The sequence below is a fragment of the Clupea harengus genome, chromosome 13 (assembly GCF_900700415.2).
Source record: "Clupea harengus chromosome 13, Ch_v2.0.2, whole genome shotgun sequence".
In the NCBI taxonomy this organism is placed as follows: domain Eukaryota; kingdom Metazoa; phylum Chordata; class Actinopteri; order Clupeiformes; family Clupeidae; genus Clupea; species Clupea harengus.
In genome coordinates, this window is record NC_045164.1 from 4,687,849 (window position 1) to 4,758,197 (window position 70,349).

A 70,349-nucleotide genomic window follows, 5' to 3' on the forward strand; every position below is an offset into this window, starting at 1 on the left:
TCCTCAGACACAAGAATGTATTTAAACAAATACCAGTACTGTTAACTTGTTTTGTATTTTGCCAGCTATGGCAGGATATTTTTCATTGCTGTCTTACCCTGACCGATGTGGGTCAAAAGAGCTATTATTCTGCTTTTGTTATGAAAGCCTCCTACCTGTCACTTTGACAGGCAGGTCACTGAACCCCTTGATGCACTGCTGGCCTGTATCTGAAACAAAGTCCCGGGTGGCTGCGCTTGATGCTTGTTGTTTTGACAGCATCTTTAACGAGGCTGTATATTTTTTTCACCTAAAGTCAAAGTCTCTTTTATATGTTTTATTTAGTAGGGCAAATTATTCTTGAAATACTCCCACACTCTAAAAAGCACCAGGTAATTAGCCGTGTGTACAGTATGCCCACACACTAACACGATCATGATCTGATCAACGTGTATGATTGTGTGGAGTGAAGATGGCTGTCTAATGGGTTTGGTCCTGGTTGCAGGTTATCGGGGTCAGAAAGGTGAACGAGGCCAGATGGGCTTGGGTCTTCCTGGAGCTCCTGGACCTACAGGTCCATCAGGTAAGATCCTCTCGTGTGTGAAGTTTATTAGGATAAGCTGCAGTCTGCCGTCACCAAACAACTGGGAAAGAATAGAAGACAACTGTACACCGAAGGTAGCTTTCAATATCTGTTATTCATTTCAACACACCAAGAATACATATTGGGAGATACCTTCAGTGTGATGACATTTTCAGTCATTTTCTAGATCAATCATCTGGTAGTCCCCTGGCACTTGTCATACACACCCATTAATGAACTCAAATTTGGATACAACTCACACATGTCAACAACATGTCACAACAGTTAAATAGTCTAATTAATTCTCATTCAGGCACTAGGGATTCAGATAGTTCAGGTACTGCCAGTAGTATTCAACTCTGCAATGTACGGTATATTTCAGAAAGGTACAAAAGAAAAGAATGTATCAAAGGCCTTTGGTCCCTTGTTATTCGTCATGCCCTATTATTTAATTTTGTCACTGTATCCTCAATTACCTGCCATGACTGCAGTGCTCTCAAAGTTTTGTGTTCAGCGAGATAACTTTTCCACCTCACCCATGAAGGATCTCCAAAGGCTTTAAAAGGATTGTTTTTTAAATGATATTCTAAATCAGTGCTGAGCAGATATGAGAGGTGATTCATGTGTGCATGTGTTTTTGCGTGAGATAGCTCAGACACAAAATGACTCATAACCAAACTAATGAGCATGGAAGTGTTTGATGAGGAAGCCTTTCTCTTTTAAGATGTATGGCACAAACAAGCCTTTTAAGATAGCAATCATTCAATTGTGTCCACAGGGAGAGGAAGAAAATATACTTTTGGTCCATCTATTGCCTGTGACTGTTTTGATGGGTTCATACGGCTGTGACTCATAAGCTTTCTATCACAGCAGGCAGCATCTACAAATAAGCATCATCTGCCTAAGGCTACCCATTCACACCTCTTTGCCAGAATTATTCTTAAAAAGCTCCCCACTCTCCGCTGTGTGTGGCATGAGTCTGTGTGTTTATGTGTGTGTGTGTGTGTGTGTGTGTGTGTGGCATGTGTGTGTGTGTGTGTTTGTGTGTATGAGTATGTATGCGTGGTATATCTGAAGTCTTTTGTTCACGTTTGTTATTTAGGTGAAGCCATTGTGACTTTGTGAAGCCTTGACCTGTATGATGCTTATGAAGTCTGCATGGATCTGATGGTGGACTGACGCTACATTCATACATCCATCAGCCAATCATTCGAGCCGCCATTGCATTTTACTCTTGGTTTTGCCCACGCACTTATTTCTCCGTGGTCCCCTTTCCTCTCCGCAGGTTTACCAGCAGAAGGCATCCAGGGGCCTCAAGGGCCCCAGGGGCAGGAGGGCCCACCTGGCAGATGCGACCCCAGTGACTGCCAAACCCCCCACTCCCATTCCCGGCGGCACGGCTAGCCTGCCCTGCCACCAGATATCAGTCCTCCCAGGGACCCAGAGAGCAGGAGTCCGCCCTGGGATTTTGAGTCAAGACATTTTCTGGAGGGGGGTGGGAGTTTAACTAAATGAGTAAAATCAGCTGGCTCAGTACAAAAGTCAGGCAGAAACATGGTCGCCTTTTTACGTTCTGACACGCAAACCTCTAACCCTCTGCCCTGCCTCTTAGTGTGTGCTGTTTATTCAGTCAGGCCTGAGGAGGTCTCTGATTAGCCATCTCGCAATACCTTCTTAGTATGCATCTTATTTTCTTCGCATGGGGTTTGAATTAGCCAAGTAGCGTAGAAAAACAGAGAGATGTGTTTATCTATGAGTTTGCCAAATCAAACCCAACCCGTTTGATGCAATCTGCAACGTTTCATGGAAGCTTTCCTTTTTAAATTTTCATTAGTTATGATTTATATTATGTCGAGATGCCCTTAATCATGTACCACTTTTGTCTTCCCATTCTGTGACCCAATGCATTCCACATGAATTCATGTCATTTATGTCAAGACCATGACATGCAAACAGGAACAGCTTTATTCAGATAGGCTACACTTAGTTATTAGATTTTCAGTATCATGAGCTGAAAGTGAAGAAGTCAATCTCCACATTTCACATGAATGTTGAAAGGCTGTGTATATATCAATGTCAGTCTGATCTGAAGGTGTCTAGGACAGTTTAGAGACAGAACATACTACTGGGTCAACTCAAACCAAAGCTATGCTCATAACTCCAAATGGCAGTCCAGGAAAATATAGTACAGGTTGGTTTAATCATTGCCCAGGAATCCAGCATGTAGGTTGATTACATTGAATGAAGAAATGGGGTGGGGGGGCACATTACATCTAAAGTTTCACATTTTACAATCTCAGCTTTGACAGAATTGAACTGAGGTATTATATTGATTTAGCAAAGAGTAGTGTTTGAATACTGAAGTCTGGATGTCTGAACTGCCCTTGTGAGGCAGAAGCTAAGAGATGAGGGGGGAGAGAGGAGGGTTGAGGAGCTGACGGCTCGGTGGGAGTTCAGGTTGTCAGACATGGTGTTTCTTCTGAGCTTCAGTCAAGGAAACCAGCGGTGTCTCACTGTGCTCAGGACTGTCAGGCTTCTCATCTGCAGATCCCTACTCTGCCAGCCTTGTTACATTTCCGATGAAGAATCCTTTACTTTTTAATGCTTGTACTTCTTGTTTTTTATTATTTTATTTGTATTTGTTTTTGCAATCTTCTTACAGTGGTCATTCACTCAGGTGGTTATCATTAACAGCAGAATGTGTGTGGGAGAGAGAGAAGTGCAAAATTGGCGATATAAAATCTGCAGGAGTGTAAATAACAAAATGGGGGAGTTGTTTGTCACCCTCAGTGTGGCAGATGCTGTTGCAGGTGCTGTTGTGCTGCTCTTTTGAGGCAAAACAAAAAAAATCACTTTTATTGTTTACAAGGGAATAGGTTGCTTAGGTTCCCTTCACACTGTACAGACATCAGACTACTGGTGCTTTATGTATATTTTGAACTTTGATTTTCTTTTTTTCCAAAGGCAGAATTTGCCAGTTTGTGCCATCAAAATGTAAACATAATTCAGGATATTTATAATTGTCTTATTGTTTGTGTGTTTGTGTTTGACGGATATTTTGTTTTCTTTGATGTACTTGAATTTTGTCGTTTGGTTGTCATAGGTTTTGTTTTTTGAACATATTGATAAATATGTTCATATTTTTAAAAACTGAAACTGGTTGAATATTTCTTCGCTGATCATGGCTTGCAAAGTATTCTATTGTTGACGTTCTTATCCTACAATTTGTCTTAAACCTGGAATTCTTATCAAACATCTTTATTTATGAGTTGGTTGTTTCAATGGCTAATACACTATTATGCTTGCTTCATTAATTGTTGTGTTGTCAGTCATTAAGATTTGCACATGGGCAAATCAGACTGTACTGACATGACTGTAGAGGTGTCATCTCCTTACCGTGAGGATCTTTGCCACAGTCTTTTTAAGTTGAATATGTGGTGCTCTGCACAGTGGTGTGGGAGAAAGGGCCTTCAACTTCACAGAGATGCTTGTATTTCTTTCCCTGTGCTCTGATATGATTAAAGTATCAAAGGTTATGTGGGCGTACTGCCGTTCTAGGATTTTCCAATATCTCCTTTTTGGTGCATTTTTCCTGAAGTGTGATGACTTTTTTTTTTCTTTATGAAATTAGCACATTTTCTTTGCCTCCCCCTTTCATTTTTCACCCTAGCACACATTGTTTTGTTGTTATGTTTAACTCACAGTGACAATGAGAGGGTAGCAAATTTTTCACCAGGGTTTGAAAGCCAAGCATTTTTTTCTTTAAATATTAGCATGTCTTGCTTATCACTGGATACACTAATGAGTTGATGGTACAGCAGGTCAGATTTGTTGTCGAGTTTTCATCACTTGGCCATTTCTTCTTGGTTGGCTGAGAGAAGAGTAGTTGAAATGCAGTGGAAATCTGCAGCAGGCTCAGGCTATATACAGGACAGTTTCATTGTCTTTCCCTTGTAACTGCTCAAACCGCTGCAATGTTTATGCTGTGAGCTCACCTTAGATATGTCAGTGACTGACCCATGTTGTCATCTTTTGGATTGATCTTTTTTTCAAGTTTCTCTGAGTCGTAGCTATGCCTTTCTAGTGCTCTTGGTTAGTTCTTGTCAACTGCAGACTGAGGATGTTTGTTTTTTCCTACTTAACCGCACCATGTGACCAAAAAACACCACATGCTATTATCACTTTCTTGAGCTCTGTAGCGCCACAGAGTGGCTGATACGCACATTGAAGTGAAAGGATCCACAGCCACAACCTGCTGAAGTTCTGAGATCTTTAATGTTGAAATGGTTTAAGCCCAATGTGATGGGGGAAAGGACTGCGTTTGAGCTGTGTTGAGTTAATATATTTTTTTTCTCAACTGCTAAACACAGCTTTCTACAGGGTTCTGGCATACAAACATAACAGCCTCATTGTTCCCATAGAGAGAAATAGTGGTTTTCTAAATTATATGGTTGCACCAATGTAGCACACCAAAGCTAAATGCTGCAGGTGTCATACGCCACAGTAGGGTTGGGAACAGATGTTACCTGGGCTGATGCTCCAGAGACTTTACTTCAGTGGCTCAGAGTGACACAAAGAATCAGCAATGTGGAAGTAAGTCATTAATATCAATACAGCTCCAACTCCCACATTAAAATGACTCATTAGATTCGTTGGCAACACTGCAATCGGCTGAGTTCAATCAGTCCTTTTGAAATGTCCTATGAGGGCAATAGTTTGAGAATGAGTGGAGTATTATTGGAACATGTGCATCTCTCAAAGTTACAAGTTCCTCTGGTACTTTCATCCATTTAACTCTGAAACCCACTAAACATATTCTGCCTGAGAACATCTAAATATCACTGTATCTGTGTTGTATATTATATGGCGAATTTTGCATAGTTTGTTAACTAAAGCCCTCTAAGCTGCCTACGTGTTTCAGTGAAATCTCCTCTCATACCAAATGAACAAAAAATGTTGATCTCATACCAAATAAACAAAAAACGTGGTACAGTTCATGCATTTGTGCTTCTGTCATCAATCTGACACAGATGTCATACTGATAGTTTCTACGTTGTATGTTCAGTTATTTGGGCTTTGTACCATTGAGCAAGGTGTTTGCTAACATTGCTATTAGCCAAAAAAGGTAATGACTCTACTCTGACCCTTGTTGCATTTTTGCTGTTTGAATTCCTGACCGATGCTTTTTATCTCTTTTATCTCTAATTCATTCTCATCTGTAAAGACTGATGCATGTCCAACAATCAAGCATGTGCAGTGTATCAAACAATGCAAGCATTCCTAAAACAAAATGGGCACACACACAGTTTTCTCACAGTTGGCCTTATTCCCATTCTTAGCCGGGGCAAATTCCAATAATCTTTTAATGCAAGATCTAAAATTCATGGTGTCAAGAGGAAAATGTCTTGATTTCCTTTTCGTTTACTGATGCTTAAAGAGGACCTATTATGCTTTATAATAGGTCTGCTTTAATACCCAGAGCAACTGGGCTTAAACTCATAATACTACTTCTAACGTGTAATGTGATATCAACTGCCATCAGCATTCAGTGAATCAGTTGCAAAATTTCGAACCGTACTTAGCTTCTCCCTATGCAACACGGTGAACTGTGCATGCAACTTGAGGTAAATGTATCAGATTTATTTATTTTATATATAGATTAAAATAAACTGAGCAGAAAAATGGAGGATTTATTTAGGGTATCTTGTAGATGTGACCATTCACTGAACTTCTTGTTTGTTTGAAACTTTATTTCCAGCTGTTAAAAAAATGGTCAAATTGATTTACTGACTGGTGAATTGATTGATATGTGTATGAATATATGTACCTGAATAACTGAATTGCAGGATGTTTTACTGTTGTTTTATTGTGATTTCTACTATGACACTGTGCTGTTTTTTATGCCTCCAAAAGGTACATCCTCACATTTAGTCTTTTCTTCCTTCCTCTGTCATGTACTCTTTAATTTCTGGTGGATAGCTAAATCTATCTGCACAATAGTTTGGTCACTTTATTTAAACTGCATGTATCCGCTGCATGCGACCATTCAACTCTGAATGCAACTCCCGTATTCCATAAAACAGCCAATGTCTGTGATATGTCTGTTATCTTGTGTTGATTTGCAATGATTGATAATATTTCTTATTTAGTTTTGTCCACAACACTGGCCGAGGATTCTTTTTTGTTATTTCACATTCAGCTGATACATTTCGTTAGGTTTTTTTTATTTTGTGTGGTCTTGCTAGAAAACTAGAAAACTATTTTGGGATGCTTATATGAAGTTTTGACATTAGGACAGGTGCATTACCAAATGTAGGTAAAAGTATATTGACTACTGTGAGGTTAGTTTCTGATGATGAGGTGGATCCTCGCAACTTGTCTTTGAGTTCAGTCAACACTGTGAATTCCACATGAGACAGCTTATCTAGCCACTAGAGCAGGCATTCTTGAGACACAGGAGGAATCACTGTGGTCTGATGACGGATACATAACCTGTGAACATTTAAGATGAATTTACATGTGCATACGGTAGCTTTGGTTCTTCTGTGAGAGAAGTGGATTGGGGGATTGGATTCACTATACTGGCCAAATTTCTTTATTTGTGGCAGGAAATTATAAAGAAGAGTTTACATGCTCTGCCAAAATTATATTGAGGCTTTTTTTGTGGTGAATTCAGAACTGTTTCAGATTATAGCTTAAAAGGAATGTTTATCAGATATATACTATGTGTGTGACATCAGGTTTTTTTATGAGGATAAAGCATATCAAAGATAACATGCATAACACAAGTAACAAACAAATAACAATGGCTTTTGAATGTTTGTGGTGAAAATGGCCCCATGGATGTCTTATTTTCAACAAACCCTTATGTATTTTGATTTGTACTTCAAATGTAATTCAACTTATAAAATGAATTATTTGAATGTCCAAGTCTGTACTGAGTTAAAACGTAAGAGTCATTAATTGTTTTATATTTCTTCTACTTGCCCTTCCCCTAACTGTACTCTAATAAAACAAATAAAATTGATTCTTTACACATTGAAACATGCATGTCAATGTCTCCATGACTAATCCAGTACGGTACACGGATTTAATAAACTGCTGGTGATTTGAACTAACTGAAACAGAACTTTGTTATTTTTAAAGTCTTAAACTGATATAGTATATCACTTTTTTAAGCAGACATTGGAAATGCTCTAGATATGAGATACTTGAATTATTTAAGATCCATTGAGGATCGCTAGATAGTCTTTCTTAAAGCCTACTGGAAAGTGCAAATATTAGAATTAGTGTGTTCTAAAAATACTAAACTGTGAAAGATGCTCCATCGAAAGGCCATCACTGTGTATATTTCATTTTAGTGTAATCACATACGATTCACTCAAGAGTGTTAAAGAAAACTTTAAGAACAGGCTGAGACCTAGCTTTATTTGGAATCGAACAATTCATATAAAACACGTGTATCTCTCCGTGATACCTGTACAAACTTCAATGTCATCCTTACATAATACCTATGTATAATAAATAGAAATACTGTGCATTGTCTGGGTTCTGGCACGCTGGCATAGGCCCCACTTTGAGCTCTTAAAAGGGGAAATCCTTTGAATCCCACTCCCAAATCCAAGCATAAATGAATTACAACATCTTCCACCCCGCCTCGAAAGAGCAGAACATCAAACCATATCTAATCCATAACAATTGACACAGATTTACTGTACAACAGAACTGAAGGCCAAAGTGACATGGTCCCTCCCTCCCTTCCATGTTTATTTGAAAACGAAATGAAAGTCGTGTCCTTTGCGACCATTTCTTCACAAACTGATAACACCACAAGCGTTTTCAGCAGGTTTATCTTTTGTTCAGTATAGTACAGTATGGTACATTGAGAGTTGAGATGGCATTAGGGTCTGAGGACAATTCTGCTTGCTGCTTCCTTCTCTTCTGGGGAATGTTCAAGGTTTCTAAGGTAAGCAGTAGGGTTAATAGTGAGGGGTGGAGATGTTGAAAATGGTCCGGTCGAACATCCTGTGTGCTTCAGACTGCATTATGGATAAGGAAGAATGCTGACAATATAGGCAGTGGGGTTTGGAAACATCTTGTGAAAAAAAATACAATTCCTTACTTTCAAAACTGGAAAAAAAACTAAAAAAGTCAAGTGGGAAAAAAAAACCATAAATCACAATAATGACCACATTTCAAATCAGAAATTTGAACAAGCTGACTCTGATGATGTCTTGACAACTGAAATGGAGCTCTCCTTGTGGTGTTTCCAGGCCCTGGCTAGCACAGAACATTCTCACACTGGTGTACAGACACTAAAAGGCTACGCAGTCTCGTTCTCATTTGGTGGCTTTCAAACACACATGTGTGTGTGTGTGTGAGAATGTTGTGTGCTTCCTCGGGCAGTTCTCCATTAGTCTCTCCTTCTCGGCTTCAGCCCCTGCCGCCGCTCCCCGGTGGCTTAGTTATCGTTTGGCCCTTTCACATTGGTGTCCAGGACGGCCGACCCGGCTGGGAGGTTGCAGGCAGAAGGGTCACAGTAGCCATTGGGGCCAGCGGGACCAGGAGGCCCAGGGACACCGGACTGGCCGTGGAGACCAGGTGGGCCTCTGGCACCGTCACGGCCATCCCTGCCGTAGCCAGGCTTCCCTGGCTCACCTGAAATTGGAAATAAGGCACAGGTGAGATGTGCACTCTCCCTCTCTCCCTCCCTACATCTCTCTCTCTCTCTCTCTCTCTCTCACACACACACACACACACACACACACACACACACACACACACACACACACACACAGGCACAGAGATTACAAACCAGGAGGTATTTCACACAAATCGATATTGACCTCTAATATCATTTGGATGACAGACATCCCCTTATGACAATTAAGAGGCCTTAAAATGTAAATATAATCATATAATCTCACTGCAGCAGAGAGGATAGGGGGGGGGGAATATAAATAGCTTATTCTGATTTCTCCTCGGCAGAGGACTCTTGGGGGAGCGGGAGCCGTCAATGCCACCCCAGATTTAACCTGCCCTCCGCCCACACTGTGGTTCCCCAGCTGGACATTAACTGGAAATGAAGGCTGCCTGGCGTGGCGTGGCATGGTCTGGCGTGGCAGGGAAGGTCGGATAAATGAGTCGTGACGGATTCACCACTCACCCCCGGCCGCTCCATCGGATCCGCCCATAATGTGTGCCCGTCCCTTCACATTTGGGACATACTTGGGGAATATACGCTGCTCGCTACTTACTCCCCCCCCTCACACACACACACACACACCTTCCACCTCTGACTGGCGGTAATAACCCTGAATTACATGCAGTGCTGCACATTCTCTGTTCCACTTATGGTTCTCATTTCCTTTATCTATACGCCGCGGCACCACCCTCCCCAAACGATTAGAGCTCTCCTCCTGAGGCCATTGCCATTGTATTGCTTCACTCACCGGCTCTATGAAGCCAAGCTGAATGTATGGAGCTAAAACAGAGACTTTAGATTTGCTATTGAAAAACTCTGCATTGATAAAAAAAAAAAAGCATTAAAAATACCTGTATTGAAATTAACTTTGGGCATAAAAAGGATGTTTTTTTTGTGACAATCTTCCTCTTCATGTCAACCTTTTTTAGTGCATTCTTAAATGCTTTAATGCAAGACTTTTTTCATTGTCAGTACTTTTTAATGTCAACCTACTGTCTCTGTTTTGGCGTGGAAGGGTAGGACAAGAAATACATGACTTGCACAGACCCAGTGGGCAACACGTCAGTAAGACACTGAACCCCCAACCGCTCCTGATGTGCCGGTTGGCAACTTAGATAGAAGCCTCTGCCATCGGTGTATGAATGGATACATGTCTGAGGCATTCATCTGTAAAGCGCTTTGAGTGCTCTATGGAGTAGAAAAGCGCTATATAAATGCTGCCCATTTACATCTGAACATGGGTGTGGCCGGACGTATGGGGATTGTGAAAGGAAGAAGTGAATATCCCCAGAGAGCATTTGAAGGCATTTTATCAATCAAGAACGCTGGCCTGAAACTGTCACACCCTGTAAAGCCTCTCCAATTCCGCTGTCAGCACAAGACAAGTACGTGTACCTCAGGAAAATGTCAGTGAAGTCTCCACAGAAGTATATCAAAAGGTTAACTGACACGACAAATGAACTACAAATGTCAACTTCACTATGTGATGGACAAAGCTATACGACTGTGACAAGAGGGCTATAACATGTCTGTTCATCCGTCTGATAGAGTGTGTACATATGGCGTCTCACCTGGTAGACCAGGGGGTCCTGGCATGCCTTTGGGTCCTCGCGCTGTGGGTCCTCGGTCTCCCCTGTCACCCATCTCACCTGAACCAGACAGAAAATGGTTTAGTAATTTAGTAAAATGTAATTTTAGTTCTTTACGTCAGAGATTAGATTATCAGATATCCAGTTTCCTTATTACGCCCCCGTTAACCCCATTCTCAACATTTGCATCACACGAGATGTTGACAGCAGATCCCATGTAGCCGAAGAGTCCAACCTTTAGATCCTTTGCGTCCGAAAATTCCTGGAGGTCCTTTCAAGCCTGGGAGGCCTCTTGCTCCTGCCTGCCCAGGGAAGCCACTGTCTCCTGTGGGACCCTGAGGCCCTGGAGGTCCTGGACGACCAGGAAGGCCTGCTGCTCCTGACTCCGGCCTCCTAAGACTGGCTGCCAACTGTGCCAACTGCTCTAAAGGTTGGAAAAGGCAATGACAGGATAAGTAAGTGTTGTGTAAACATCATAATGACAATGTACTTACATAAACAAAACACAGAGTTAGTGTAGTGCACTCCTGTAAGTAAAGTGTAATTTACTCATGTGTGAATGTCCTAAAAGATCGATATAGATATCGGTTATTGCTCAACATGTTATTTTCTGTTTGGTTTTTGAGGCAGATTATTAAAATTAGCCAACATTTAAATTAGACCCCTTATAGGTGTGCTTCCCCATTCACTCAGTTGGCCTTCCATTGTAGTCTGGAACAATAGCTCTCGGAGACCACAAGGGGGCCTTCTTTAGTTATTACCTTGCTCACCTCTCTCACCCCTACTTTTGTGCTGCTGCTGGATGTTTCTTGTGGGTAAACTAAGCTAATGTTATGGCGGATAAACATTTGGAGAGTTTTGGGGAAAGGGCACCAGAAGCAACGCTTGGAGTCATCTGTCATATATGTCATATGTCATATGTTCCGAAACATGCTGGAGGACATGAAACCGGGGTTTTAAGGTACAGTATGTAGAATTTAGAGGCATCTAGCGGTGAGGCTGCAGATTGCAACCAACTGAATACTTCTCCCTTTCCAAGCATGTATAAGAAGCTACGGGGGCTGGCAGGTGCTATAAAAACGTGCAAGGCCCTTTCTAGTGCCAGTGTATTGGTTTGTCTGTTTTGGTCTACTGTAGAAACACGGAGGCACAACATGACGGACAAGGACCCGCTTCCTATGTAGATACAAAGAGTGCATTGTAAGCAAACAAAAATCACAATGATGATTAGACACTAATGAAAACATGATTATGAATACTATATTCAATTTATGCTAACAGATCACCCAAAATGCAAAATACTGCACCTTTAAAGTCGGGTACCCTATCACTCACATTTCACAAAAGCGTGTTGATACATTTTTTGAAGATACCAGCATATTATATTCCTTATATAAAACACCAGTCCAGTCTATTCAAACAGACTAAGCTATGTTACACCCTCTCTTGTGCACAGAAAGTGATCGATGGATATGGCACAGAAGATTTTGTATCCAATCGAGTTAAATAGAGCACTAATAAACAAGAAGCCTATTAACACGATATATGCGTTGTGAGACCATGTGATGCCACCTGCAACAGTCTTGACAAGTCGGACTGAGTAACATTATCATGTTTAATTAACTGTTAAGAGTAGATCGATTTTATGATGGCTTTTCATATCGTATTTATAAAGTTTTCATAAAGTTAAACATAAGCATTGGCTATGGTTCTATCTAGGCTACACTAAATATCTCTTGAGGGAATCTTATTTTCACTCAATGTGCCTACTTTTTTAATTTGCTAAAATCATAAGCTTTTTACTTGACCTGACCTGACAATTCCTTCACAAATAGGCAGGTTGATACATCTAGTGGCGCTTCTTTACATAACACTGAAAATCAGTGAGCCTAAACGGTCTGTTGTAGCGAAGATGACTATTTATTTCTATCTGAGAAAATGCCAATTTGTATCAACAATCATCGGGACGGGATTCTGATTACTGATGCATAAAAAAGACATCAATCCCAAACCAATACTCCTGTTAACACAAGCACAAGAAGTTCCAATATAGTATTTGAAAAACGGTTTGTGTCAGACAGAGGTCCCTCATCAGCTGAACAAGTAACTGCATACTACACAGTTCAAAGTGATAACAAAGTGACAACATAGCTGTATCTAGTTATTTTCAGATTCAACGCTATAAATATGTATTATATTTCAGTGGCACAGTTGGTCTATCATATTCATGTCTATAATCATTGAGATCCTAACCAAATGTATTATGTTGGCAGTGATGGGTTTTCTGAAACAGAGAGGGGTTATTATGATCCAATGGCGTATTTGGAATGGGATGTTTAACTCCATTTGATAATCACAATCCCTCTCTGTGTTCAAAAATCACTTGAAAACCCATCTCCACAAAAAGCATCAGCTCAACTAACCATACTTATCAAAATAAAAAAAAATAAAAAAAATCTTATAATCTTTTCCCTGTACTCCCTGTGAACAAATGTCTTTTTCCCAATACATTATTTAGATGGCACTTGTGTGAGATTGAATCGAAACTAAATATTGTGGCACTTCTCCTCAGTGACTTCTATAACTGTTTCTTGAATGGTAATTTACTTTTGCTTTCAAACCACCTTGAATATCAACCATTTTCAGACATATAAATGTATAAAAATGGTCTATCAAATGAATAAATGTTGAACCTGAAAATGTACTTAAATCTAAATGTAAATACTGCTTGTCCGGTGAAACAGCAGCAATAACCCAGCTCCTCTCAGCTAGTGTTTGAGCATTGGTTTGAGCATTGGTTATTCTGCACAGCCTGTCAGTGAGGTTCACTTCTAAGTGTCTCACTGAAAATTCATGTTGTGAACGCTTGGCTGAATTTGGTTTGATTCTTTTTTTTTTTTAATTTTTTTTATAGAGGCACAGACTTTTTACTCCAAGCCAAAGAAGTTGCAACTCTCCCGAAGGCCAAATCAATTTTTCAGGAGAGCGCCTATGAAAAAGTCATGAAAAAGACTGAGTGGTGAGGAAGCACAGAGGAGACGGGCAGGGCTGAGAACGCAACTCCATCAGCAACATTTAAAAAAAGTGTTTTTGAAGATCGGAGACCGGACATACGATCGGCACTCTCATCTTCCAAATGAACAAAAGCAAGACATGAGTTCTCTATCTCGTCCTTCCCTTCTGATTGGCCACTGATTGTCTTAAATCCACCAGAGGAGACCTAACGATGTGGCTCAGGGTTCAAATGAGTGTGTGCTGTGAGGTACTGAGGGGGAGACATGAAATGGGGGGGAATCATTAAGGAAAATGCCACGCATTGTTTTTCATGGAGATCTGAGCCTTACCCTGCATGACTCTCATGCAGACTTGTCGGATTTGTTGATCGCTCGGCTCTTTGCCCTGCAAGCAGAAGGAACATTGCAACACACAATTAGCAAATGTTAATGAAATTCTCTTTCCGCAGCATCCAGTCAGACCTCGGCTAAGTTGATGAAACGCGTGCTTTTGCAACGCGTCAAGATTTTACTGTCTGCAAATCACACCTCTCGGGCTGCAATTCTCAGTGGCTGATTCTTACCGAGCATAAATGTATTTCTGCCTGGGTTTAGTAATGTGCTCTGTTTTTATGAAACCGTAGAGTTTACAAATACATTTTGAAATGAATAACATTAAGCAGAAGCCCAAACTCTAGCACTATAAACATTAGGGAAATGTGGTTTGCTTTGTTTACACATGGTTCACACCATACACCAAGCTACACATGGTAACCTAAGTGAGATGTTTATCTATCATGTCTGTTTACTTACATGGTAAACTAGCTAAGTGAGAAGTTTGCCTGCCGTGTCCGTTGCCGAAACCAATGTGGCACTTACCGCTGGCCCCTGGGTGCCACGAGGTCCTGGTGCCCCCCTGTTGCCCTGCATGCCGCGTGGTCCTGCCGTACCAGCAGGCCCCTGGATGCCAGGCTGGCCGCGGGAACCCTCTGCACCCCGGTTTCCTGGCTCTCCTGGGTTTCCAGTCTGCAATGAGAGTCAATAGGAAACCCGTTTTGTCTGATTGCTTCTTGTGTCTTTTCACAAACTAGTGCCTGCAGCCCACATAGCAAAAACCTGTGACAGGATTGGCAAGCAACCAGCCGAGATTGTGAGAACTCAATCAAGACTCCCATCAGCATGATTCAGGGTAAGGAGAAGTTCAGTCCGAACAGAAGAAGAGACAGAGAGGAGTAAAAAGACAGAGGCCATGCCAGTGTTACAGATCATAGGATGAAAGAGAGAAATTGATTAGAGGCAAATGAATATATAAGTGTGAGGTTTGAGACTGAGATTTTGTTGACATTACTTAATGATGCTCTCTAATGGTGTGTTGATGTATAACAGTGTGGGAAGGTCTGGGAGACATGACTGGCTTGTATTACACAATTAAGACTAGTCAGAAATGAAATGAATCAATCCAGATTTGTGAAACTAACCGCTCCTTTAGGTCCTAGTTCCCCTTGGTCTCCCTGGAATCAAAGCAAAATAAAACCAGTTTAGAGGCAGATAGAGGTGAGAATATTCCTGTCAAATATACATCTCCAGTGTATTTAATCCACATAACTGAGCCAAAGCTACTTACGAGTTCTCCTTTGTCTCCAGGGGTTCCCTCTGCACCTTGTTGTCCCTGGAAGAGAGATTTTGAAAAATGTCACTTAACTTAGCACACAAGAGGGGCAGCAGAGTATCTGTTCAGACCATGGACTTTGGTCTTCTTGCATTTACTGTAGCTCCTAGTCCAACAGCACTGCAACAATGAAGCATTGTCTACTATGCTTGAGAAAAACAGTACAACTTCATACCTGCTCTCCCTTCGGGCCAAGGTCACCACCATCGCCCTGTAAGATTCAACAGCAAGTTAGCCAAGGTTAATGTTATCAAACATTCACATGACTCTACTGCAAGGGGGAGAAAACCCAAAGGTGGTGGTTATATAAAAAAATACAATTCTCAAAATTGCATATTGATACTATGAGGAACTAGAGCACTGGGCTGGGAAAGGTGTAGCTAACTATGAACACATACTTAGCTACCACATTTCCTCAATTATTTTAATAAACTTTTTATTAAGCTGTAGATGAAAAGCCTGGCAGGCACAAAGCTAGAGTGGGGGAGTTGGGGAAGAATCAAGGCTTTGTCTTACTCTATCACCCTTCACTCCAGGGAGGCCAGAGGGTCCAGGAAGGCCAGGCAAGCCGAGATCACCTTTGGGCCCCTAAAGTTCAGTGGAGAGAAATGGATATCTCTAATAAGCAACAGAGCAATAGCAGGAAATTCTAGTAAGCTGTCCATGGACTTCCTCTAAAGGACTCCACCGTATGCACCTTTACAAAAAATCAAATTCAAGCCATTGTTTTTTTTCTCTTTCCTTCTTTTTCTGTCCATCTTTTATTCATCTTTACCTTCTCAGCTTGGTGTGTGTGTGTGTGTGTGTGTGTGTGTGTGTGTGTGTGAGTGTGTGTGAGCGTGTGTGAGTGTGTGTGAGTGTGTATGTGAGTGTGTGTGTGTGAGAGAGAGTGTGTGTGTGTGTGTGTCTCATCTCATCTCACTGTGTGTACCTTTGATCTCGGCTTGGCTGTGTGTGGAATGCCAGAGAAACAGAGGGCTCTTTGAGAGAAGCTGCCTCACAGAAAAACTCTCCCCTTACTGTGAAAATAGCCCTTCCATGGGATCCTATTCAGCCCTATTCTCAGGGGAATTTCTGTTTGTCCAGCCCGGGCTCCTACCTCCATCAGAGTATTCCTGTGGTTGTTCTCCCCTCCATCTGCCTGGGCTTTACTCTCTATCTTTCATTCTTCTTTATCCTTCCCCCACTTTTCACCTCAGTCATTTTTACTTGATGGCTCCTATCTTTTGAATGATGAGGCTCAGGGGGGGGGGGGAGGCTTTCTTGTACAAATGAATTGTCATCCTCTGATAACAGTCAGCCATCATTTTGGCCACACACTGTCTTTCTGTTTCGAGCCTACTGATGATAAAGGGACAGGAGCTTTTCCAAATCTACTAGTTTGACTGGGACTACTTTCCCTCTGCGGCTAAAACTCATTCTTTCATTGTTGCTTTCAGAGTCGTGAAAATGCTGCACGTAAAGTATTCATACCCGCATATATACAGTGGCATATATACTAAACTGCAATAATTAGCCATTTTTCTGGATTGCATGCATTATCAGGCACAACATGGAGGTGTATATACCATGTAGACTGACAAGCATGAAAGAGAGGAGAAAAAAGCCACAGGACATTCATTATTCCTGACACTATATCATGTGTTGATGTGTGATTTTGTTTTTTAATACCTTCATTTTCAAGGTGTTCATGTCATTTGTCAGCATCTGTCTAACACACGCACCCACACATACACCCACACACACACACACACACACACACACACACACACACACACACACACACACACACACACACACACACACACAGACACACGTTTGTTGTCACTTACTCTGGCACCTGGTTTTCCAGCTGGCCCATCAGGTCCCTGCTCTCCACCATCACCCTGCGTGACACACACACACACACACACACACACACACACACACACACACACACACACACACACACAGATGCACAGTGAGGGAGAGAGACGACCAGAATAGGAATAGCAAGGTTTCTATCAGGACAGCTGTTCCTCAAACAGGTGCCAGAGGGGCGCGGAAATGTAATTAAATGATAACATTTGGTGCCAGGAAATGAAAGTAAAACATACGGGCATTCCAATAGGTCCAAGCGGGCCGATTTCTCCTTGTTCTCCTCGCTCGCCCTGGAATGAGAAAAAGAGACAATGGCAGCATAATGACGCTCGAACACCTAAAGTGTGCCGTTATTGCTGACAGATGAACAGCTGGGGCTTATCTACTTACGAATTTGCCTGCAGAGCCCATTGTTCCAAGGAGGCCAGGATCCCCAGAACCGCCCTACAATAAAAGCAATCGTCATTTTCAGTTTTCAGTTTTTAGAATGATTTGGTTGGTGAACAGGCTACCTGAAGAAAACCGATATTTGTGTCTGTGTTAATACAATTAATGCTAATAGAGAGGTCATGAACTTAATATCAACCTTCCTTAATATGGCAAGCAATGAAGAATAACTTTTAAACTAAGTTCTACAGCCCATCAACTGTTTTTTGACACAGCAGAAGTAAAGTATAACATAATGCCCACCCCCGTACCAATGCGGGATGCAACACATTAGACGCTGGTTTGAGTCATTAAACATCTTACAGTACAACACTCACCTTCTCTCCACCCATGCCCTTGGGTCCTGGTACACCTGGTAACCCCTACAGAGGAGGAAACAACAAACAGCTCGAGCTCAACAGTTTCCGGCCCACTTGCACACAGCATTGTTTAGCAGCATCACACCCACCACTTCTCTGAGATCAAAGCAGGCCTCTTTGACGATGCCTAAAAAACAGCCTTTGAAGGCAGCCATCGCACCTGGGTGCAGGCGAAAAGTTCACAGCTTCACTTTCCACACAAACAGAAGACTCTCAGAGACACTTCCATGCACACTACTCAGAGCGTGACTGTATATTTCAGTTTAACCCAACGTTGGAGTCGGCCAGGTTTATTTGTTTAGCACATCTTCCTGTGCCATCATGGCGTAGAGTAACTAGCAACAGAGGCTTTAAATAGTCTTTACCCTCCAGCAAACACCACTCAGAAACCACCACCGCTTAGCACTTGTGAGCTTAAATGCCTCATGTTTTCTTCAGAAGTTGCTGTTTATTGCTGCATACTGCAATGATGAGGGTTTACTGAATAAAAATCGCACGTTGAAACTGTTCAGTGTCATTTAAGGAGAGCACTTAGGGGGTCTGTTTTGTGACAAAAAACCTTTTTCATGAACCCATCTTTAAGGCCACTGTTTTGGCCTATGTTTTCATGAACTGTTATGGTATACGAAAAAACAGTCTGCCAAAGTAACTGGCCAACAACTTTCATGTCTGATTGCATTTCAGTATCCCAATGGTTTATATAGTGATAATGGAAAGCTATATTCATATGCATGAATTATGCTGTTTTGGAAGACAGTGATGGATACAATCTTACAACCATAGTTTTAGTTAAGAGTGACGTAATACACATTAAGTACATTTGAGCATTTGAATCAAACATTCCACTCGTGTCTTATGTATATCATCCCTGTGTCTAGACCACCTGACATACTTACAGGAAGTCCCTGAAGTCCAACCTCACCAGGAGTGCCAGATTTTCCTGAGCTGCCCTGTAGAATGAGACAGAGGGAGGAGATGAAATGTCATAGCACTCCATCCCACAGCATCAAGTTTAGAGTAGCATCTGCATTAACGCGTGCACAAATTAGATTCCTACCTTTGAACCTGGCATACCAGGTATACCCTCACGGCCATCCACACCAGGTAGACCCTAGAACAAAATAACACAGACATTGTTGGAGAACATAGACCAAGCAAAAACAATAAACAATTTAAAAAAATAACAGTGAATAATTCTAGACTTACACCATCGCCCTTTGATCCTGGAAGACCAGTGATGCCCCTTGACCCTTGACCACCCTGGAGTGCAATGAAAATAGTATTGGCAAAATGATTGGTAAACAAACCATCAAAGGCCACTGCACATAAATAACAATCAAGTATAGTATGCTCATTTGATGTCTTACTTGATCTCCCTTGGGACCTCTCTCTCCCACCACTCCCCTCTGGCCTTGGTCACCCTATAATGAGAGCAAAAGAGTAAGTAGATGCACGTCATCCTAAATCTAACAAATGCTTCTGTATACATACATGTACAGTGTGTCTGTATTGTACACGTGGTGTAATATCATGTAATCAAGATGATTTTCTAAATGCTTTTGCTTGTCTGTTAAAGCCCTGAAACTCATGGCAACTGTGTGACAATGGCTCAAGCCAATGGCCAAAAGAGCACATGGCCTCAACAAAATGTTTTGATGTAAATGTTTTACTGCTACAGTATGCTTCACCAGGGCAAAGCACTGATAAAGCAAAGCCCTGTCACTAGCATTCTGAAAAACAATGTCAGTGTTTTGGCTGAGACACAGGGGGCTCATTTTAAACGCAAGGATTAAAATGTGATAAAGTCGGAGGCCTTCGACTCAGTCCCCATCCGGAAAAACTGCCCTGGAGTGCTTCAAAGGATCATTGTGTCACTTCTTCTGTCTTCTGCCACGAAGCAAAGTGTAGAGGCTGGTGCAGAGCTTTGGACCCCGTGCTCAGCAGGATTAGTCACGGAGCTGTGGAGGTAATTTGGTGCGCAGCACTTACTGTGGCCCCCTGGACACCCTGGGTACCCGGATCTCCGTCATGGCCTCGAGCTCCCTGCACAGAGGGAAAAAAACAAAACAAAACAAAACAAAACAAAACCATGATTATGGTGTCCCTGTGCACTGGCATTAATACAAAATAAAACAAATGACACTGCGCCCCAAGAGCAGCCGCAACGAGACGCTGTCCGTCATCATTATGGATTTGAAAATGGTGGTGTTCCTCTGGGCCTTTGGGCTGGCGTGGCGCTCCTTACCAGTTCACCTTTGGGGCCCATCATTCCCGTGGATCCCCGGATTCCCTGAGGGCCCTGCAGAGGCACAGGAGAAACAACAGCTGTTAAAGGCCACCATTGGCTGTTACTTGTCACTACCCTTTCAGTCTGAGGAGAGCCCTCAGGAGAAGATGGGATGTATCTAGTAGTATGCTCCAATCTTGCAACAACTGAGTGTGTCATTAGAATCCCTGTATGCACTATATGTATGCTAATTCAACAGTGTAGTTGATATATTGGTGGTATTTCAAATGCTAAGTAAGCTAATATATGGTCACATGGGTTCCATTTACCACTATAAACTTTGACTACATCATCTGTAACATATTCTTTGTATTAGAGATCTGGCACTTCATCATTCAAAGTGATTTCCAAGTCTGATACAGACTCTTATCTGTACAAAATCAAACAAAGTTGAAATAGCCTGATGCCTCACCGTTGGGCCTTGGGCTCCGACATCTCCGGACGCTCCCTGATCTCCCTCTTCTCCCTGTGGGAATAACAAATCACACATTAGCTAGCTATTATCAGTGGGTGCCATCTTAACTGGTGAAGTGAGAACATGAGAATTTCCCCTTTATCTCTTTGGTGATGAGTAATGCATTCAGCGTCCACAAGCGCATGACCAAGATAGGGACTGCTTATCATGCCAATAAACAGACACTGATTGCCATCACTTATTAAGTCATTCATATGGGGTAGGGGATACCATCGTCTCCTCACTGAAGTTCAGCTTGGCACTGAAAGCAAATGATCTCATCTACACTATCGGTCTGTATAATCAAAAGTACCCTGTGCAGATATGAACTGCCCATTGCACACTGTGAGTACGTTTCTCCAATTAGCATTTCCATTGCTTAGGCGCCAGAGGATAACCTGATGGCTATCACTGACAGTCTATGTGTTCTTGTTTTATCCAGTGAATTGGCTATGATTGCAAATAGTTCAAATGTTTTATCTGATCTTTTCTATGAGGGGAAAAAGGGAATGGAAAATGGCTTAATTAATTCAATGGGTACATATCGCCACTGACATGATGCAGCCATATATGAAGCATGACACTACAGTCTATTGGCAGATTACCCATGCCGCTTCTATGTTTTACATTAAGATGAATGATGACTTTCTATAAAGATGTATCAGACAATAAAAACCTTAAGCAGATGTGCTACGTGAAAGCTGAGTTCAGGATCCTGGTGGGGCCAGCATAATGGTGAAGCATTGGGGCCACAGACTCAGTCCTAATGCTGCTGAGCCCTATACTCATATCTAATGCTGCACTTACCTTGTGTCCTTGTTTTCCAGGCTCTCCAGCCTCTCCCTTCCCACCTTTGTGGCCCTGTAGACATGAGAGAGCATGATAAATCACACTGTAGACAAACACCAGAGACCACCCTGGGCAGCAGAAATACAGAAGTAAAGGAGTAAGACCTGAAACACTGGTACATAAGGCCTCTACTTCCAAGTACTGGAGAACGTGATCAATAGCTAATCCCAACTGGAGATGTGTCACCCGTGCACCATCACACTGTGAACTCACCTTCATGCCTGGAAGGCCCGGGTGGCCAGATGACCCAGATGGGCAGGCACCGGTACACTGAACGAGAGAAAACAGTACAAGGCATGAAGTCAAAACAGAGAATGAGGAAGTGTGTTTTACCAACCTCAAAATAAAAAAGAAAGCAAACAATCTTTCCAATTCTGTCATTTCGTAATTGTGCCAACATTTTGGTAAGATGAACTGTAGCAGAATACAACTAGGAAGTCTGATCCACACACTACGGCTACTGAATAGTGGACTACTGGAATGCTCCACATTCCTGTTGTCATGTGTCACCGTTGCGAGGCCTAGCTGGCTGAACCAACGTCATTATGCATTACGGTTCAACGAATGAATTGTCTTCATCCTTGAATAAATTGTCTTTAAAAATCAAACCATTCTCTGCCTGCATTTGGCCATGCATCAATCAAGTGGATGTCTATCAATGTTCAATTTAGATATTTATCTATTTAACTTCTCTTAAAAAAAAGATTGTTAGTGAACGCCAAAATACTTTCACAATATGAAAACTTTAGATAAAAACAACCCATTTAGATGACCTTCCAACATCCGAGTTCCATTCGAATAGAATTCAAAACATAGCACTGCCTTGTAAGCCTTAAGCAACAGCATAAACTTCAAACATGACATGTTCTTGCATCATATCTTCTTTAATGTGCATAGATATTTGTAATAATCACATAGTTCTTACCATTTCCATAGCGCCACCCTGTGCACCAGCAGCCCCCTACAAACAAAGACAATTTTTTTCATCATGTATTGTGGTGAGATCACACAGTTGTGGACTACAAACAGCCCTTATTATGTGGTAAGTAAGTATTATGGTCACCAGCACTTGTACAAATAGGTAGTACAGGTGTAAATTGTGAATACCAGTAGCATGCAAACAGTGCTGTCACTGTTTGTTGCACACCTGTCCTGACAGACCCAGAACACAAAGACATCTGTGAAAGTTCAAGGGTCGTGTCAAGGCACAGTGTAAATACTCACTCTGGCTCCGGTGGGTCCCCTGGGTCCTGGAGGTCCTTGCACACCCATGGATCCCTAGAGTATTACACATTATAATAGATCAATCATAAATACAATCACCCATGGCTCCCTAGGGTATTACACATTATAATAGATCAATCATAAATACAATCACCCATGGCTCCCTAGAGTATTATACATTATAATAGATCAATCATAAATACAATCACCCATGGCTCCCTAGAGTATTATACATTATAATAGATCAATCATAAATACATTCACCAACGGCTCCTTAGGGTATTACACATTATAATAGATCAAACATAAATACATTCACCCATGGCTTCCTAGAGTATTACACATGTTAATAGATCAATCAGAAATACATTCACCAGAATGTGCGACTGTTAATGACTCTACAGAGAACAATGGTTCAAAGGAATGTCTACTAAAGTACTTCAGTCTCCAGTATTTCAGTTCTTCATGCAGCTGACGTTGATATTTTGCTATAGTTTTCAGTCTTATTTGACTTGACTGTTTTTTTCCAGTAGGCAATAATTCCAATCAGAAACACTCCCTCAGACACTGGCTTGGGTTCTGTCAGCTCTGCACCTTTGTGCTTCTTTGCCTATAGGTGCCAAAGCACGTGGATGTATTTGAGTAGGCCAACAAAGCTGTACATTCCATTGCTCCAGTGAATCAGCAGTCAGTGCGGGCCCCAATAAAGTTGAAATCTACATCAACTATGAGTATTCGCTAATGATTCAAGATCAGCTGACATTGCTAAAGGCTAAAAGGTGAAAGGAGGTCACAAATTGCATAAGTATTGGAGGAGGCGTGTGCCGTTTTGCCCACCTGGACTGACACAACTAGCTACCATATAAAGGAAGAGGGTACCTCTCAGGACTGAGTTTTGCCTTGAGTTTGCAATCCAGTTGTCCATTTTGGGTTGGTCAGGTCAACTGGCAGGCCAAAATGTCACCGGCATACCTGTGTAGTGCTCCAGCACTTCTACACTACACTGATGTCACACTGTTAAAGGCTATGTGTATTAGCTGTCTGTTACATGTTATATGTGCAGTGGTTTTTTTCTGATGCTGTTGGATGTCTGTGTGTAAACTTACGAGAGGTCCAACTTTGCCCAATTCACCAGGAAGGCCTCCTGGCCCTGGTGGTCCCTGTTGGCGAGCATGGCGAATGAGAGTGAGAAACACAAAGGCACCATCAAGTGTGTGTGCACACATTAACAACTATCCTATCACGTCAGTTTTTGATCCAGTATACTCACAGAGGATCCATCTGGGCCAATACCCTGTGGATGACATAATTGTAACAATTTACAATACAGCAATACAGTCATCATATACAAGACAAAGGAAAGATTATTCGTTTTCGATAAGAACATGACAGGCAGATGCATTTTAATATGTGTGTTTGCACTTACAGCTGAGCCACGAGGTCCATTTTTGCCAGGCTCTCCCTGAAACAGAGCAAAAAGCAGGTCAGCTTCCTATTGACCCCCACTCTCACTCAGAAGAAGTCAACCATGTTTTGAGGAACCTCGCTGCTGCCCCATTTAAAGCATTACCACTGGAATGCTGACATCTGTCAGAAGATCAAGGCCTCTCAGTCTAAAGCCTTTTGCGTGCCAGTGCAGCCGAAACTATTTTTCTGAGTGCGTAAGCCTCTTGTGATTTTTCACAAATTGCACCGAGCACATCTTAATAAGAAACATGATTAAGCCCTTTGTGATACGGGATTCTACAAGTTTTGTTACAGAGAATGTAATCAGGCACTTGCTGGATCACACCTCTGTCACTGCTCCTACACTTACACCTGCACTGCAGTGCACACTGGCCTGCTGGTTGTTAGCCTAATAAGGGCTGATGCTAAGGGCTCTGTTACCCATGGAGATTACGGGGGCACACAGACAGGATTAAGGCTTATTTGTCACGAGGAATTGCTGTGCACAGTGCATTTCCCCGACGCAGAGCTGCAGCGGGCAACAGGTTGGCCATTTGCCACTGAGAGTCTCTCAGGCAGAAAGAAGCTGAGTCCGTCTCATTAGTCAGTCACCTTCTGTCCAGCAGGGCCGTCTGGTCCAGCGTCTCCGACAGGGCCGGTCAATCCCTGGACGAAAACAGAGAGATGAGGGTGTTAACTAATTAATCATAACAAGGCGAAGATCAAGTGAGGTCAGACTGCTGCGGACGCTTGTTTTCATGCATTTTCAACAAATGTTAAATAGACAGAGCAATCAGCTTGGGAGTGTAATGTTATTAGATTCTCACTGATGCTCTCCTGCTTGTATGCAAGTGTCCCCAGGCAAAACCCCAAAAACTCAATATTCTCATTTATAAGCTTGTGCATAGATACCTAATTAGAGATGAAAACAAATGAGTCAATACTAGTGACTTCTGGTGAATAATAATAATAATAATAATAATAATAATAGCCACAATCAATATATATAATCAATAATCATTATCACCACCATCAGGCTTGTAAAACCTTAAACACCCAAAACGTTTAAGCTATAGACAATGTCATCTGGCATGTTCTTTTGCTTGTCCATGGGTGGAGTAAGGAGGCATGGGGCATGTATGATTAACACACAGGCTCCACCTCCCAGACTAAACCCATAAAACTGACAGTTCATGTCAAAATAGGTCAAATTTATTCTGCAATAAGCCACTGGTAGGAGAAGCTCCAACCGAGATTTAAATGGTTTAATTCGTCAATTTCGTCAAAAGACTCTGACTTGCAATGAAGGGCTCTGATACTACAGGTTTTCATGTGGTCTGGGATCCTGCAGGTATTTTGACAGAGTGAAAGCCAGACTGCCTTGGACCACTGAGACTGCTGCTGACAGACAGGCTGCATTCCTCCCCAGTGTCTCAAACAAACCCCCATTCACAGCCATCATTCCACACCAGCCTGAGGATTCTCAACAGGAGGGACTCGTTGGCCAAAGGTCCAGCCAAGATACACACTCCCATTGTGGACCAAATGAGAAATGCTCGGACCTCAAAACACCATCCTGCAGAGGCAAAAAGGGTGCTTGGAAAGGGGATGGTGTATTGCTATTCAAAGGAATATGGGATACGGGGTTTTGTTGCCGTTGTTGCACTAACCATAAGGCCAACGGCAGGCCCTGACCAAATATCTACTGAATAAAATAGATGGATTTATGCTTGCAAATGAGAAGATCCGAGCCTGCTCCCTTACGCTGGCCAGACTATCCAGCTCCCGCATGGGCTCTTCCTCTGCAGAGGAGGAATCATGGTGATCTTGTTTTCCTAACCCAGGCTTCCATTTTCACAAGGATCAGCATTTAATTAAGTCCAGGCCACAGCCTTCCCCACTCAAACAAAAAGACTGTTGTCTACAAAGGGGAACTCTTCAAGGATTCTGTACCTTAAGGTCCACCTCCAAAAATTCACTGCATTTTTTTTACCTCCTAGTGGCACATCACAGTATACCTCAATATATCACAGAGGGGGGCCATCAACTTTCATCTTGGGCCAAAAACGCACATGAGACATAATTTGGCATAATGAGCACCGACAGTTTACTGTCAGCCATTATGGATTATACAGTCTCAGTGGCACCATCTAGCAGCTGGAATACAGATGAATAACAGTCACCAGTATCACATGTTCAGACTACTCACGTCAGCTCCAGGCAGCCCAGGTAGTCCTGAAGAGCCTGCTTTACCCCCATCTCCATTGGGACCCTACAAAAGCATTGTTTGAATGACCCAGTTAATAAAGAACCAACATGGACAATGCAATTGAATAGAATATGAAAGCATATGGAACTAGGAAGTGATGCTCACAGGTGGGCCATCTTCACCATCATCGCCTCTGTCGCCCTACAATAAAAGGTACTGTTATATAAGTGTATAAATATTCTTGCACAAAACATTACAACAATAGCAACAATTTCCTCTTATGAAGCCAGTAATATCAGATGTGTTTTTAAAAAGGGGGTGTGTCCTTTCCCCTTACACAGGACATGGCTTATGTAACTTAAGAAGGAAGGATGGAGAAATCCTATTCTTTCTTTAGAAGGGATATAAGTGAACTTACTGCAATGCCATCAATTCCAGGGACTCCAGCAGGACCTGCTGGACCAGCGGGGCCCCCATTTCTCTATTAAAAGATAAAAGAAATTGCATGTTTCATATTTCACATTGTACCACAATAAAGCCCTCACCCAAGCAGGTGGACCCCATATCATTAGCATACATTCTTTAAGGAAGTTATGTCAATTGATAAGTAAATATAGTTCCAGCAGGTAGTCTATTCTTTTGAAATTATATCAATTCTTGTCTGTTGCAATAATTAAACACAGGTGCCTTGAAAAAATGTAAACTCAAATACTGCTGAAGTGCCACAGGTGGATGTCATAAATAAAGATTACTCTTCCACACCATCTACAACACACGTTTATGTGTCGGGGTAGATGGGTAGAACATGTGCAAACTGCAAAATGACATGCTGGAAAGGAACGTATGCATGACAAAGCTATCCAACTCCTTGGACATGCAAGAAAAAGTAAGAAAGACTTTATGCATCCAAAACGGTCGTTGCTCACCCCAAATCCCGCTTCGGTTATCTGTGAGGGAATGCAAACAGAGAAAGGACAAACTTACTTGAGCGGAGCAAATCAGAAATATCCCCAACAAAAGCACCCAAAGCGGCCCGCGACAATCCATGGCAAAGGCCGTGGTCTCTCCGTCTGTCTAGAAAGGCGAAAAACTCCGCTTTCTGGAATTAGTTGGGTTGCCGGACCCCCTGACGAAGCGACCCAACTAAATCCGTTTCAACACACTGAACGAAAAGAGATACCATAACTCCGAAAGACTCATGTTTATTCATGACACAGGTTTTGAATGGGAAGCGATTGGAGGACTGAAAGAATGTAGGAGGGTGAAAACAAAGACGAGTCATGGGGCTGATTTAAAAGATGAGCGGGAATTCTTCCATAGTTGTGGTATTTACACCAGTTGGGTCGTTTAAGGCCTGAGTATAACAGCAAACTATTGTTCATTTTCATGTCAGCCGCTTTGAAAGCTACAATGCCATGAAGCCTGTTACTTCACGACAGAATAAAGCATGCCATCCATAGATGATATCACAAATCATAAATAGCATATTTGTAAAATTGTGAGTTGAAATCTTACCGATGCTTGCACTGGAAGATTGTTACATGCCTCTCTTTGAGCGCGCGAAATATCGCAGTGTATCAGCATGGATTGTAACTCAAACTGGGGAAGGGAAATGCAAAAACACGGGTTTAATTCATGTATTTCTCTATAGTGCAATTAACCACATTGGAAGGTCTGGTGGACTGATTGCTGCTATCATTTAGAAGATTTTATTCATAGCATCTATATCTTTATAAAGGAATGTCTATCTGCAAATACATAGGTTATGGAATAAAACTTGTTTAACAAATGATACAAATTATTGTTATTCAAATGTAGCTGACTTATGTGATACTCAACCATTGAATCATAAATAAAGCCACTGAAATAAACAAAACTATCTTTACAGGAAAAATATAGCCCATAACTGTGAATGCAGGAGAAAGACTGTAGGCCTCGTCTGTCAAGAGGGCAGTCACTCGACTAGAACTACCATGTTACAATTCCCACTTACCTGTAGAAACTGGTTCAGCCAAGCAAAGGGATTCCATTCAAAGAAAGAATATACTGCTCGTTTTGGTTCTCACCAAAAGCTCACAGAACATCCAAATTGAGGGCTATTCATGACTAAATCAGTTATGTTAGTAGTGTGATATCAGGCAAAGGATCTGTGAATTGTTCACTGGAACGTCTATTAAAAATGAATTAAGCCTAGGTTTCAACAAGTAATGGCAATGAACCATGCTGTCCGAAATGGGTAACCTACCTCTATAACTAATAGGCCGATATTAAATAGCAAAATAGCAAAAGCTCAGCTCACCGGAACCGCGATGGCAGGTTGGTCCTTAAGTTTCCCAATATGCGTGAAGCCATCCAGATTAACCTTGTTTCTTGCTGGCACATTTTTGGTGTCGACAATGATGCAATCCACGGTCAAGGTCACTGAGTCCCTTTTAACCACCAGGAAGAGCTTGTGCCATTGTGAATTAAAAAGGAATGGCAGGTTAGAGAACACGGCTGTTTCTCTTCTGTTACCGATGCTTGTGTAAACGAATTCCAGTGACATTAGCTCTCCGTTCAAATTAACGGCCAACTGTTCGTTTCCTTCTAAGTCTAACATTTGCCATATATTCCAGTTTTTGTGCAGGGTCGTAATGGTCATCCGAAAAACTGCTTGAAATGCAAATTCATCTGGTAGGCCCAGAGGATATGCGGATCTGAAATGTAGAAAGGCATAGAGAGAACTGGCATTAAGTATTCGGTGTTGGTTGTATATTAACTGTTGTAGGCCTATCCTAAGAATACAATCGAATGCTAATTCATTTTAATAAAAAAAAGATAACGGATGACATGTCTCTAGCTTTTGGGTTTCCATAACATTTCCTTTGATGGTCTAACTTCAGGACCATGGACAGGGTCAAGTACCGTAACTGAACGGTAGGTGTCGACTCATCCTAAGAAAAATCAAATTTCAGGATCTATGAAGTGGCCTTGCGCTTGCTTGACCTCGACCGATTGTTGTTGGCCTACCTGGTGTTGATCCGAAAGTTGAATTCCGGGCCAATTCTAAACGCACTTTGCTGAGGGGTAGATCCAACCACCTTTCTAACTGTCCCACGTCTTGCCAGTTCAGCGATTTGAAATTGGGACATCATATAAAATCCTATTAGGAACCAAACAAAGCCAAAGCGTCAAATTGGCAAACTTGTTGTAAAGAAAGTAGGCGAACAATAAAGAGTTGGTGGTGTTTAAAGGCTTACCCGGAAACTGAGCCTCTCCGACCTGTGTTTGGGGACACATTATCTGCTCAATTTTCACATTGCCAGTGGAGAAAGGCACCCCTGCACAAAATAAATGACACGCTGAGGTGTGTGTGTGTGTGTGTGTGTGTGTGTGTGTGTGTGTGTGTGTGTGTTTGTGTTTGAGTGTGTGTGTGCGTGCGTGTGTGTGTGAACTACATTGCAAGGTAGCTTTTGTCAACACCCGATTGCTTGGTTGCAAGAAAACCATGTTGACAGTGGGGACACTAAAATCAACTTCTGTTTGAAGAGCTGTGCTGGGCAACTTCTAAAATAAACAGCGAGTCTTAAAGCTGCGAGAACAGTTTGAGTATGTTTGATGTTTAAAGAGGCCTGTAGAACACAGCTGGTTACTGAGAGACACAATCTTAATTTCGAAAAGCTTTAAAATATTTTGAAAAGCATTTCATTTTTATTTCAATTACAAAATGAGTTTTGTCTTAAGACTACAGCAAACCTTGAGACAGGAAGTTATCATGATCACAATTTGAACGCATATCAATTATAAATGCACTTACGCTGTGCGTGCAGTCCCGTACAGATACAGCGAGGAATCACATTGCACAAAAGATAGAGAACAACTCTGCTTTGAAAAGTATGGGGAGAATAAAAATGAAACTTTAAAACGACATGGTTAATTGCATTTTCTCTGTGATGAATGTGAAGATCTTTTGTCTGATTAACATTTTATGTATGAAGATCTTTAATCTGACTTTTAATCTCATTGTCATCTGAATGGCAATTTAATCTAATGAAAACTGTTAATAGGCTACCAAATTATAGCCTACTTGGCTAACTTTTCCAAAAAGTTTACAGCAAAAGCGCTTATAACGTCATTGTGTTATGCCAAAATGTCTGCTAGAAAACATGACCAATTCAGCTTTCACGTCAGGGATCTTAGTTACCTGCTTATCCCGCACATGCTGGCTTCTGGTGTCATCTTTTCTCAGATGATTGAATTCCTTGCTCCCTCAGTGCATCACAAACTGCTCACCTTGGTCGGTTTCTTGGCTCAGTCCATGATCCCCACAAGGTTTTCCTCATCTTATTGTGGGGCGTGGGCCACGTCGGATGTAAGACTACGTCCCTTCTTACATCATCAGAGAGCGATGGGCTCCAACTGTTTACATTGTCCAGTAGCCTAATTTATGTGCAAGGCATTGATATATTTTGTAGGACTATGCTACCGGCTTAGTCTAGTTATTGAAAATGCGTAAGAGTGTAGCAGTTTAAGCAAACTATATCGTCTTTATGAACTAAATGTATTAAAGGCCCTGTCCGCGATTCTAATTCCATACACTTTTTGTCAGATTCATATTGATTGCTCCTCGCGGTCCTCTAGCTGTTTTCACACACAAAAACCGTCGAGGGTATTGCAGGTGGTTTAGAGACAAACCTGGGCAAATTAACAAAGTGGTAAAACTCATAATAGAAGAGCCCGATAGCTTAATTCTCCTAACCATTCTTCTATTGGGAGGTTTGCCACGTACTCTGAGTTTATTTACCCACGTGTGTCACTAAACAACGTAGGCTATGGAATACCCCCTGTAAATCTAAAGGTTAATTTTGCTACTTTAAACAATTAACAGCACAAAAATGATGCATGTTACGGCACAAATTAACAGAATCGAACTTTATTTTTTTTCCGATGACATGGGGGGCAGCTTCACAGAGATCTTTTTCTGAAAATATGCTCATACTCGCCATAAGCACGTATAAGAAGTTCTAACTCCAGTGGGGTGAAGTAGGACGACTTTTGCCATGGTTGCCATGGTGACTCGTAGTATCTGAGGTCCATTGACGATGGCTTTTCACGGGGCACGCGCTTTACTTTAAGTGAACATATTCAGAGTCGATTAAACCGACTCCGATCAGCTATTCTGGAACCGAAAACACTGAGTTTCCCATCTTAGGCTCAGCGTTGGTTGAACCTGCTACCCGACCGAGCCATAAACAATCCCAGTCAATCAACACGGTGCTTCAGCAACAGGGCAGGGATGGGTGTCATTTGATTGGCTGTTGAGCTCATATATCAACAATCTTTAAAGGAAATATTTAAAGTAATAGCCTACTATGCAACAATTTGACACTTTTGAGGTATGGTTATATAGGCAAATAGTTTTGGTACCATCCTTAAATTCATGTTGATAGCATATGGTCATGTGAGGGACACCTATGTCTTTCCCACTAGCCATCCAGAATATGCCCTATGTAGTTCTGTGTTCCCTGCAAAAATGGAAGAAAAGCTTTTACAGCATGACATTGCCAGCTATACTGCCAAAAGAAACCTGTTGGTGTGTTGGCAAGCTTCTATCACTGTCAACTGGGCTGTTGGTTGTGTTTGCAAGATTTTTGCATACATTTTAGGTAGTTAGCTTGCTAGTTTTGGAACAGAGCTCCTTATTGCTGCTTTAAAGGAACATTTGATTCAAAAGGCAGCATGCCCGCCCTCAGACAGACAGACCCGTTTCGTAGAGAATCTGATGAGGTTCACTTTATGCTATCGAATTTTTGAACGAGTTTCATGACTATAGGCAACTCGGCAGATTGAGACAAGTGGTTAGCGAGGTTTAGAGAGGAATAATGCCGTTTTTGCTGTGTATCCTGAATTAAAAATGAAAGGCCCTGTAAAGCCTCTCTGAAACATATTTGGAAATGATATGATCATACCAGATTAACCTATGCTTCTTTACAAAGTGTAAAGACATATTTACAGTCGTTTATCGGTAGGCCTGTAGGCTCATACCATCTTTGTTTTGTCTGAAATCAAACTAAAACCAAGCACACTTTTTAATCTGAGTGGTAGGCTAGTTTTCCTTCTCTCCACAGGATGTCGCTCTTGCATTTCAGCAAAATCCAACAACATAAATGAAACAGGTGGTAGCCTATGGTTCAATGCTGGGCTTTACAGGCATAATTTGAAATAATTTGTAGTCTCGGTCTTGTTTCATGTTTAGGAAAATGTTAGGCTAAATGTGAAAGACTAAATCACAGAACTTTTATCCTAGTGGTTTAAGCACTCGTTAAGATCTGAACCTGAAGGGCCAGATGATCCGTTCCAAGGTCAGCTGCTGAGATATATCTGGAGCGACACTTTAACATCAAAACATACCCATAGACTAGCGCGAGGCCTTGGTGACCCACCACATAGATTTGGGCCATGACCTGTCCAGTATTGTCCAGTACAGTAAAACATGATGGTGGTTTAGACTGCGTTTGAATGTGAACTTTAAAGCGAGCACTGTAGTTGACAGAGATATAATGATTATGATCAGTCTACAGAGTTTTCAAATCCTGTGAAATTATAACATCTCCGTTTAATTTAGTGTGCAAACTATACAAATATAATATGATAACACGTCTTATCACCATATTATCATATTTAGTCATATTTTGCTGTCCTCAAACCCCTTGATATTACTTTATCTCCTGGGCACAAAAAGGTCCGTGTGTGATCCTGAACCCCTTCGCATGCCCAATGAAGATGCTGGACTCCTCCTACTAATGTCGCTGCTGTTTCTGGCACGCCATGGGTCTGACAGAAAAAAAATCTGTGGCAGACCATTTGAGAAAGGCATTTGGGATGCGAAACCGAGACTGATCATGTATCAGAATAGTTTTGTCTGGAGGTCTCTTTTAATATTGTCGGGTAGACTGACATTTATATGTGCGTGATTGTCCTTAGCGAAATTTAGCACTTGGAATTCTCAAAACTGTGCTATTAGCCAGGTTGCTACCGCGGTATGCGGTGAAAAGAAACGCCGTTTGTGAAGGATATTGAGCAATTCATCCTCATAAATCAAGCCTGGTGCCTTGGCCTTTCCCTTCACGCGGGTTCTTTGAAGAGGTAGTGGCATTTATGGTTTATTTCCATAGATTGGTCTTACTTAGTGCTGTTTAACGCGTTAGCCAGTCAGACACAGCATACTTTCGGAATGTTTAGTGCACAAGAGTAACATTAGCTCATGGTTTTGTTAGCCAGCAAGCTACATACGTTACTAGGCTAGTTAGCTTGCCAGCTAATGTAAGCCAACACTTGTTCATTGATATTAGTTAGCTAGTGCTAACGCAAATTGATGCCTTAACTAGCTAACAGGCTAGATTCAATAGCCAACTGTTATGATCTCGCTTGACGGTGCTAGCTAGGAGAGGTAGTAAGCTAGCGTTGCTTGCTACATAAGTTATTAGATCTGAGTTGCAAGTCTGGTATCTCAACTAACGTTTATCCATCCATGTCTGTCACTTTACCAGTCTTGGGATATAAGTTGATTGATGTAATACAATTACTATTAGATGTTAAACGTTAACTAACTTAGCGATAGCTAGGCTGTAGGGTGGCTTGCAAGTATAGACAATGTTATTAGCTGGCTACAAACAATTTAGGTGCGCCCAAATAGCTTGTCAGTTATTCTCCTCTGAAGTAGATAACATAACGTTAGCACCACCAAGTTGGGACTGTTCACCTTTGCTCGTTTAACATTACTTAACCGCCCAACTGTTTAGCTAGTATTAACCCCCAAAAATATCCAAACCCAAAACAACCTAACTTTAGTTATCTATCGTTATAGCCAGTTAGCTGGCCAGCTGCGGGTTGTGTCGGATGTCGTTTTTCAACGTTGATTTCAACATGTCTAATTTCTAGCATTAGGATTCATATCAATATAGAGTACCCTAGGTAGGATAACGTGGTGATCGAGGCGTTGTGCGTTACCACACTCTTTTGCCTTTCCTTGAGTCAATGTAGTGTACGAACCTATTATTCATTAGAATGACCTATCGTTCTCATTTCTCATTTTAGTGGTCAACGCAGGGCATTCCAGCTGCTTAGAATGTTTTTACAAAAGAAAAGTAAGCTGCTATCTGGAAACGCGGTGAGTGACGTCTGCCGATTGATATGAAGCAATTGCAACTGTTATTTTGCTCTGTTTCCCGTCAGCAAATTTAAATGTATACTCTGTGAGTCATAAACATCAAGACCGTGTTTACCTTCCTTGAGAGCAAAGTAATGGTTTGTCAGCTACCTTACGGAATTGGGTCAAAGCTCACGACTACAGCAGATCTGGAGATGCGCCTTTTGATTTACAGAGGGTTGATAAATGGATTAAGATTCAGTTGATGCATGACGATAAACAAGATTATATAATAAAGGTGAAGAAAAGGCCACCCGGTGCTGCACCATATAAAATCACGCTGATCTTTTGGTCATTCTGATATGGTTCTTATGACATTAATTCAAATCCATAAAATAATTCAAATTCATCACCTGTGGGGATGCAGAAATGTGGCACTGTACACCAAAGTTGCAAGCAGCTGTGTTATTTTGAAGCTTATTTCTTCCTGATATCCATATCAGGTACAAAGCTAAATATACACTCATACCTGCTAATTCCTTTGTTGGTACATAGATTTGCATCAGACTGTAAGCCACTGCATTCCTCTGTTGTTTTGAAAATGTTTACGGTGAGGATTATGTGCTGTGTGTTTATGTAAATTGAGCCAGGGCATGCAGTCAAAGGACATAACGGGTGTCCAGTTTGTTTGCCTATGTAATCTGCTAGCCACAGATCAAGTGTGGTGCACTGTTGTATGAACATAGACCTTCCTGCTCCACTTCCTGCTCCCTGCTCCACAGTCACTATTAAGGAATAACAATAGGCCTATGGGTTTCTATACAGTTACATTTCCACACATTCAAGTGTTTTACATGACCAGGGGCATGGACAAGCTTCGTGACATTAGCTTTCCTGTGGTACTCTATATTGTCTGATAGGATGGGAATGTTTTTGCCAAAAAGTCTAATAACGAGGGGTAATGCTTAGTCAATTGAGTTAAAATACTCCCTGCTGTGTGTATTTCTAATATTGTCCAGCTGTGGATATAGTGTTTCAGTGCTATTTTGGAGTAGTGATTCATTGCTTTGCCCTCTTTCCCACTCTCTCCCACTCACTATGTTTAGGTTATACACCAGACTTATTTAGCCTCTAGAGCAGTGCTTAGAAAATGCTACACTTGTTCATCCTTTAGGTAGAAATCGGCTTTTGTGGTGTTTGAATGTATGTCAATTCATAGAGAGTGGGAACGTGTGTCTGTGTGTGTGAGCAGCTTGCAGTAACGCATTTGCTTGCCACTTTCGTCGTTTGTTGTCTGAATGCCATGGGTCACATGCTTGTCACTGACGCCTTTGAATCTCCCTCCCTCTGCAGTCTTGTCACAAATGATGTGAGCTTTAGCCCACCTCCACCACCACCACCACTACCACCGCCGCCGCCTGCAGCCCCTCTCCAACATGAGCGAGGTCCAGGCCACAATAGAGTTCTCTGTGGAGCTCCACAAGTTCTACAATGTGGATCTGTTCCAGAGAGGGTGAGTAGAGAGCACATCCTTGCCTTGCCCAATCTCAGGGCTGTCAGTCAGGTTCACAGTCGTCCTGCTTCTTCTCAGCTGTGGTTGTCTATTTATTATATATTATCCATCTATTATCTGTCTATCGCTTTTACCTTTTATTATTTTTTGCTCTATCTCTTAATTCACTGTGTCAGGTTCTGGAAAGAACTGTGTTGTTTTTTTTTTTGTTTTTTTTTCCTACTTTTAAGGAAAATGTGTCCTCATGCAGGGTTCCTTTGGACTGAATGTTTTGCTGATTTGAGATGCTCACACATTAAGCTTAGTGTGGCACTCCCTGGTCCCGTGTAGGCCCTTGACCACTCTGTGGTGTGTGGCTTGACCTCTGACCCTTGGGGTCACATGCGTGTATGGGGCACTGAGTGAACAGGTCCAGCACTTCAGTGCTGTCACTATTATGTTTTGCGCCCCCCCCCCCGTCTAAATCACTGTGTGTGTCCCATCCAGTACTGTCTCAGGGAAGCTTTTTTTGCGTCTGAGTCAGCACACGCCAGAGGGAGAACTGAAATGGAGAAGTGCCTGGCTACACGAGCAGTGAACCCTTTCTTCTCAAGAACAGTCTTCCTTTTTTGTTGCGCACCCATCTGCTCCTAAGTACTTGGGAATGAAGCGGTGAGCTGTTAAAAGCTGAGGACTATAATTTCATGTCGCGGAGCTCGCGAAGGCAGCATGCGAGAATGCCACAGCTCCCCGCCAACAACGTGCAGAGGTGGCACATCCCTCGAAGAGAAATGGCTGTGTCCCCCCTTTCTGGTTGAGCCGCAGAGGTCAGGTTACTTGCGCCGGCGCGATAGAAGAGGCCGTTCTCAGAAGAGGAACCTGGCAGTCTTGTGTCCGGGTTTCTCTGAACGGAGAGATTGTTTATGTGAGAGCGTTTTTCTCTCAAGGGGCCAGACAGGGTCTTTTGTTTCCTACGCTCTAGTCTCATGGGTGTGTTTCCGTAGAGCTTGTGCGCTAAATGAGCAACGCTAGGTGAGCCATTAGCTAAGACCAGAGAGATCAGTCAGGTCATGTCAGCACAGCTCCAGGATGTGAGCAAGACTGCAGTCAGCTGTGGTTTAAGCCTGCTTTGTGGTTTTCCTTCTGTTGACACATATTGGGATGTGTGTAACTTCACTCTTATTTTTTTTGGCCTCCATCTGAAGTAATCGTCAGTCATCGCTGTTGTGAATTGCCTCAGGCCATAAAATCGTCTGACTCTTAACACTGAATTAGTGACTTATTCTACTCGAGGGGAGGAGGTCCAAATGTTTATAGCAAAGATGACAGTTAGGCCTAAGGCGCGTATCTAAATATTTTTTGATATTGTTGCTTGCTAAGGGCGAAGTTGTTTTTCTTTTCTCTAGATTTATAGCCAGAGTGGCAAACTGAGACAAGCTCGCTAACATTCAGAACAACCTTGTTCTGTATAAGCGCTTTTAAAGCAGCATCTTTTTGGAAGTATTACAGGTAGGTCACACAGGGATTGCTTCTCCATTGCTGCAAAAAGAATCCATTTTGAGGACATACTTATCCTGGATAATTCAATAATCTGGCTGTGCTTCTCAAACAGACTGCTCTCCATAAAGAGATGCTCCATTCTTGGATGGCGTCTTTGTAGAAGTATTTCTGTGGACAGGCCAGACATATATTTTTGTATCATTTGTTTGATAATTGATAAACACCCTGACCATAATCGTTATAGCCTAATATAATAGTAATATAAAAGTGTGTCGGTGCGAACGGACATGCTCAAAATTGCAAAGAGCCACACATCATCTCTTTATGTTTCCACGGGGCTTTAATGCATGTCATTTGTGGAATGGCTCTAGCGAGAACATCAGATTGGTGCTCTGATGGAATTTACAGTTTGATGCTCCCATGTAATTACTGTCATACACCCCCTCCCAACCATCTGGAGAGATCGAGGGCTGTTCTGAGTGAGTTGGGGGGTATTGATTCCATTTGTGGGGAGGAAATGCAGCGGATGCGGCCCCCCAGGGATATTAGAGATGCCTGCCACCTCCTGCCTCTGGCGGAGCAATGTCCCAATCAGATTGCTTTACCTCCACTTTGTTAGCTCCACTTACTGGGCTGCAGCCAGTGTTCAGACTCCACGCCACACCCTCACTCACAGTCAGGATAGCTTGCATACCTGCATGCCGTCTGATATGAGGGGGCGTGCATAAACTGAACAAAGCCAGGGTTGAAAAACAGGCAAGGCTACATATCAGGTGATTTTGGCACTGCGCGGCCTGTTTCCACCGAAATCTGGCCTGTTTGTTGTGGCTATTGTTTGGCTAAATACAGATGCCTGTCCATCTACCGAAACACGGAGCGGTGTCTCCTTTCAAATCCCATTGCTGGAGTAACACCAAACAGGGTGTAGTCAGTGGTTTACATTACATTCCAGATGCCCTGTGCATGGTGTCCTAGTGCGAAGTGGATAACATCGCTTCCTTCCTGTTTGGTTCATGTGTGAAGCCCATCACAAAGAACTCTGTTTCAGATGGCAATCCCTGCGAAATGCAGCACATCAGAGGATAGTGTTTTTATTTTTTCTCTTTCTTTTCTCCTCATCTCCTGAAATGTCATAGTTCCCATGGCAGCAGCACTCACATACTAGCATCTCTGGCGGCGCTGAGGTCACAGTGGGGTCTTTCTTCGTCACTCCGGTAGGGTGGGGGGCGGGGGGATGCTGCCAGGTTTGCTCAGCTGCTGCTCAGGAAACAAGCAGCTCCCCACATATTTGAGTTTCCCTGGGAACAGCTGGCCTTAGCTTCCTGTTCTGGAGACCTGGTGCATTGTGTGCTGCTGCTCTCACTGCCCTTTTAATGCGCGTAGCAGTGCTCGTTTGATCAAATAATAATCCCCCTCCTGCCTGCCCCCACTAACATCCACCCACTTAAGAGAACACTTGTTTTCTATTTTTGAAGGCGACACTTTTTCCCTGCTATTTGAAACCCTTGGCCCTCTCAGGAAGTAAACAATGGGAGCTTGTGGGTTCTCTCCAGGGTCTCTACCTGACATCAGCCAATTTTTAACACAACAGGCGTGGGGTAGGGTGTTGTGAGGGGCCGTTTTATAGAGGAAGGGGTAGGGCTTGTGTTGTATCAGAGCATTTTCACAGCTTCGCTTCGTATGGCCTGTCGAGACTTGGCTGTTTAGGTGATCACAGTGTGTGTGTGTGTGTGTGTGTGTGTGTGTGTGTGTGTGTGTGTGTGTGTGTGTGTGTGTGTGTGTGTGTGTGTGTGTGTGTTAGAGTGTCTGGGTCTGTGTTTCGGGCAGACTGTAAATTTGAGGAGAACGTAACGGCTCATCACTCATTCATGAGTGCTCGAGTTTCGACTGCTGTGCTTTTGTGTCCTGTGACCTGCTCAATTTGTTCTCCTTTTACTACACACTCACTCTCTCTCTCTCTCTCTCTCTTTCTCTCTGTCTCGGAACACACACACACACACACACACACACACACCTTCCTGCTCTCTGTCATCTCCCTTCCACCTGACTTTTTCCTATGTAACTGTAAACCCAGACTTTCACTGAGATTCAAGAACTGAATCTGGTCGCTGTCTCACTTGTCCCAGTAATGGGATGTCTAATGTTCTGCCTGTTTCCTCTTCTTCCAATGGTCTGGCTGTTTTCAGTATGAGAGTATGTCCTCCATCGGTATATGAAAAAATAAGAGACAATGATCATATGTGCATGTGTTGTTGTGTAGGCCAGAGTTGTTTAGGAGGTCAATCGAATTTGGAAGGTGTAGAAAAAGCAAGCAATACATAGCTTCAAAAACAAATGTGTGTCTCAAAAGTTTGTGCTTTGCACACGTATGGCCCAGTTTATTTCTGCCCCAGATTCAAGTGTGCAGGTGTCATTTGGCTGCATTTTTATTATTATTTGTTTAATGCCAACAGATTCTACCAGCTCCGCGCCAGTATGAAAGTGCCACCGCGGGTCCCTCACCGAGTGGAGGCCAGTCTGCTTCATCCCTCAGGTCAGTGTGTCCAGCAGGATGCCCAGAGCATCCCACAGTCACCACCAGCTGCCGCGCCAAAGCTTTCACCAAATGCCACGAGCCTCGGGATTTAAGCTGCGTGTTCCAAGGAGGGGGTGGAGGTGTTCTACATGCGGCAAGAGTATATTTTGCTTGAAAACTGTTGTGTGCGTTTTTATATTGAGGCTATTGAGTTCAGATGGTGCTATGTTTGGGTTCTGAAAAAGTGGTCTGAGGCCAAAAACGTTTCATACAACCTTAACCTCATTTTGCCTTGTTGAAAAATGGTCGGTGTCCACATTGTGCAAGCTGCTAATATTATATGCACAGCTATTGAGAAACTACAGTATTTGTGCAGCCTTATGATGTTCATAAATTGACATTGATTGCCTGGAACACCTCAGACGGCAGGAATGTCATGGTGAAGTCTGTGGTGCCATTATTTTGCAATCATGACTCACTATCATTATCATTGAAATTCTGTAACGCCCAGAAAAGGCTAGGCTCGGTTATTATCAGTAACATGCTACTGCTTTACACCCCATTTACCACACAATCTGTCAAAATGCTTAATCTGTTTCATGTTGCTGTAGGTTACTGTATGTGTGCAATGCTAGGTCAAACAGTACATGCATGGTATCTTAGTGTCACCTACATATTTCCTGACCACAGATGGTAACAAACACTAACGGAACACAAACAGTTTGATCGTGTGATGCCAAAGGTATAAACTTGGTGTCGGCACACCCAGGCTGGCAGCAGTATCAGTCAGAATTTCAGTATCGATCCAAAATAGGTTTTGTTTGATCAGGTGAAACGTGGGCCTGCTTAGTACTTACAGGAGCGTGCTTTCAGTCAAGGGTCATTAGAGGCATTTAAGACCCGGAAACCTTCTTTGACACTGAGTAAATTCTTCTCCAGTAAGGTAAATGAATGACCTGAATCAATCGTTAAACTTGACGCATAATCAATCGGTCAGCTCAGGCGTTTAGATGTTGATTTGGCACCGCCTGGGATTTGCTCATGTGCACACCTTGGTCAGTGCATCATTGTATCCTTTTGATCAAATCAAGGACATGCATCTGAAATTCTGCCGTTATGCTTAAGTGAACTCTGATTATAATTTTTGCATGGACCAACTGAGAGATCAGTCTTGCATCTCTCAAGCGTTAGTAGATTTGGTTGAGTATTAGATTTGGTTGAGTCGTGTCTGTGCACAGGATGCGTGGACGAGTAGGTAGACGGCGGTGGGTTTATATCCAGCCGAGTTCTCTTCTGCTCAGTGTTTGGAGTAGTTCATCTCTCTGAACCGCTTTAATGATGATTGCTTTCATCTAAGAGCACAACATTCGCCCCTTCACATCTCTGGATGCAGCAGATCAAAACAAGAAAAATCTGAAGAGAGACTCCATGTTAATGTGTTGGTATATACGGATGCATAGCCCTCGCTCAGTCTGACACACTGCCGCTCATTGTTTAATAGCAGTTGGCTTGATGAAATGCAATACTGTTGGATGTCTGTCAGTTTGTCAGTGGAGCCTGTGATTTGTAGTGCCCCAGGGCAGATGGCTCGTAAAATCGTTATTCTCTCTTTCATGTAGATTGTTGGCAAACAAAACATTGCCTGCGTGAGTGCACACTGTGTGTTCACCATCTGCTTGCCTGGCCGAAGGTGGGCATGTGGTGAACAGGCACACCTGGCCATACCACGTGAGGCAAGGGAGAAAGGTGGGCAGCGGAACATTCCAGAAGGTCTCGGCTGCCCTCGATGCGGTCACTTCTCCTTAGGGTGTCCTCTGCGGGGATGCAAACTGTGTTTGCATGCCCACCATATGGACAGTTGAATGAGTCTACAGTTTCCTTTTTGTCTTTTTAAACCTCTCTTTGTGGAGGGGGGGTAGCTCAGCTGGAGGTGCGTGGGTGTTTTTGCGTGGTAATAAGTTAAATGTAATGTTTGGAGGGATTACAAAGCATTAAAGGAATTAGATTATGTGTCCTTTTTGAATGCTTTGAACTTGTTTTAATAGCTTTAGAAATGCGCACTGAGTAGAGGTTGCCTGGTGGAACAGTAGCTTAGCCTGTTATTGACTGTCTGCCAGTGTGTGCACGTGAACACTGACATTTGTCCCTCCCTGCATGTGTGCTCTCATGTTGGCTAATGCAGTTGTAACCGACTGCCTGACTGCCAGACTAACAGTCAGATTATGCCGGTGCAGTGCATTCCCCTGTCTGTAAACCACTGATAAACTCAAATCCACAATCAGTGCTCCTCGCAAAAGGTCTCAAAGGGCAGGGTGCTCAGCGTTCCCTGCTGCGTACTTGCGTACGTACACCGCCGTTTGAGGCCACAGCAAGCCTGTGCACTGTCCTGTTACAGTCTCGCTTGAACTTGTTTCTCCCCTCATGTTTGCTCTGAGCAATTTGATATTTTCTCTGAGTCACAGGCACGGCCTGTTGGTTTATTTTATTTATTTATTTAGTTTTTCTGTTGCCCGGAGTGTTCCACAAACACGTCGCGTCTGTTGAACTCTGAAATGATTCACTCGCTCTCCTCACCTCCTGTTTTCAGGCATGCTGCCCCCAAGGTTTTGGCTGCGGTCCCTCACCAAGTGTAACAGTAGAAGGATGCCTACTAGGACCTCCAGGCTAGGGTATCAGCCATGTTTACACAGACCGTCGCTGAGATGGTTTATGTGCATTAAGGGGATGGAGGGAGTAAAGCACCACTGAGGGTTTGTGGCTTTTAAAGGCCTATATAGCATGATGAGTCTTGATTGATGGTGAAGTGCTGATGCGTCCGGATCGGCGCCCAGGGGGGGGGGGGGGGGGGCGGATTACGAAAGCGGCCTCTGCCCGTGGAGGTTGTGAAACCGCCTCGCCAGCGCCGAAGACGCTCAATGCATCAGTATTGACATTCATTGTGTTAGCCCAAGCGCTGGCTTTCAGTTGGCACTCATCGCACAGAGTGCCCTTTTGTTCTGGGCTCAGCTCGGCCGCGGCGGCGGATAGCAGAATGCCAGGCTAATGGCTGAAGAGAACGGTGCCGCGCACTTAACGGCACCGCACCTGGATCACAGGCCCTGCGGTTTGCCAGCGCTCAGACCACAGTTTGCACGAGTGAAATACAGGGGTATTGATCAAAGGCATCATCAAGCTTGTAAACGGCTGAGGTTGTAGAATAATTACGTTTACATTTACACTTACATCCACTGTTTCTTACAAATTACTCTTTCATTGCAAAGCTCATGCAATATGAATTTTGTGAATTTTTGTCAGCTAACTGTGATGTTATTGGAATTGGTTCTGTTGGAATAGAAACCAGAAGCTTTCTGACCACTGCACCAAGATGTGTCGAGCCAAGATCATGCTCCTGAATTAATTCCTGTTATTAACTGGCAGAGATGTGAAACAGCCAAGAAGAATATTGTCATACACTTGCAGTAGACCTGTGCATTCACAACCCCCAATGATGCCCTTGCAAGAGGCAAAACAATTAAAATTCAGATTAAAACGCGCTTCTTGATGAACAGAGGTGATGCGCACATGTTTTGAAAACAAATATGCATATTGCATAACAATCTGTTCCTTATCCTTTTGATCAAGGCTCAGAGCGAATGAAAGGTCGATACCTTTCAGATGATTTTCAAGAATGCTTTTGTCTATAGATAAAGAAACCTTAAAAAACGGATGCTGTTATCTTTACAAGCTAAAAGGTTCCAACAATTTCAAAGTTGCTAGTATTTGCAGTATGTATGAGTTCTAAACTGTTGCCCGCTAATCTGAAGCCGAATGGCAGAATGGGAACAGCAGCTGTGCTGCCATGTGAAAGGATCTAATTACATACCTGAGACTATATCTTTGGAACACTGGGAAAGAAAACTTGGAGAAAGCGGCTGATTCTGCAGTATGAAAAGTACACTGGTAACAATCACACCCCTCTAGTTATGAAAGCTTATCACACATGTCATCACATCAAAGATATCTCACATCAAACAGATATTTCAGACTGTGAAACTGTTCTCATGAGGTTTTCAGACATGCTGTGTTTCTTTGCCTGAATTGCTTTAAGTGCCGAAGGGTAATTGAATGTAGCCTGGGAGGAAATGTGATTGATCTTAATGTTGTATTTATTTGTGTCTTAATTTAGTTCACCCACAGTTTGTGAGGTACTGGGAGTGCAGCAACAAAATCAGTTAGTTGAACTCGCATTGGAAATGTTTTTTTGTGGTTATGATTGAAAGGGGTTGCTAATTGCGCCTCACGATCCTCTCATTATTCGCTCAAAAATAAAACCTCCAGTGTTCATACACAGTTCTTGTTCTGTAAATGGGAAATAAACATAGTGTCTCCGACCGAGCCATAAACAAGCCGATCACCACAATACTTCAGGAGCACAGAAGGGAGGGGTGTCATTTGTTTGGCTGTTGAGCTCAAATATGTAAAACCTTTCACGACACCGAAACCAAATCACGGACTGCACCTTGAAGTGGCTGCTTCTTGTTACACCTGTAATATATTGTCTTCATCCATTCCGCGGGGAAAGTGTCACTAACCCAGAGATTCATTTACCAGTTAATGTTCATATTACGTAGGAGGTCCCTTAGGCTTGGTTGTTCTCACCCTGTGGAAGACAGATTTGCGGACAGAACTTGGCGGGTGCAGTGGACTGGAGTGGAGGGTGTTTCAACAGGGCTCTGTGTTTGAACGGTGAACTTTTCTCCCTCCCCAGGGTCAGACTTGGCCTTCCCTGCCAGTGTTCAAGATGACGTCATCTGCAGCAAGACCTTCCAGATCCTCTACAAGAACGAGGAGATAATCGTCAACGACGTGCTTATTTTCAAAGTCATGATGCTTCTAGACGAGAAGAAGGTAAATTATTATATGTTTTGCTCTTGTTACAGAGGTCAAAAACTTCCTCAGTGCTTTTTCTAGTTTTGGTAGTGAATTAGTAGCGGTAGGTGGTCAGAAATCCCCGGTCAGACCCCTGTGTGCTCTTTCGCTGTGTTTGAGTGTCTGTCTTTTCCCTAACCACCAGGTGGAGGAATCTCTAAATGAGATGGACTTCCAGCTCGCTCTGGACCTGTTCTTCACTGACGGCGACTACTCGTATGTATCCCAGGGTTCTGACACATGGCTCCTTTTTCTATTTTTTCTCTGTTCTATAAGTGTGGTGCAAGTAATGTTGAGCAAAGATAGTAGCTGGGTGTATATTGCTGGATGTGTGGGTGACTATTGATTGATCTATTCGGTTGAGAAGGATGTCTTTCTCTCACCCATGTGTTGCTTTCCACCATCTTAGTTTACATCCCTGTTCTTTGCGTTCGTAGTAAACCTTCAGGCTGTTTGATAGACTGCTGAAATTAGAGAGGACATCTGATAAACAAGCGTGTCCTTGAGGTGTGTGGCTAATGTCCCCTGTGTGTCCCCTGTGTGTCCCCTGTGTGTCCCCTGTGTGTCCCCTGTGTGTCCCCTGTGTGTCCCCTGTCCCCTGTCCCGTCCCCCAGGCCTGAGGACCCCAGCACCCTGCAGAGCATCAGCAGCCGGACGCTGCGCTTGCACTTTAGCCTCCAGCGAGGCATCCATCAGCATATCAACGTCATGTTCGACTACTTCCACCTGTCCGTCATCTCCGTGCTGGTCCACGCCTCCCTGGTAGCCCTACACCAACCCCTCATCAGGTCAGCGAAGGACCAGATGCTGGGAAATCATTTTAGGACAGGACTGTAGGAAAGTAGCGAGGCTTTAAAGATGGATCGTTGTGTTGACCATGGATCTTTAGCAGCAGAATCTGGGAAGAGGCGCTGGGGAGAAATAAAGGCCCATTTTTGGTATCGTGCCTGAAAGGGAATTGTTTTCATTTGTTTGACTACATGCAAGTTTGTTGCAGTCAGCAAGTATTTCCCTTTGAAAGACTCGGGCTGTTTTCTTAAACTCTCCGACTTGTTTTGGTCAGCGTTGTGGGAAATTATTCTTGAATTCTGTCTGAGAATGCATAACTATGCTATTTTATCATTTACTGTTATTTGCCTGCTACTACAGATATTGCCAGTTTACTACCCTTTGCCTTTGGGTCTGTTGTGCTGAGCTGTCTGTCTTTTTGTATTTTCTGTGTGTGTGTGTGTGTGTGTGTGTGTGTGTGTGTGTGTGTGTGTGTGTAGCTTCCCCCGCCATGTGAAGAGTACGTGGCTGAACCGAAACGCCCCTGCGCAGAGCAAAGACTCCCTCATCCCGCCTCTAGAGAATGTGGTGTTTGGCAGCAGCTATGTCAAGCAGCTATCCCCAGATGTAAGCATTGTATAATCACCCCAACAGGAGACTGACCTGCCCTTAGCAATGAGCTGACCGCCCTGAGCCATGTAGCATTTGGAATCGTACCTAATTACTTAACCCTTATAGTATGGGAAGTTTGTCATACTAATCAAGACCTTTTGCATGCTGACATCATTGAGGTAATTTACAGACGACACTGAGGAGGATAAATGCGCAGGTTTACTAGGGAATAATGGGATTTTCTGCTTGCCTTATTATCTTTGGTAGTATTTGAAAATGTTTTAATTAGGAAAGGATAAGTAGAAGGACTTTTGTAGTAGTGACGACCTGTTTTAGACACCAGAACATTCTCAGAGTGTCGAGATATCAGTATCATCACTGAGTGTCTGAGTTCAAACCATTCATCTGGAAAGGCCAGCGTAATGTTATTTTGGAGTCTTTGTTAGTCCGTGGCCTTGTTTGATTGGATCACAGATGATGTAACATTGCAGCAGTGGCGAGAAGCGCCACTCGTTCTGATGCTGTGGACGGGCGGACCGGAGGATTCGAGAGCAAAACCCTCCTCTTAGTGCAGTAGCTGCCCACATCCTCCGCAGACACCTCAAGACCCAGAATGCACTCAGGCCAGCCTAGCTAGGTTTCATAACCGCTGCAGACAAAAAAAAATGCTATATATTCCCTTTGTAGCTTTGCCTCACCATTGAGCTGGTCTTTAGTATGGACCACACAGCAGTAGAGACTTGGATTTCCCCTCCGGCTGAAGTCTTGAGCCGCACATCTCACAGCTCCATGGCAGCCTGGGTCTCGGTTCAACAGCGTACCTAATCCAGTCAGCTCTTACAGCGGCAGACAGTTGAAGGCTCTGGTGGAGTTGGAATGGAAAGAACATTTCGTTTATTTAACTTTTTTTATTAATTTTGGTTTACTTTCAGTGTGCTCCTACTTGCTACAACTCCAGAGTACAGTCTGAGGGGACCGAAATGCTAAAGACAGATAGGGAGACCAAAAGTCAAACACGTATTCAGTTCTCTTAAAAGTGCCGATCCATTACACCTTTTGTCAAATTCAGCAAATTGTTCCTCACAGTTCTATAGCTGTCCAATATGTGTTTGTACGGTTCTGGCTCTGTAAATGGGGAAACGATCAAAAAGTGGCTCTGACCGAGCCATCCATTATTTCAGCCAACCAGGTCGTTGCTTCAGGAGCACAAAAAAGAGGGGTGCAATTTAATCGGCTGTTGAGCTCAATAATCACTTTTCACCAGAATCGTGGACTCCACCTTTTAAGTGTGTTGTTGTTGTTGTCATTCTGACTCCTTCAGGGGAAGACGTTCCTGGTGGCTGACCACTGCCTGCAGCATGCCTTCAACCTGCACCAGAGCCTGTGTGCCAGCCTGCTGCTGGCCTACCAGGGCATCTTCGGCTACTTCACCACCGTCACCAAGGACCTGCCCTCCTCCCATCACATGGAGCTAGGTACAGTTCCCAGAGCTCTCCTCTTCCTCCTCCTCTTAGCTCTGGCTGTCTGGATATGAGCAGCCAGTGTCTGATGTTTATGATGTCGTTCACACTTAGCGCTGTCGTTGATGCTTTGTCCAAATCAGTTTGAAGGTCAGTGGATGTAAAATGTTGCAGCCTGGGAATTGACCTGTAATATGGGCTGTCCAACGCCACCTCCAGCCTGAGTTATGTAAATGAAAATGTAAAATGTAAATGTTTTCAGCACCACTTTGTCATTCAGTGTTTTTATGATTTATTGTTTTGACCTTCAGCTTCGCCTTGCTAGTCAATTTTATTTGTATGTTGGATGGTTGTGTTTTAAGATGTTTGTTGTGATTTGTTATCCATCTTGTGTGTAACAAAAACAAAATGTGTTTGTCTTACCATTTACTTACTAACCATTTAATTAATCCCAACTCTCACACCCGACCTCTTTCTTTGGCCACGACTAAGATTGGTTAGCTGGGCAGTAACTAACTCAGAGCAGGTTCTCATAACTCACCCTAACCAGAATGACCCATCCAGCTATGTGCTTGTGTTTCTTTGTGTGTATGTGTACTTGTCTGTGGGTGTGTGTGAATTGTGCAAATTTCCCGCAGACTTTGCACCTTAATTATGTGTGTATGATTGTGTGTGTGTGTGTGTGTGTGTGTGTGTGTGTGTGTGTGTGTGTGTGTGTGTGTGTGTGATTGTGTGTGTGTGTGTGTGTGTGTGTGTGATTGATTTCACTAAAACCCCACCTTTCCAACTGCAGATTAGCTTCCTAAGCCCCAGTCTCTATCCTGTAGTGAAACATCAACCCAAAGACACTAACCGCTCTCCTCCTCCTCCTGCACTGGCCTGCTTGGGTCAGCCCTTCCTCTTATTAACCCACTTTAACTGTAAATGGCTCGTACAGAGCAGTGAGCAGCATCTGAAGCGAGCGGAAAGTTGAAAATGTGCCTCCATGTGCAATCCCCACCACTAGCCAAGCCCAGCATGCAGGTCCTTTATGAAAGAGTTCTCAGAAGACCTTACCCCCGAGGCCAAAGGCACGTCACCATAGGTATGTTTCCCCCCTTTATGAAAGCGTCCCTCCCTAGACAACTCGCCTTCCTCCGCCTTTCATTATCCTTCCCCTCCGTCCTCTCTCCTCTCCTCTCCTCCTCCTGATCCGCCTCTTCAGGCGCTTCTCTCTGCAATGAGTATTTCTTGCCGTTGGAATACTTGAGATCTTTGGTCTTTTTTTTCTTGTTCTTCCTTATCTAGTATTTCTAGGGTATTGGGCTAACTCTTCATGTCTTTGTCTCTCTCTCTCTCTCTCTCTCTCACATACACTTTTTCTCTTTCTCTCTGCTCTTGACTTTTCCTCCTCTCTTTAGCTGGTATTTTCTTCATTCTCTCTTCCTTCCTCTTCCCTTCTTTGATTATCTATCTATCCATCCATCCATCCATCCATCTCTCTCTCTCTCTCTCTCTCTCTCTCTCTCTCTCTCTGTCTCTCTCTCTCTCTCTCTCTCTCTCTCAGCTCTGGTATCCCTTTAGCCTCCTGGGGTCTCAGTCTAATGTCTGCTGACCTTCTAGTGGTGCCATTTGTTCCCTCAGCCACACTTGCAGACTAATCAGACGTTCATGTTTTCTGTGTGAGATGAATCATGGCCTTTCTTTTCTTTGCACCCCCCCTCCCAGAGAAACTTGACGTGGAGGCCCGTCTCGCTGAGCTTTGTGACCAAGTGAAGGTATGTACCCTATGTTTTTTCCATTCAGAACATGTTAAACATAAACACTTACAAGCAATTCAGACTTACATGTCAGCCTGATGGTAATATCACACTGATAATGCCGTGCGATTTGTTCATCTAGTGAGAACATCAGTCACTCGTGTGTTTGAGAGTGTGAAGTCTGCCTTGGCATGCCTAGCTCTGTTCTCATTTCTGTTAAAGCAGAGGAATAATTTATTTGCCTCTCTTCTCCTTTACGTCAGTGGGAGTATTTATCAAAAATTGAGAAGCTCTGAAATATTTATCCCATTTATTATGCATCCCCCCCCCCCCACCCCACCTCTCTCTGACTCCCGTCTTGAAGTCACTGGGATGCAAAGCAAGCCGTCCGTGACGTAACTTTGCTGAGGCTGCAGCTCAGCCCTCAGCTAGCGGGGAGCATAGCCAACTGTGCTAATCTCTTTTGCGTGACACGAACGCTTGTGGTGGGCCATGACACAACAGCTCCTGGGGGCCGAGTGGCTGTCTGAGCCCAGATAGATGTACAGGTTTGAGCCTCGAGGTCATCAGAGCTGCTCACAGTGTTTTTACGCTCTGGCTGTCAGCCAGGATGAAACGCTGGTAGATGTCTCCCAGCAACACGGGTAGCACACACTGACTTTATTTAGCCCGTTTCAAGTTATCTACAGTGCTTCATAATGTCTGTGTTTTATTAGACGGCAGGTCTGTATGTGGGCATGTGTGTGGATTAGGATCATTGGGTTAGTTATTATTCAATAGTTAGCCGGTGTTAGCCCTTTTCACAGAGTGATCACCATCGTAATATCGTGTTCAAAAATCCACAAATTTCCTTCAAACACTTATCTTATCTCACTTGTCTCCGTTCTGTCGCAACACCCAGGGCCTTCTGGTTCCGGAGGATCATTGTGTGTCGGTGCCCCCTGGTGGCTGAAAAAAAAGACTCCCAGTGTCTGTTTTTTCACCGGCCTCTTGCCCTGTGAATAATTGCGCGATGCTGTGCTCTCGTGTGTGTGTTTGTGTGTGTGTGTGTGTGTGTGTGTGTTCGAGAAGAAAGCAGAGAGTCCTGACGAGCTGGCAGAGCTGGTGAACATGAACCTGGCCCAGCTGTGCTCCCTGCTCATGGCGCTGTGGGGCCAGTTCCTGGAGGTGGTGTCCCTGCACGAGAGCATCGCCGCCCTGCTGGCCTTGGACCACCACATGCTAAGGGTGAGGCACAGACACTTTTCTATTATTTTGGTCTAGAATTTTTTAAATACTTATTCACCAAAAACTCCTCAAGGTGTCCTAACTGTTCAAACTGAAATGTACAAGGTGTCTCCTTTTACTGAAAGACGAGTACAGTGCAGTTTTATACTTGATCTGAGTGCTCACGGTCGTGAAAAAGCGTGTGAAGTGTGTGTGTGTGTGAGGCTGTGCTTTCAAATGAGCATGATCCCAATGTGAAGCTAATCACTCACACCTGCAGCAGCACCACCCCCCTGCCTCCTCCAGTGATGTGCCGGTGTGGATCATTATGGGATGTAATGTGGAGGAATGTGTGAATTGGTGCTGGCTTGCCATATATGGAGGTTAATGATTTCTAATCTAGCAGGCATATGCATGCCTTTCACTGAACACAGGTAGTGTTGGTGTTCAGATCGAGCAGCTGAGCTGCAGGAGTTCACTATTCCACCCTGCAGTAAATCTGCTATCAGAGAGGTGGCAAGCTGTGCGTAGCCCTCCTGGTGGAAGGAAATGGATCTTGGTGTCAGTCTAATCAGTCACACCCATAACTGTAACCCAATCTCTGCTAATGGGTGTGAGGTGAGCAGATGGGAATGTGGGGGTGGGGGCAGATGTGCTGCTAATAGGCCTACATGAAGATTTAAATTAGTCTGTTTCCTTGGACAGCTGGGAGGAAAGATGTGCACGCAACGCAGTGCCTGCTAATATGATGGTATGTGCCGGAGTTGAATGACCAGTTGGCAGGAATGCTCCAGGTATAATTGTTCTCTCACACTCCACACCCCGTGGGGTCATTCTGTGAGACCTGTGTGATGTACGTGAGGGAGGTTTGTGAATTTGCATCGACACTGGAACTGTTTGCAGATGTGAATTATTTGAATTAGGCACTTGCAGTGTAACTCACGCCTACAGAAAATCAATAGTTCACTCACTTGGACATATAGAGGCATGTGTAATGATTCCATTCTAAAAAAAATAAACGTATTTATATTTCGCCTGTGCAGGTCCGAAGATTTGCAGAGGCTTTCTTTTGCCTGGAACACCCGCGTCAAACAGCACTTGCCTACCAGGAGCTCCAGTGAGTGTCTTTCATTATCTCATCCATCGCAGTTCAGATGAAGAATCCTATAACTCTTTTAGCCACAGTAGGCAGAACTGAGACAGTCAGTGTTCAAATGATGCTGTGTGCTCGTGAACTCACTGAAGTGTTCCGCGTTCTGTCTCGTTCTCGTTCTCGCTCTGCTATCAGCGCTTACAGCCACCAACAGATGACTACAGCCATCAAAAGCTCCTCCTACTTCCTGTCTCTGCCGCCAATGGCCGTCGAGTGTGCCGACCTGGACGGGGATGTCAACTCGCTGCCAATCATCTTTGAGGACCGCTACCTCGACTCAGTCACTGAGGGTCAGTCTCGCCACCTGACTAACTACTGCAGTGATTGACACTGAATTTTCAAAGCCAATATTATTTCAAGATTTCTAAATCTGCTGATTGCTTTAAATGATTAATAAGCCCAGCAAATAACCATCTTTATGGGAATTCAGGTTTTTCTATTTAAGTGCAGTTAAAATATAGAAATAGAACTAGAACTATTTATTATATTTTTACATTGCATTTTCACTAATTAATTGTAAGAAAACAAGCTTCCATGCTTTCTGTTCGCACACTTAACCTGCCTAATTGTCTCTTCAGATCGCGATGGGCCGTGGCTTGGGATGCCCAACGCTCGCAGAGGGTCTGTGTCGGGCCGGTCAGACCGGTCCAGCTCCAGGGACATCAGTGCCAGTGGCGCCAGCCTCCTCAGCCCGACCCCGGAGCCCCGGCACACCACCCTAGCAACCACCTGGCCCGAGACTGCTGCCGACCAGCAGCCGCTCAAGTCCAAAGCCAAGTCCATCAAGATGAAGAAGAACACCAAGACTGAAAACGCCAAGAAGCTGGTGCGGCAGACCTCCAAGGACTTGGTCATCCTCACCGGCTACAAGCACCTGAAGCTGCCCCAATCCTCCGAGCCGCTGGCCAAGCCCAGGGAGGCGGCGGAGGCCGGAGGATGGGGGGAGGAGAGAGAGGGTCTCCCCCTCCCGGGAGATGGTAGGAACAGTGCCAGTCTAGGGGCCAAACACGCCCCCACGCTGCCCGACCCCTTAGGGGAGGGCGAATGCCAAACGGATACCAGCTGCCAAAAGGACGATTTCACCAACCTGCTCCGGCCCGGCGCACATGGCAGGCCCCAGGCAGGCCCTGGAGCCGTAGGCCCTGAGAGCAGAGTTGCGCCAAGGGTGGAGCCGCCGCAGCAGGGGGGCCCCGCTGGAGGGCTCCGGCACATCGATGTGAAGCCCAGTGACAAGGACCCCTACCAGGGGGAGAAGGTCACTGTGCTCACACCAGGCTGGCTGGGGGGGGCCTCTAAGGCTGGGGAGCTGCCTGAGATCAATCTCTCGCAAGGGGGCGGAGGGGTGGAGGGGATACAAGCAGTGGGTGTCCCAGCACAGGGAGATACAGCGCAGGGTGTCAAGAGCGACTGCATCCAGCTGCCCGATGGGCCTCCCTCGGCCTCGTCACGCCTCTCGGACTCGGGCATAGAGAGTGAGCCCAGCTCTGCCACCCAGTTGGCCCCAGGGCCTCAGCCGAGCGCCGACGCCAGCGCCGTGGAGCCCGTCTGGGTCCCCCAGCAGGCGGAAAAGCCCGCCAGGCCAGTCTCCACCGTCAGGCCCCTCCAGACGCTCCTGGGCTCCAAGAGCCTCGCGCTGCTCGAAGGGGGAGGCCCCTGCCCGGAGACCACGAGCGGCGTCAGCGGCGTCCAGTCCTCCCTCACGTCCATCACCTCGCTCCCGTCTGACGAGGAGACCGAGAGCGAGCAGCCGGCTGGCGGCGGCAGGAAGTCAAGCGTGCTGGTGCAGGAGCAGAGCCTGGTGTTCTCAACCGACATGGATCCCTGGGAGCCGGCCAGCGCCCACGCTAACAACCCCCTGTGCCCCGCTAGCACAGCAGACGCCACCGCAGAACCCCCCCTGCTCCCTGCGGCCAGCCCAGGAGACCAGACGGTGTTCCTGGACCCCCCACCGCCGGGCGCCCCTGTCGGGGGTGATGCTGTGGTGGGGGAGCCAGCGGCGGCAGCTGCGGTGGCCGGGGGAGGCCAGTCCAGCGCCTCGGGCACCAGCAGCACGGACCTGGTGAAGCGCGGCCTGGTGGAGAACTACTTCGGCTCGCGTTCCAGCACCGACGTGTCCGAGATCAGCCCCGTGGAGTCGGCCGCCGTCACGCTGGGCGTCGGAGCCGGCGCCACTGCGACCGACCCACCGAGCGCTGCGGGCGGCGCCGCCGCTGCTGCCAACGATGAAGACGAGGGTGACGAGGAGGAGGAGGAGGAGCAGCCGGAGCACGAGAGTATTCAGAACGGTTACTACGAGGAGACGGACGGCCAGACCTACGTTAACGGCGTGGAGGCGGAGAGGGAGGGCGGGGCTGAGGGGCTGAGCCTGCTCTACGATCAGGTGGGATTGGAGAACCTGCTGGAGACGGGCGGCTCTGTGCGCCAGCCGGGCCCCTGCTGCCAACCCGGAGTAATAGCCCCCGGCGCCACGAGCATGCGCTGGTACGAGAACGTCCCAGAAGCACACATGAAGCCGTAAGTCTCCAGCGCTCTTAGTCCATCTCTCTCTGTGTTTACGCCCCCAGACAAGGATGGGGCTGGACAAAACCGATGTCGCAAGCTCTAGGGGTTAAACCTGTGTTAGAGGGTGAATGAAGTGTACAACTTCTAAATCAATGTAGAGGCTTATGAAATCGAACTGAATATAGTCGTCTTCTCATGTCGTCCGTGTCAAAGGCTACACACTTTTGTGATTGCTTTATTTTCCTTCTTGCTAACTGTGCGTGCTTAGAGAATCAATGCCCTCAATGTTGATCCCTGAGTGATGTCTCGTGCGTGCGTGCGTGCGTGCGTGCGTGCGTGCGTGCGTGCGTGCGTGCGTGCGTGCGTGCGTGCGTGCGTGTGTGTGTGTGTGTGTGTGTCTTTGCAGGTTTGTGCAGGCCAAAGAGGAGCTGAAGCTGCTGAAGTTGCCTGGCTTCCTGTACAGTGAGGTGGCGGAGCTGGCCTCCACCACGGCCTACTTCAGCCTGGAGGAGGACGACAGCACCGACGAGGGCGTCCATCTGGTGGTGTGCGTTCACGGCCTAGATGGTGAGCACCCAGGTCACACACACACACACACACACACACACACACACGCACACACACACAAACTCTCGCCCCATAGATAGAGAGTGCACAGAGTGCACAGTGCATCAAGCATGTGAGTCGCCACATACTTATTCCATAGGTAGAGACGGGGCCGACAGGCAGGGATATTGTAAAAAAAAACAATATTGTTTTTCTATTAGCAGGAGTACCATTTTTAGGGGAAAGCCCCACCTCCTTTCTGTTAACTGATCGGATCGGAAAACTAACCTTCTAACCGAAATTTGTCGGCAAAATGAATGTCTAACCAATCTGTTCATTGTTCAAGTTGGATTGAGTGCAGAAAGAATACAATTTGTGTGGAGTTCAATACAGTTTTTGCATTGCAAGTACTGTGATTAAAAATGTAAAGCTACACCTGCTTCTTGTTTTGTTTTTTTTAGCATTTCATCTGTGTGTGGTTACAGAAGGACAAGAGTTTGGGTCATTAGCTGGCAGTGTGCAATAATCTCTGTTCTCTACCTCTGCACTACAGGAAACAGTGCTGACCTGCGGCTGGTGAAAACCTACCTGGAGCTGGGACTACCTGGCTCTCATATAGAGTTCCTCATGTCTGAACGGAATCAGGTAAACGCCTCCAACACGTGGAGATAGGTGCTCCTTAGAAGAGAGGGGTGTTAATGAATAGCATTTTTCGGCTCACAAATACTGTCTTCATTTGTTAATCCTTGCATTTTTTTTTTCCTCTCTACAGAATGACACCTTTGCTGATTTTGAATCAATGACTGACCGGTTGTTGGATGAAATTGTTCAGTATATTCAGATCTATAATCTAGCTGTGTCAAAAATCAGGTAAAATGTTATTGTTATTATTTATTTATTTATTTTGCTTTAGTGTCTATGCTGGTTGGATTAACATTACATCTGAAAGTTTCCAAAGCAAATTGTCTGATTTAATTTTGACTCTCTCTTTCTCTTTCTCTCTCTCCCCATCCCGTCCTCAGTTTCGTTGGCCACTCCTTGGGGAATCTGATTGTGCGCTCCGTGCTGACGAGGCCCAGGTTTAAATGCTACCTGAGCAGGCTGCACACCTTCCTGTCTCTGTCAGGGCCTCACCTGGGCACCCTCTACAACAGCTCCGCCCTGGTCAACACAGGTGAGTCACACAACACAAGACATCATGTGAGCAAGGCCCACTGAGATGAAGTCACAGCGCACGATCAGTAGGTAGAGGAATGTATTCAAGGGCGTGGACATGTGTTTTACCTGTGTTTAAGTAGTGATAATAAAGCATAGTCTGAACATCAGTTGACTGTTTATTTGATTTTGTATTCATGTTTGTCCTCTGCTCCTGTTGATGAGTGTGCTCTCTGTACCAGGGCTTTGGTTCATGCAGAAGTGGAAGAAGTCGGGCTCCCTGCTCCAGCTGACCTGCCGCGATCACTCAGACCCTCGGCAGACGTTCCTGTACAAGCTCAGCAAGAAAGCAGGTGAGCCTCTGGGCCCCGTCACTCACGATTGGAACAGGAGTGCTTATGATAATGAGGATGTCATTGAAGACTGTGATGCCTTTTTTTTGCAAAGTTGTGCTATTATGTGCTGGAAGGCTAATGCAACATGTTCAGTAGTGCTGTTTTGTAATGGCCACTTGATATAAATGCACTTGACTCAAGTATTTCCCTCCTGACTGGCTGATAAGATAATCTTGCTGCATGACTGATGAGGCTGAAGGACGACATCTCTTATCTTATCTGCCCCTCTCAGGGCTCCAGTACTTCAGGAATGTGGTGCTGGTGGGCTCTCTGCAGGACCGCTATGTGCCCTATCACTCCGCTCGCATCGAGATGTGCAAAACCGCCTTAAAGGACAAGCAGACAGGTGAGGCTGGACACACACACAGATGACTGCTGCGTCTCGCGCTTTAGCACACGCACACAGACACAGACACAGACACAGACACAGACACAGACACAGACACAGACACAGACACAGACACAGACACAGACACAGACACAGACACAGACACAGACACAGACACAGACACAGACACAGACACAGACACAGACACAGACACAGACACAGACACAGACACAGACACAGACACAGACACAGACACAGACACAGACACAGACGACTGCTGGGCCTCCTGCTCTAGCACACACACTTCTCTAGACTAGCACACTGACTACACATGTTCTCTTTAGCGTTTGTCTGTCATGTCTGCCATGAATGAGATGTGTATTTGCAATTGATCTGGGAGTGGGAGCCAGCCTGGGTTCTATGTACTTATCAGAGGGTTGTTTATTTATCAGGGACTGTTAATGGCATTAATCAAACTTGGCATAGTTATTACCATTGGGATGGAATAGTAATGCTATGAAGCAATGGTACTAATAGTGATATGGGAAATATACAATTGCTACAGGCACCCATAGTGGTGGCATATTTTTCATATATCACTGGCCTCAAGTTTACCTTTGCCTTTACAACAGTTGACCACAGTTGCTATTATTTACCTGCATTCTTTTTTTGATTTCCGTCTGTGGTTGCTAAGGAGAAGCTTGGATGGTTTCATTACAATCCACGCCCCTCTGTCTTAGCTCCACCTTATACTATATCACTGCAGAACTCCAGTTCTAGCATTCCAGTGCACTGGATTACAATGAACTGTTACTGTCTGTCCTTAGCTAGCCAGATCTATGTTTATGTATTTGTGTACTAGGCTCTGTCACTCCATTGTGGTTGCCTATGTTACTGTCACCCTCCCCCCCAGGTCCGGTTTATGCCGAGATGATTGAGAACCTGCTGCTGCCTGTGCTTCAGAACAAAGAGTGTAACCTGGTGCGCTACGACGTCATCCACGCACTGCCCAACACCGCCAACTCACTGATTGGCCGAGCGGCACACATCGCCGTGCTGGACTCCGAGATCTTCTTGGAGAAGTTCTTCCTAGTCGCTGGCCTCAAGTTCTTTCAGTAGACTGTCAAAAAGTAAGATGGAGGGAGAACTCAGAGTTACCTCACAGCACCCAAACGAAAAGACATTCAGTGCAAATCACATCATTTTTTAGATGATTTTTTTTAAAGTATGATATTTTCTTTTTTGTTTCCTTGTAGGAGGCAAAATGAAAAACAAAATAAGCATCATATCAGTTTTTGTTTCTTAAACTTTTTTTGTTGTTTTACCTTTTAATAGCTGGTGCATTGTGAATGTGTAATTCTCATTTTGATTTTGATTTTTCTACTGCCATTTTTCTTTTTGTTAACGGATGATTTTAATCATTTTTTTATGTACTGTCAAGGTAATGCTATTGTCTCCTCATTTTTTTCTCGTGGTATTTTCAGTGTTATTTATGTATATTATATTTTCCCGGTTTAATTCCACATTGTTATCCAACTACACACGGTTATTGCTGAACTGGAAATGTAGCTGCTAAAGATATGAAATATTTATTTTGCGGGAGGTGAACCAAGTCTGCTCTGCACATCTTAAAAATCTATATTTCAGCGCTCTGTTTTTCATCAGACGGCATAAAACAGCGAGACACAGAGAGAGAGAGAGAGAGGGAGAAAAAAAAACGATTTTTTTATGACACTTGTCATTTTTACTACTCACGTTTTTTACAGATCCATTTTATACATCACAAAAGACATGCTTCCAGACTAATTCAGAAGATTGTTGATTGTAGCTTAGAGGCAGCAGTCTGGACCTGAGCGCTGGTTTTCCACACTGCTGCTCCTAGCGGTCGCCACGTCATGCACAACACTAACCCAACCTGGAGTTGGGCAGGAGACCCTTGAATTTAGAGCATGGTAACATTTTTACTACAGCGATTATAAGGTGACAGTTAGGCCAGGTGTCAGTTATTTCATACAGCACAAAGCGATCAATCAAAGTGGTTTATGAAAAGTATTTATGTTTGGTATCTGGGGTGAAAAATTATTTATGCTTGTAAACGAGAAAACGGTATTTTAAATAAAATAAAAAATAAAAATTTCTCATTTGTCACGATGGTTTTGTATCATTGACTGCAATCTTATCCATTAAATGTACTGTAAGCAAAAGGCAGTGTCTCCACTCAGTTATTTCCAATCACTCCATTATACAGTATCTGCAATATGTCTAGATTAGTCTCAAGACAAACTGTTTTAGGCAGGTTTATCTTGAACACAAAGTTCAGAACTGTGACGTTATGTCGTTACATCTTTCATAGACGCAGAAGTGACTGTGCAAGCAGTGTATTCATTTTTGTCAATGGAAAAATGTCTAGTAGAGCTTTAGGTTTTCTCATCTTTAACCTTAAGAAGCCTATGGATAACTGAGAGAGAAGATTCCTATTACTTCCACTGGGTGGTACTGTTCTCTTCTATCAAGAGTGAAATGCTGTGTACTTTGAAGTCAGGCAAACCTGCGCTTTAAAATTAATTTTCTTTTAGCCTAGCAAGGATATAAAGCGTTATTTGTAAGTAAAGTTTATCTGACTCATTGCAGATTTTTCCCCCATAGTATTTCCAATGTCACTGCATCACATTCTTCCACAGGTGATAAAAACAGTCATCTTTCCCGAATTTTTACATGTTTTGGACTGAGCGTGATTTTGTGTGTACATTATAGTGCCATTATAAACAAACAGAGGTTCCCGGGCTTTCCCCTCCAGCTTGGCTTGATCGTGGCTCCTTCCACCAGCTGATCTTTGGAATGTTGCCTCTCCATGGAAACCTGGAGTTCCAAATCACTTGTACCCCCTACACCCCCCTTCCCCTGCCCCCGCCGCTCATCCCTCTGCACCCCCTTTTCATCCCCTTGTCACTGCTGAATGGCATGGTGGGATGATGTAATGTGTGCCCCATGCAGAAAAAGGGGGGGGACCAGATTGTGTGAGCTGACTGTGCAAGAAAGAGTGGGGTAGTGGGGGTTGGGGTCAGGGGTCAAATTGTCGCGGGGTCTGGTCCAACAGAGGCTCTGTCTCCTTTCAGACAGTAGCCAAAGACGAGGCCTCCGAGAGCAGGCCACCAGGTGTGACCACGTCACAGGGGTTGAAGGGCCGGTGGGAGGTGTTTGTCCAGCGCACGGCCCCACGCACCACTAATTTCTGTCTCTCCTTTGCCTCTCTCCAGGACATCCCCGCTAATGGAATGCCAGCAGTGCATAGCGTTAGCATTACTAAGGGCTGTTTGCAAGTCTTGTTTGTTCTTCGCAATGCATTGCATAGCATCTGTGTACCACCACTGGGCTGCATTTTAACAATGAATTGTTAGCTTGAAACAGCTAAAGCAGATTTATGAAGGACGACAATTGTTTGAAGATGTTTGAAGTTTGAAGATTTTCAACCAGGATTCTGTGATGAAATGCCAAAAGCCAATTCATTTCTAAACAGAACATATTTATAGCCTAATGTCACAAAGAGAATTAATGACTGACATGTAGATTATATCAATATACTTTAAAGTCTAAATCGTAACTATAGAGATAAATAGATTGGGCAGTTCATTAGGAGATAGAGATGCTCTCTCTAGGAGTCTAATTATCAGTAATCTCAGACAAGCTAATGCTAATCTTGGTCACTAATCTGCTTCCCATGGATTACATTTTGCCAAGGCTGCTCAGAGATTCCTGGCTGCTTTTATTCTTCAGCATTTTTTTCCGTTTCAAAAACAGGAAAATCACCCAGGCAATTGCTCTTACCCAGCTGTTCTTATTCTTGAGGCTATGCTGTACATGCCCAAGACAACTGAATGACACCGACACGGGCCTGCCTGCAACTCTTGCAACAAAACTTTAGGACGATAAGAGCATTTGGTTTTATAAATAAATATACCAACTTTGGCCCTATAGATGCTCCATGTTAGGTGTGATTTTCTGCCAAGCAGGCAGGTAGCTCTGGACCTCCTAAAGTTTGCCGAAATCTTTCCAAACTGCATCCTAGAATACAGGAAACTAGCCTGGTGTTGAGAGGGGATGGATGGAGAGTTAGTCTTTGGCAACAACACACCATTCCATAGTGGCAATGAGGACTTCTTGTTAACAAGTAAATTATACACTCACCCCAAAGGAATGTGCTACGCCTGGCCAATTCTTTACATTGCTTGGAGAGGAAGAGGCGTAGGCCGCAGCCCAAGTGGCAATGACCCCTCTTCAACATGCTGAATCACACTGTGAATCACACTCACTTAGGTTCAGTTTGATTGTCACATAGTAGGTTCGATGCTAATTTGACCATTCAACATGTCCAATTAAGAGAGTTTTGAATGCATGTGGTCTCATTGTAGCTATACTCTGATGGAGAAAACCATAAAGATGTTCAAAGACTTTGAATATGTTGGAATAACTACTTATAATGAGAGATAGGCCATGGACCAATGTATATTGTCATATGAATTCAAAGCATTATCAATGTACTAAACACAGCCAATTACTTGGCAACAGCTTTGAAACAATCAATTCAGATTAATCTGTCTGATTTGCCTGCTGTTTACACATTCAGAAAAGGTGGCCCGTTAATAAAGGACGGAGTAAGTACCAGTTTGAACCAAAATAATTGTTTATAGGTATCTTTGATGAATCTAAAGATTCTTTTAAAAACTATTCTCAAAACATATTTCGAATGAAATGTAAACCCCGTCTAAGCAACACATGTTATTAATATTTTAAATGGTCAAAGAAATGTGGTTACCCCTACGACTGCAACTTGGTATAGTCCACCAGCCTTCTGATGCAGATGGGATGAAGTTTTTTCAAGTGTTGCACTTGATCTGGAGGAGTAGTGGCTGTTAGCGCGCCGTTATTTTGCAGTTGTGGGTGATTTCTGGCTATTTGGATTGGCTGGTTTTTGCTTTAGATTCACATTTCCAGCTCTGAAGATGTGCTAGATATCTGCTCACGGGTGAGTCAATGATTCGTAGTGTAACATGGTGTTGTCACACTGTATTCATCGATTTTATAACCAAAGATTCAATTTGATTGTTGAGTAATGAATATTTCATGTGTCTCGTTCCATCAATGATCAGAATGTCCCACACACTTAATTTAATTCAGCAGCAACACATAACGGTATCCTTGCTAATCGTGTGGAATATTCGAGTGATAGCGGCTCTGAGAGGGCATTTGTGCAGATTGTGGATAAATGTGTTAAGTTACTTTCAGTATTCTTGTTGGGAAGGATAACATTTCGTGGTGTTGAATTAACCGTCTTAATTTAGATATCCATTGTAAACTAACGCGCACATGACTGAAGTAGAAAGATTTTTAATTGAGGTTCTGCGTATGGCTTGAGATGTCAAATTAGATTCCAGGATGAAGCCAAGCCTGAGAACAGGCGCTCAAGTCCGTTTTTTTGTGTGAATAATTCAAATCCATGGAGAAATATACATGTCACTACAGTCGAATCTTTTTCTCATCATTAACAATTCCAACTGGGATTTGTTTAAAGTGAAGCGTTTATTTTAACATCTCGGGGTGGGGGTGGGGGGGGGGGGATTGGTCGAGTGAGCTCGACTTTCTGCTTTGGTGGTCAAAAACAAGGATCAACATGACCCCAAGCGACCACCCTGCCAATTCGGCAATCCCGCCACTACCCATCTATAAAACCTTTGGGAACCGTAAGATTTACAGGTAAACATAATCTCCTTTTGCCTCTTCGGTCATAAGGGTCATCTGTACAGTGTCATATGGTGACTCTTCAAGGACCCTCTGGCTTGGAAGCCACCAACTGGACAGATCTATTCATATGTGTGTGGTTGGACGTGGTGTGTAGTGGTGTTGATGCATGCACAAGGTCGGTCTAAGAGGTGGGATTATTGGAGTCTTGAGGAGGGGGAGGTTAAGGCTTACAGCAGGCTTCTCTCACGTGATGGCCGGCCGCCCTGATGCCAGTGATGGAAGAGCCTTAAGGGTCGACAGAGACCAAATCACCCCATCGTCACACGTCACATGCTATGATGAGTTGCGATTCTGGTGAGGTTTTAAACTCAGTGGATTGCTGATTGTTGAGCCTACAAGTAGCACTACTGACACTGTGCCAGTCAGGTTGGAAGATGATGTTCCAAGAGTTGTAGCCTAATCTTAATTCTATGCTCAACACAGACATATTTACAAACATGGTTCTCTGTTATTAACATTTTTCACCCATACCTATGCACCTGTGGATATCAGTAGGCAGTAGGTCATATGAATCAGAGGTAAAACTGCGTCAGGAAACGCAAGACAAATGTACTTCTATATTATCCATATATAACATAGTATATATAACACATACTCAGAGGTACTGCAGAAATGGAACTCGTACTGCCATCACGAAACTGAAAGGTTACAATGAAATAGGAATACAAAGTAGACAATACTTTGGCAGGATGAGGACTGAGGTATCTAATCTTAAAGGTGATGTGATAGACATGGCTTGTGGAGAGAGATGCGAGTCATACACAAGAATCTGAGCCTGAGCCTCCTTGTTACTTTATTGTAGGTCAAGTACGTGTGCGTGTGGCTTTCTTTGATCAGGATGGATCCCTTCATCAGGACAACTGATTCTGGTGTTAAACTGCAAGAGAGAGTAGCCGTCACAACTTTTCAATCATCTTACAGTTTAATTACCACGTGGGTTTGCAGTGCCACACCTACTGGCAGTTTTGGCCCCTTTCAAACTCACACAGTCGAACAAGGATCATCCGTCCTATCCACATGTTGTTTTGATCACACTATTTGTTTTAACGTTTGCCTAACAACATTTAACTTACATTGGGTGCTCCACTTTCATGGGTATGGTTTTTGTGACATTTGTGAATAATACTACTGACTTGACTGCCCAGCTGAGGAAATCAGAAAAGTCAAACTCAACCAGGTGGTGATGGAGTCTTTTGATGTTGTGAGCACTGCAGAGAACTTCACTTTGTCTTGTTGTCTTGTTGACCGCAGAAAATATAGAAAAATGAAAAAAACTGGAGGATCAATTTTATTATGGAAGTCATTTTAGAGACGTGATTAGTACAAAAACATCAACATCTCAGTTAATCTCAAAATCCTTAATAGACAAGCTTTCTTGAAAAGATAAGAAATCCATATCCGTTTTTTTTTATTGTGTTTAGCATAGACATACTCTGGGTTAGCTGTGTAGCTTTACCTTCAAATTGAAACCTGAAACCCTTTACTTAAAAAACAAATTTAAGAAATATGTTTTCATTATTATATCAATATTCTTTTCATTTAATAAACTAATCAAAACATTACTTGAGCACTTAGAATCTGCATGCTACCTCAGTCATGTGCCGCACTGTAGAAAAGTGTTGAGTCATGGAGACTGAGGAGCAGCTCTGTGTTCCCTTGTCTTGGGATTGCTCTTCACTTAACAAGACACCTGAAAAGCTCTGTCATGTCACAGATGCACGGCAACAAGGACAAGCAATATGTGAAGAGGACATGAAAGAAAAAGGGATTTTTTGTTGTTGTTGTTTGCATCATAATACAGTGTTCCCCACCCCACTTCTCTTATGAGGTCAGCCTTTTGTCAAGTAAAATCACGACACGCAGGTCATGTCAACATGAGAGGAACGTGTGGCATCAGGCTTTCATCTTTATTTTATGTTCTTTTTTTTCTATTGTTTAGCCCCTCTCCTCATCCCTAGTTTTCCATCCCTAGAGCAGGCCTGAGTAGCCCTGGGCCCTCGGCGGTGATCAGATAGGCGCGGTGCTTTCCTTGATCTGATTAATTGATTTAGAGAGATAAGCCTGCCTTAATCAGCCGAGGATTGTACCAGCTGGAGCTGGGCTGTAGTTGAAGAGAGGAGAGGGCTTGGGATCCCCCTCCCTCCCTCCTCTCTGTTGTTGCCTTAGTCTCTCTCTCTGTAATTCTCTCCATCTTTCTATCATTCCCTCTCTTTCACCCTACACCCTACTCTTCTCCACCTTTTAATTATTCTTTTCTGTCTCTTTTTTGGCCTTACTTTCTGTCTCTTCTCTTCTTTCCTGCAGTCCACCTAAGAGCCAGCGGGTTGGGATGGACTGCAGAGAGCCATATCCATTTTGAAATGAGTGCGGCGTTAGCATGAGGTTGATGAACTTTGTAGACTGCCTAGTGGAGAAATTGAAGGATCAGCCATGTTCCAGTTCTGAAAAATGTACTCCAGTCACAAACAACAACAAATTAAAGATTAGAGTAGAGTTGTGTCACTAAATGTGGAAATTGCAACCAAAAAATATCTAGGCTGAGTATTGTTTGGTTCTCAGAACCTCTCAGTATTGAGTGAAGGACCACAAGGACCGATCATGTACTTCTGCCATTCCTTATCCCCTTGTGAAATAGAATTCAGATCTCCAAGCACGCTAATCCATTGCTTCTCACTTAGACAACAAACCCACAAATAAACACAGCATTTCAGTAGCACTCCTCAAATGTAAAGGGCTGCATTCACAATGGAGCAAGTATGACACCCTGTAGGTGTGATTAAAGTGCATTTCGTTTTTGTTACGCCTGAAATGAAAATCATCCTGTTGTTTGTCTGCCATTGTATACAGATGAGCTTAGTCACATGAAGCAGACATTGAACAGACCAGACTGGCCAAATTCTTTCTGGACTGAGTGGTGTCTGCTGCATTTATTAAGCAAACTCTAAACCAGGACCAAACGGCGTTCTCTAACCCGAGGGCTGTGGGTCATACCTCGGTGGTATTTGAGGGCTGAAAGAGAGTTCATGAGTTCATGAACAGCTGAGAATTTGGTGAATTAATGGATTAGTTTGTGATCTTTATTTCTTCATCAGTGGATGTAATCAGATCTCAATAGCTCTAATTGTCCGTGCCTTTTGGGCCATGCATTCCAGAGTCATAATTCTGTTGTAGCTTAACTTGTCTCATCAAAACACCTGATTTGACTGGCACACATATCTGTGATGGTTCCACGATATGGTTGTGACAGAATTTGTTGTACTGTTAGATGTAGAAATTCTGTCACAAGAAGTTCTTCTTAATCTAGTTCTGTAGCTCTATCTTTATCTCTGTATCTGTCTCTGGCATGGTTGTTATCTTTCCCTCTCCGTCTCTGTCCTGACAGTTCTCTCTCTCTCTGTCTGTCTGTCTCTCTCACTCTGTCTGTCTGTCTCTCGTTGCTGTTATCTCACCTCTTCAGTTGACTGTGTTCCTCCCAGGACTGGAGAATGTGGTGGTTGATGCCACTGGACCAGAGGGAGTGAGAAGACGGGGCGAGAGAGAGAGAGGGAAAAAGGGAGAGAGAGCACGACAGAAAGAGAGAGTCTGAACCCACTACAGGAAAGAGCCAGATTAAAGAGCCATCGTCTCGTCTGCGGACCAAATCCCCCAGACAGGATGTCGGCCTCAGCCAAGCAGGAGAGGAGCGTCTGTGTTCTCCTCCCCACCAAGGAGCAGCTGGACATCACCGTGGGGGTAGAGTGTCCTCTTCAGCATCACAAGCCTACTAGCATGGCTCAGTCTTTCATTTAGGTCAATATACAGGAGGGGTCGTTTCAAAGTGTACTTCTCCTTCAGTGGAAGGGCTACTTTACCTCAGAAATTAGGGCTTAGAAGGACACAGACGGTAACTACTTAATTTAGAACTTATAGTAATAGCTTCTAAGTAAAGTTACAGAAATCGGGTTATACCACTTTAAATGAAATGAGTCATATGAGTATTTCTGTGCACAGTCATTAACTTTCGGTTTTCTTCCCATGCCTCATAGCTGAGCCTGTTTTGCATTACAGCAATATGTCACATGGAGTAGCATGAGTATGAGCAAGCCTTTGAGCTCACAGTGTTTAAACCATTCTGTCATCATTACTTGTCGAGCCGTGAGGTACTTTCAATAAGAGGTTGCAAAGGTGGACATGTTCTGTGATATGCGTAGGACGGGCCCCGAGGGCCTCTTTGTCTCTAGTGTTTACATTTGCCAACTAAAGTCTATTTGATTGGAGTTGTAAACACTTGCACGAATCACTGCGCCATTATTCCTGAATTACTAGGGGTTGTGCGTGGAGTATTCAGAACCTCCTTAAAATGACTCAGTTCATTCTGCATACCTGATATGATAATAGCTCTCTATAAGTTTGTTAAGTGCTTTTGATGTAATGCAGAACTCTTGCATGTGTCTAAACATGGAAAGCACTTTTGACCCCGTGAAACAAATGTTAAATCTACTTTCATTCTGTTTAGGTCAAATCCACAGGACAAGAGGTCCTAAACCAAATATCGCAACTCCTCTACGTCAAAGAGCTACACTTCTTTGGTCTCACAGTGGTAAAGGGTGAGCATGAACTAAAACCTAATTATCTTTTTTTTTATTATTAATGGAATAGTGCATAAGAAGGAGTAGTTGGGGAAATTGTGATGGGAAAATGTTGTGGTGGTAAAATTCATTTTCGCCATAGAGCAGCTAAGCTCCATTTTCACAGCACCGGTTCAGGCTGGTTGGATGTTGTGTTCTCAAGCGCGCGCACACAGACACACAGCAGCTAACCCCCTGGCTTTCTGGTCCTGTGATGTCTGTGGCCCTGTTTATATAATGCGGTCAAACGAATGGGCCTGCACCCAGGGAATGAGAACATTCACAATGGGTTCAGAGTGCAAAAACACAATTACGTCTCCCACTAGCATAACTGTGAGATGCTTAATCTTTTGAAACCCTTGAGTATATTCCCTCCATTTATTTTTTTATTTTTTTATTTATTTATTTATTTGATTCCTTCCCTTGCTTCACACTTCACAATCCTTGGCTCTCTGGCCCTCCTCACGCTCCCCACTCCGTGAAATGCCTTGATAATCTAGTGTGGCTCACCTCCTTAACAAGAGGCCTTTTGTTTTTGTGGTGTGGGGGCCTGCAGCCACTGAGGCCTGGATTCCACCAATATTAACTTCATTAAGCCTGGAATGTGCTGCTGCATTCCAGCAATGGAGGGAACGACAGGGAGGGAGCGAGAGAGGGAGAAACGGTAGGGAGAGATGGAGGAAGAGGCAGCCGAGAGAGAGAGGGATGAAAAGGGAGTGAGATGGAGAGAGAAAGAGATGGAGTGAGATGCCAACCATGAGAGAGAGAGAGAGAGAGAGAGAGAGATAGAGAGAAAGAAAGAAAGATGCAGAACTAGAGTTGTGTGCTCTTGTTACAGAATGTGTGTCCCAAGAGAGAGAGTTGTGGAGTGCAGGTGAGTGAGAAAGAAAGATGGAGAATAAATACTGTGTGAGGGAGATGGGGAGATAAATAGAGGAGTGAGAAACAGATGGATGAGAGAGAGAGAGAGAGAGAGAGAGGTGGAGGCAAACAGAGAGGGGGCTGAAATGGGAGGATGGTGATGGCTGGAGTAGGGGAGACTGCATTCCTCTCCAGCCGGCTCAAATTAATGAGTCTGCTCACAGAAAGGGGGATGATGCTATGGATGGATGGACCAGAGGATGAGTACTGGAATATTTGGAGAAGCGGAGCGAGAGAACGAGGTAGTCTGGTGAAAAAGAAATGCAGGTGGAAGGGGGGGGGGGGGGGTAAAAAAAAGGGAGGGAGCAGATGACAGATGGATGAAGTGGGGCTGAAGAGAAAGAGAGAGATGAAGGGATGAAAAGAGAGCAAAGGTCTGAATGCAGGAGGGCCGCACAAGGGAGGGAAAAATGTGTGGGTGGGGGTCCTGCCTTAGAGGGCTCTGTGATTTAAAGAGTTCATAAACTAACCCCCTATCAGGGATGATGTCAGAGATGACGTCCTTTCAAATGAAATGCACATGGGAGGATAATCTTTAAAGAAAACAGCCACACATGTTGTGCATTCAAGTTCAGTTTTATGGTTTAGCTGGATTGGATTCAAACTATCAAGTTTTAAACATAACATTAAGTCCACAAAAACAAATAAAAAATGTGTCCCAAAGTCTTTTTCCAAGTTAATTTGTAAGTAAATAAGCTCTGGCTAGCCTTTGCCAGTAAGCCAGAGAGTCATGGAACCTTGTGTTAAAGTTCTTTCTCGGCACACAAGCGTCCCTTTCTAAAGCTGAGTTTACAGGATTCTCTGCTGTCAAGTAATATTTGGCTTGACCATGTTTGTTGTCTGGACAAACTGGCGCGTTAGTATTGTTGTCTGCTGTGTGTGCTTTGCACGCTGGCTCTTGTGCTGGCAAATGACCCAACTAGAGTTTTCTTTTCTCCGTAATTAATTTCATTGTTTGACGTATTTCATGCATGAATTCATTATTCCTTTGTTTGGTTAATGAAAGCATTCTCATTTCCTGTCTCTGTCTCCATGTTTGCTTTGAATGCAGACAATGAACACATATATCTGGACTTAGAGGAGAAACTAACCAAGTATTTCCCCAAGGAATGGAAACAAGAGTCTGGGAAGGTGAGGCCTGTGAATTGCGATGTGGCGTTCCACTACACGAGGGCCAAGTGTACACGCATTTACTGACACAGTTTGTGCTTACACATTAGCTCTGCGCCTTTTCTCACTTCACTTAATATCGGCTCAAATCAAATTCATTTATAGGCTGCTTATCTACACCAAAAAAGAATGTGTGTTTGTAACTGTGTGTGTTTATGTGTGTGCGTGTGAGTGTGTGTGTGTGTGTGTGTGTGTGTGTGTGTGTGCGTGTGCGTGTGCGTGTGCGTGTGCGTGTGAGTGTGAGTGTGAGTGTGTGTGTGTGTGTGAGTGTGAGTGTGCGTGCGTGTGTTGTTGGTTGCCAATTACATGTTTTATGTAAAATGGTGCTAATGAACATTGCCCATTGTCTCACCCAAAGTCTGTCATGTGTTGGGTTAGCCCTGTGGGTGTTGTGTGGCTGTACCCAGTAGCTATTGCAGTCTAGCAGGTAGTGTTGGCTGGGCTCAGTCTCAGAGGTCAGTCTCTCATTGGTCACCTGTGCTTCCTCTCAGGGCCCTCAGAAGAGAATCCCCCTGCTCCTCTTCCTGAAAGTGCAGTTCTATGTGGAGAACGGCAGGCTCATCAGGTGAGCTCCCCGCGACCCTCGCGGTCACGCACAGGAACAGGCCGTGATAAGGTCATCCAGGGGGCGACATGTCAGAATGTTCAAGCTCATTTTGGGAGGTTTATCACCACGTAGAATCAAAAAAATCCCACTACTCCCCTCTCACTACTTTTTGATAACATCTTGTACTGCATAACAGCCAGCTCCTTGTCTCTTGTCTTCCATTGTGATTCTGTTCTGTAATAATTC

At 43.9% G+C, this 70,349-nt stretch overlaps 5 protein-coding genes across 8 annotated transcripts in view; 3 read left to right on the forward strand and 2 right to left on the reverse strand.

The window, feature by feature from the left end:
• The window catches only part of LOC105890963 (collagen alpha-1(XIX) chain), a 110,172-nt gene extending 102,566 nt beyond the window's left edge, over positions 1–7,606 (forward strand). The window contains exons 55-56 of one of the 2 annotated variants that reach the window (XM_031579222.1): positions 485–562; positions 1,848–7,606. In XM_031579222.1, the coding sequence (XP_031435082.1) occupies positions 485–562; positions 1,848–1,966 (197 nt within the window). In that variant the 3' untranslated portion in view covers positions 1,967–7,606. Of the gene's footprint in view, positions 1–484; positions 1,337–1,847 lie in introns of those variants that run through there. The other variant, XM_031579221.1, reaches the window with a different exon arrangement.
• On the reverse strand, positions 6,988–14,411 carry LOC122133385 (collagen alpha-1(IX) chain-like). Its single transcript, XM_042709510.1, has 4 exons — positions 14,200–14,411; positions 11,091–11,279; positions 10,838–10,915; positions 6,988–9,220 (listed from the first exon to the last, which is right to left on the reverse strand). Exons 1-4 carry the CDS (start codon positions 14,213–14,215, stop codon positions 9,024–9,026), a joined length of 480 nt encoding a protein of 159 aa, XP_042565444.1. The 5' UTR covers positions 14,216–14,411; the 3' UTR covers positions 6,988–9,023.
• Positions 14,412–15,476: 1,065 nt separating this feature from the next.
• On the reverse strand, positions 15,477–27,767 carry col9a1b (collagen, type IX, alpha 1b). Its single transcript, XM_042709509.1, has 25 exons — positions 27,637–27,767; positions 27,071–27,133; positions 26,818–26,853; positions 26,653–26,715; positions 25,056–25,109; positions 24,424–24,459; positions 24,268–24,291; positions 24,104–24,157; positions 22,998–23,051; positions 22,699–22,734; positions 21,987–22,043; positions 21,732–21,785; positions 20,883–20,936; positions 20,429–20,482; positions 20,173–20,226; positions 19,390–19,604; positions 19,241–19,294; positions 19,080–19,133; positions 18,142–18,186; positions 17,768–17,821; positions 17,614–17,667; positions 17,350–17,403; positions 16,034–16,105; positions 15,693–15,728; positions 15,477–15,517 (listed from the first exon to the last, which is right to left on the reverse strand). The coding sequence occupies exons 1-23, from the start codon at positions 27,697–27,699 to the stop codon at positions 16,045–16,047; spliced, it is 1,347 nt and encodes a 448-aa protein (XP_042565443.1). The 5' UTR covers positions 27,700–27,767; the 3' UTR covers positions 15,477–15,517; positions 15,693–15,728; positions 16,034–16,044.
• A 5,633-nt stretch (positions 27,768–33,400) lies between these two features.
• Positions 33,401–59,207, forward strand: fam135a (family with sequence similarity 135 member A). 3 transcript variants are annotated; one of them, XM_012817069.3, is made up of 22 exons: positions 33,401–33,777; positions 34,729–34,801; positions 36,134–36,293; positions 40,226–40,305; positions 45,035–45,174; positions 45,341–45,411; positions 45,810–45,983; positions 46,464–46,590; positions 47,897–48,050; positions 49,042–49,119; positions 49,743–49,792; positions 50,846–51,001; positions 52,024–52,097; positions 52,269–52,423; positions 52,712–54,647; positions 55,042–55,202; positions 55,735–55,826; positions 55,954–56,051; positions 56,204–56,355; positions 56,579–56,689; positions 56,964–57,077; positions 57,973–59,207. In XM_012817069.3, the coding sequence occupies exons 3-22, from the start codon at positions 36,217–36,219 to the stop codon at positions 58,176–58,178; spliced, it is 4,206 nt and encodes a 1,401-aa protein (XP_012672523.2). In that variant the 5' UTR covers positions 33,401–33,777; positions 34,729–34,801; positions 36,134–36,216; the 3' UTR covers positions 58,179–59,207. The 3 variants fall into 3 exon arrangements, with proteins under 3 accessions (XP_012672523.2, XP_031434569.1, XP_031434568.1); XM_031578709.2 differs by lacking the exon at positions 49,042–49,119; XM_031578708.2 differs by lacking the exon at positions 34,729–34,801.
• Positions 59,208–61,947: 2,740 nt separating this feature from the next.
• The window catches only part of zgc:172136 (FERM_F1_FRMD1 and FERM_C_FRMD1_FRMD6 domain-containing protein), an 18,959-nt gene continuing 10,557 nt past the window's right edge, over positions 61,948–70,349 (forward strand). Inside the window, exons 1-5 of the mRNA XM_012816938.2 lie at positions 61,948–62,082; positions 66,335–66,590; positions 67,354–67,444; positions 69,438–69,517; positions 70,048–70,121. Of these exons, the coding sequence (XP_012672392.1) occupies positions 66,513–66,590; positions 67,354–67,444; positions 69,438–69,517; positions 70,048–70,121 (323 nt within the window). The 5' untranslated portion in view covers positions 61,948–62,082; positions 66,335–66,512. The remainder of the gene's footprint in view (positions 62,083–66,334; positions 66,591–67,353; positions 67,445–69,437; positions 69,518–70,047; positions 70,122–70,349) is intronic.

What these genes read in the sequence shown, in the direction of transcription:
- LOC122133385 (XM_042709510.1), bottom strand. An exon ending in CGGACGCAAAGGATCTAAAG is followed by an intron (nt 10,916 to 11,090) that starts GTTGGACTCTTC and finishes TGTCTGGTTCAG; the next exon opens with GTGAGATGGGTGACAGGGGA. An exon ending in AGGACCCCCTGGTCTACCAG is followed by an intron (nt 9,221 to 10,837) that starts GTGAGACGCCAT and finishes TTCCAATTTCAG; the next exon opens with GTGAGCCAGGGAAGCCTGGC.
- col9a1b (XM_042709509.1), bottom strand. Translation starts at nt 27,699, where the DNA reads ATGGATTGTCGCGGGCCGCTTTGGGTGCTTTTGTTGGGGATATTTCTG. An exon ending in TTGGACCTATTGGAATGCCC is followed by an intron (nt 17,404 to 17,613) that starts GTATGTTTTACT and finishes TGTGTCACGCAG; the next exon opens with GGTGATGGTGGAGAGCAGGG. An exon ending in CTGGAAAACCAGGTGCCAGA is followed by an intron (nt 16,106 to 17,349) that starts GTAAGTGACAAC and finishes ACTGAACTTTAG; the next exon opens with GGGCCCAAAGGTGATCTCGG.
- fam135a (XM_012817069.3), top strand. Translation starts at nt 36,217, where the DNA reads ATGAGCGAGGTCCAGGCCACAATAGAGTTCTCTGTGGAGCTCCACAAG. An exon ending in AGCTTTGTGACCAAGTGAAG is followed by an intron (nt 49,793 to 50,845) that starts GTATGTACCCTA and finishes GTGTTCGAGAAG; the next exon opens with AAAGCAGAGAGTCCTGACGA. An exon ending in TGGACCACCACATGCTAAGG is followed by an intron (nt 51,002 to 52,023) that starts GTGAGGCACAGA and finishes TCGCCTGTGCAG; the next exon opens with GTCCGAAGATTTGCAGAGGC.